The 65,396-nt window shown below is 42.5% G+C and overlaps 1 protein-coding gene across 1 annotated transcript; it reads right to left on the bottom strand.

Moving 5' to 3' along the window:
- Positions 1 to 23,933: 23,933 nt before the first annotated feature.
- CST6 (cystatin E/M) lies at positions 23,934 to 60,193 on the bottom strand. Its single transcript, XM_075188719.1, has 3 exons — positions 59,916 to 60,193; positions 24,666 to 24,773; positions 23,934 to 24,298 (listed from the first exon to the last, which is right to left on the bottom strand). Exons 1-3 carry the CDS (start codon positions 60,141 to 60,143, stop codon positions 24,215 to 24,217), a joined length of 420 nt encoding a protein of 139 aa, XP_075044820.1. The 5' UTR covers positions 60,144 to 60,193; the 3' UTR covers positions 23,934 to 24,214.
- Between the last annotated feature and the right edge of the window lie 5,203 nt (positions 60,194 to 65,396).

The following is a 65,396-nucleotide window of genomic DNA, read 5'->3' as shown; positions in this document are numbered from 1 at the left end:
GAATTTTTTGCCCTGTTGAATGAAATCTTTGTATTGTATTTGTGGTTTACATGTAAGAGCTGGACTGCCAATAGCCGACGTTTCCCATGGACCATCCTAATTCATACATAACCATCCAGCTCCTCTCATCATGAAGAACAAACATTTCCAATCCTCACAAATGACTCCATCTTTCCGCACTAAACCACGCATGTGTCCGTACCACCAGGCACATCCGGGCAAAACAAGGCGCAAGATGGTATAAAGGAAAGGAAGCCGCTAATGTGCTGCACCTAGGCTGTAATGGTCTGGAGTCTTATAGGTCTTACTTGCCTACTTTTTGGATCTCTAACGGGCAAGAGCAGGGGGTGTGACAACATCATCACAGCCACGTCCTTCCCCGCTGTGTAACACTGCAATTACAGTAATCACACCGTGGCAGGCTGGGCAATGATGTGTGGGAGTTGTCTCCTCTCCTGGGAGTCCGGGAGAAGTCCCCGGATATGTGAGTCTCCCGGGCATTCAGGAAGAGTAGGCAAGTGTGCTTACCACAAAGAAAATATTTGAATTTAAAGTGGTCTTAAAATTTAACATAAGGTTAGTAACTTACCAAATGAGAAAGATTAGGACTGCCACTTCAAGTCTGAATGCCAGCACAGTGTATATTAGGATTGCTTTCACCCTGATTTTTGTTTTACCTGTTCAGGGAAGGAAGAGTATTCCGGATGAGAGAAGCAGAGAAAAGGCTACTAGATGTATATGGCGAAATTGCATCTGAGAGAATGTAACATTTCAGGAGACAATTCATTTGTGAAAGAATAAAGGTGATTACACATGCTGTGATATAGGGCGATTGCCGGATATTGCAGCATTGGTGGCCTCCAAACAGCTGAGTATCCCGATAGTCATCCTATTATAACGAATAGGATAATTATTAGGCATGGTGGAAAGTGTGAAGATGACGGCTGTCGGCCTGTTGTGTGTGGTAATCTTAGACACTGGAAGTGAGAAATAAAAGACTCTACCACTGCCTGCAAACTCAGATGTATTAGAACAGGGTTGTCCAACAAGCGGGCCACGGGCCGCATGCGGCCCAGCACGCCTGTAAATGTGGCCCAGAAGGAGTTTTGGTTGTGGCAAGGGGGCAGCACTGTTAATGGAAAAAGAAAATCCTGCAAAAAAAAGAAAAGAAAATACTTACCTTGCAGTCACGCGGTCACGTCAGCTGGTACTCCGGCTCCCTCCCTTGTCTCCTCCTCCGTGCGGTGCTCGCAGTGAATGTTGGGCATGATGTCATCATGCCCAACATCCATTGCGGAGCGCAGCACAGAGGAGTCACCCGCGCGAGAAGAACAATCAGCAGCACAGAATTGGAGAAAAGAAGAGAAGAGAAGAGGGCAGGAGAACAAGCCGATTAAAAGGTAAGTTAAGCGGGATTTTTTTTATTATTTCAAGGGATGCTGACCAGTGAATAAAAGTCACCTGGTCCTGGAGCATCATGGACCTTATCTCCCTGCTACATACTTCTACTTGTAATACTAATGGGGCATTATATATTATTCTCTTTGGCCCATTATAAGTTTGTTATCCCTTAACTAACATAGTGGTGTAATTAGCAAAACATGTCACAATTTGGGGTCACAGTGATGTATATGTCAGGTACCGCAGGCCTGGTCAGGGCACCCTGATATACAATGCCTGGCTAAAATGCACTTTATTGATATTGCATCGAAACAATACAAAAATAATAAGTAAATAATGCATAATTTAAATAAAAATAGTACTTCATTTTTTATGTTTTTTTTTCTGGTAACTCCATCCCGAAATGACATTACTAGAATCCTGTTGCCAGTTGTACTATGTCCCAGGTAATATATTGTGTACTACAGGCATGTGATAGTACTTGGATACACAATGTAAGCTATGCACATCTGTAAAGAGCCACTAATTACACTACATTAGAAATACAATCAGACATGTGGGATAAATGTAATCAACTAAACTGCAATTGTGCTAGACCAAAGTTGTATGACATGGTCAGAAACTGTTTTGATTTTACATACTATATATATATATATATATATATATATATATATATATATATATATTTATATACTTGTCCACTTGTCCTCCTACCTTTGTAAAACTATCAAATTCCACTTACATATATATATATATATATATATATATATATATATATATATTTATATACTTGTCCACTTGTCCTCCTACCTTTGTAAAACTATCAAATTCCACTTACATATATATATATATATATATATATATATATATATATATATATATATATATATATAAAGATGGACTGGACTGGGAAAACAACTTTGACAAAAGTAGACTTACAGTGCCTTGGAAGTACAATGGAACCTAAAAATAACAATATATTGAATTTAAACACTGTGAAACACAAACCATTAAATTAAATATTTGAAAAATGAAAAAAAAATCTCTATTTTAATAATTAAATAAATATAATTGAAATGGTAATTCGTGTTTTTAATGTTTCTATTCTGGTAATGCCATTCTGAAATGAAATTACTGGAATAGGCATCATGGTATAGCTACCACCGCGATAACTAGGCTGCCCCATACATAAGCACAGGGGAGTCTTTGGCGGCACAACTTTGATACATAGGGCTGTTTTCTCCGGTAATAGGCCTCTCTACCATTGATAAATAGTCCTCTAATCCTAAATAAATTGGTTTAGCACTATTTACTATAGAAAAAATTCTTACAGGTTAATTGTTCCTTACAATTTTCTGTTTTCCCAATCAGTGTCATGAAAAATAACACGTTAAAAATGATTATTTTCATTCTTGCTATCTGCATAGCGGTTAGTCTCCAACTTCTCCTGATCTCAGACTGAAAATCACAGGTCAGTAGTTTAGATATATAACAACAATCCGGAATGTTATGATGATGTAATAATTGGGCTGTAATAATGATCATGATGACTACTCCATGTAGCCAGCCACCCAGAAGTGGTCTCATTTTATTTATAGGAATTGCTGACACAACTATAAATATTTGTCCTAAATTTTACTTAAATTTTACCAGTAGATCTGATATAACTGCCTACTGTATCTCCTAATACAGTGTATGCCCTGAGTCCTAATCTTCATTGTATGAAAATATCAAATGACGCCCAATGTAGGAGATGATTTAAGACAATTTAGCGTTTAATTATTTATTAAAGCACTTACAATTATTTTAAATTTATAAATTATTTTTATTTACAACAACAAAAACAAAGGATGAGTATGGGGTCTCCTTATTTACAAATTGATCATTTATTTTTCTAAATGCATCCCATATATAATTATTCCATACATAGCTAGATGATATATTCATCTTATGGACTAGATGTATAAAGGACTTTAACATAATGATGGGCGATATTAATACATCACGTGAACGTTCTCTTTAAGTAATAACAGTATCAGGTTTTTGGATGTACTTGTTAAGGAAATATTTTGATATTAACTACTGATTTATATTCTAAATCCACTGACAAATAAAATATTTTTCTTATGACGGATAGTTTTCGCCCTAAATTGTTAATGAATAATTTATATAAATAACTTATACCTAAAGAACAATTTACGCGCCTTAGATAAATAACAGACAGTTATGTAATCTATATACCACACATATCATTTCATTGAGAACGTAAAAAAATATTAAAAGATCAGTAAATGAAACAGATAATAATACAAGTGTAATTTTAGTGTAATGGTTTAGTGTTTTGCCATTAATAAGGGTATTAACAGCCTACGTTTACATGTTTAGGAATATTAACTTCTCTATGTCTGTCTTGTCCATCATGTCATTCTGTTCTTATGCCGGCTTCTACTCCACATCCAGATAAGGGGTACATTTTCTCTGTAGTGGTTTCCATGTGTAGTAGCAGGGGCACCGAGAGGCGGGTAATCCTGGCATAGAGTACCCTGGGTCCTGGCCTTCTTTGGGGGCATGGCAGTTGCAGACTATAGTGGGCACGGGCCCTATCTGCTGAGGCACATTGAAACATGCCTCCCAAGTGTCTCAATTTAGGCACAACAGTCCCGACATGAGGGGACTGTCCCGCAAATCAGGACTTTTCTCCCAATTACAGAACAATTGGCAGATGTCTCTGATGGATGCCCCTGGAATACTGAATTGGGAATTTAAAATGACCTAAGAAAATATTTTGATTAAAAAATAATTAAATTATTAAAATCTATTCAAATGTATTGTAAAACTTTTATACACTAAAACATGCTTTATTCTGAGAATCAGGGACCTGTTCAAACCATGATAATATTTGGCTTAAGATTTTAGTTCTGATAAGGATATGTTCTGTGTGCCGTTACTTTCGCCAACAACTGTAATATCTAAGTTAGTAAATAAAAGATTTTACTATTGTTAGGAACCCCTCAGCCAGTACAGCAAAACTTGGAGTCTGCTCCGAGCGTCTGGTGTTCACCGTTGCCCCTAGTGGTGGGGACAGACTTGGCTGCAGACAAGCAAAGGGTCGTAAGATGTGCACTAGCTACGGAGAACCCAGGAAAAGTGTTACTGAGACCGTAGAGTAGGAAGTGCAGGAGGGTGTCCGATGAGACACCGAGTGGATGGTGTCAAGACTGATATATCACTCGTGGCCACTGGAATAAATAAGGAACTGTTGATAGAGAAGTCCCCTGATACAAAGCGACTTCTGTACCGATGCTTGTCTGGAAAGGAACGGAACTTGCAGTGATGGGTAAAGATGAGAAACTGAACGTAGGCAGTAACCAAGGGTAACTACAACCCAAAGTGCTGGTGAGAGTCCGGAGATTTGAGAGAGACAGTTCTTAGGCAGTTGCCAGGGGTAACTGCAACCCACAGTATCGGTGAGAGTTCATCGATTTAGGGGTAACAGTTCTTAGGCAGTAGCCAAGAGTAACTACAACCCACAGTACCGTTGAGAGTACGGATATTTGAGAGAGACAGTTCTTAGGCGGTTCCCAGAGGTAGCTGAAACCCCCAGTACCTGTGAGAGTCTGGAGATTTAGGGGTAATAGCTTTTAGGCAGTAGCCAGGGGTAACTGCAATATAGACACACAGTGATATATGCAAACAGTCAATAGTATCCAACTCCTTTAACCTTCTTGCCGTTACTGAAACCTGGCTCTCCGATTCTGATACTTACTTCCCCCGCTGCCCTCTCCTATGGTGGCCTCTCCTTCACCCACTCCACCAGGCCTGGTGCCCGCCCAGGCGGTGGAGTTGGCCTCCTCCTCTCCTCTACCTGTACTTTTCGTGTCATTCCCCCTGAACCCTCCCTCTCCTTCTCCTCCTTTGAAGCTCACTCCATCGGCCTCTTCTACCCCATCCACCTCCGCGTCACTGTCATCTACCGCCCCCCTGGCCCCACCTCCCTCTTCCTTGACAACTTTGCTAGTTGGCTTCCTCACCACCTCTCCTCCGATCTCCCCTCGATCATTCTCGGTGACTTTAACATCCCCATCGACAACCCCACCTACCCTGCTTCCAGCAAACTGCTCACCCTCTCTTCCTCCCTTGGTCTTACCCAATGGACCTCCTCCTCTACCCACTGCCTTGGTCACTCCCTTGATCTTGTCTTCTCCTACCTATGTAGTCTCTCCGACTTCTCCATCTCTCCCTTTCCTCTATCCGACCACCATCTCCTCTCCTTCTCTCTCTCCTCTTCTCCTGCTCCCCTCCCCCTGCCCAAACCTACTCTGTCCATACGCAACCTCAATGCTCTTGACCCTGCCTCTCTGTCCTCCTCTCTCGATACCCTCCTTTCTCCTCTTTCCTCCCAGGCCTGCCCCAACCAGGCGGTCTCCCTCTACAATCACACCCTCACCTCCGCTCTGGACGCGGTCGCCCCTGCCCACTCCGTCCACCCCCGCTGCTCCAAATCCCAAACCTGGCACTCCAAATTTACCCGCTTCCTCCAAAAATGCTCCCGTACTGCTGAACGTCACTGGAGAAAATCCCGCTCCCTGGCTGACTTCCTCCACTTTAAATTCATCCTTTCATCCTACAGCTCTGCCCTCTCACTCGCTAAACAATCTTTCTTTAAATCCCTCATCTCTTCCCAGTCCTCTAACCCCCGCCGCCTCTTCGCCACCTTCAGCACTCTCCTGGCCCCCTCCCCTCCCCCCCCTCCCTCCTCCCTGACTGCCTCCGATTTCGCCTCCTTCTTCTCCTCTAAAATCGAGGCCATCCGACTTGAAATCTCCTCCTCCACACTCTCTTCCACCCCTCCCACTCTTCCGTCTTCCCCCCCAACCACCTTCCCCTCCACTCCTTCCGTCCCACCACCGACGAGGAAGTCCACTCTCTCATTTCATCCTCCCCCCCCACTACCTGTCCCCTAGATCCCATCCCCTTCCACCTTCTTTGCTCCCTTTCCCCCACCACCTGCTCCCACCTCGCTCACCTCTTTAATCTCTCCCTCTCCACTGACATCTTCCCCTCCTCCTTCAAACATGCTCTCGTATCCCCTATTCTTAAGAAACCTAATCTCGACCCCACTTCTCTCTCGAACTATCGCCCCATATCTCTTCTCCCTTTCGCCTCCAAAATTCTCGAGAGGCTCGTCTGCAGCCATCTCACCTCCTACCTTTCCGAATACTCCCTCCTTGATCCTCTCCAGTCTGGTTTCCGCCCCCTCCACTCCACTGAAACTGCCCTGGCTAAAGTCACCAATGACCTTCTCTCTGCTAAAGCCAGGGGCCACTTCTCCCTTCTAATCCTTCCTGACTTCTCTGCAGCCTTCAACACTGTTGACCACCCCCTCCTCCTTCACATCCTCCAGTCTTTCGGCCTCTACGGCCCAGTCCTTTCCTGGTTCACCTCTTACCTTACTCACCGATCCTTCTCTGCCACCACCTCTGGGTCTCTCTCCCCCCCCGTCCACCCTTCCAGTCGGGGTCCCTCAGGGCTCTGTTCTGGGACCCTTACTCTTCTCTCTATACACCTCCTCCCTGGGTGAACTCATCAGCTCCTTCGGCTTCAGCTATCACCTTTACGCTGACAACACTCAACTATACCTCTCCACTCCTGATCTCTCTCCCTCCCTCCTCTCTAAGGTGTCCGCCTGCCTCTCTGCCATCTCCTCCTGGATGTCCTCTCAATTCCTCAAACTTAACCTTGCCAAAACTGAGCTCATAGTTTTTCCTCCCTCTCATACCTCATCTCCTTCTGACCTCTCCATCACTGTCGACAAAACCTCTATCTCCCCTGTCCCCCAACTTCGCTGCCTTGGTGTCATCCTCGACTCCTCTCTCTCCTTTGGCCCCCATATCCTCTCTCTTGCTAAATCCTGCCGCTTCCAGCTGCGTAACATCGCTCGTATCCGGCCCTTCCTCTCCCAAGATGCCACCAAATGCCTTATCCACTCTCTGATCATCTCCCGCCTGGATTACTGCAACCTTCTCCTCACTGGCCTCCCCCACTCTCATCTCGATCCCTTTCGATCTGTTCTTAATGCTGCCGCTAGGCTTATCTTCCTTTCTCGCCGCTCCTCTTCTGTCTCCCCCCTCTACCTAGCCCTTCACTGGCTCCCATTCCCCTTCAGAATCCTCTTTAAGCTCCTCACACTTACCTACAAGGCTCTCGCCAACTCCACTGCGCCCTACATCTCCACCCTCCTCTCTATTCATGCTCCTTCCCGCCCTCTCCGTTCTGCCTCTGACCGTCGCCTCTCTTCCCCCCTTATAACCTCCTCCCACGCGCGTATCCAAGACTTCGCCCGCGCTGCCCCCCTCCACTGGAACAAGCTCCCTCCCTCCATTAGAACTTCCCCTAATCTGTCCAGTTTCAAACGGGCCCTAAAAACCCACCTTTTTCTTAAAGCCTTTCTGTCTCCCACTTAACTTCCTACCTTATCTTCTGCCTCCGTCCCCCTACTCTCCCTCTCTCCCCTGCGTCTCTCTGTCTGTCCACCCCTCCCCTTAGATTGTACGCTCCTCTGAGCAGGGCCATCTCTCCTCCTGTTTTCACCACTTCTAACTCTGCTCTCCAGCTACTTAGCCCTCCTCCTCGAGGGTCCACCACCCCACATCCACTATCGCTCCCTACTCCCCCCTGGGGGTCTCCCTGTCTTCCGCACCCTCCTTCTTGGGCCCCGTCATTTGTGGATCCTCCCTCCCCCTTCCCCGCCCTCTCTAGCTGTGCATTGAGCTTACTGAGTTACTGTGCTTACTGTTTACTGTACTGTGCTGTCTCCCATTGTATTGTAATTTGTTTGTCCCTGTACCGCACTACGGACACCTTGTGGCGCCTTATAAATAAAAATTAATAATAATAGGAATAATAGAACCTGTGGCAAGGTTAAGTCCGGAGCTAAAGGAAGATTGTAGAATCATCAAGGGAAAAGCTGGGTCTGTACACAGGGAATCCAATAGAGAATAATCAGGAACTGAAACAGGTCTGGCAAACGGGTAATCACACAGAAGAGGACTCAGAGCCGAGTCGGTACACAGGGAAATCCAATGAAGAGTTGACAGGAACGGAAACGGTCTGGTACACAGGGATACCACAAGCCGGCAGGAAACAACAGGAACAGGTAACAGGGAAAACACAAGGGAGAAGGAACACTGAGGTAAACGTATTACCGGCAATCCTGTAGAGGATTACCCTGCTATTTAAGGAGAGCAGAACCAATAGGCTGCAGGTGATAATGAAGAAGCCAGGTGAGTGAACTAAGAGAAACAGGCTGGCCAGATGAGGCATTTCATAGAAAGCAGATTCTGACAGAGAACAGACCTAACTGACCCTATCTAAGACCTATCTAATCTATCTAGTTAATCTAATCTACCTAAACTAATCTATCTAATCTAAACTAACTACCTATCTAAACACCCAGTGGCTATCTAAACTCAACTAACTACCTACCTACCTATCCCTAACTATATATCTAGCTATCTGTCTATCTATCTAGCTATCTGTCTATCTATCTATCTAGTTACTCTGACAGAGAGCCCGGCGAGTCATAACAATACCACCCCTCCCTCTTGACGAGGGGTTAGGAAACCCCTAAAACCTGGTTTCTTGGGAAACTCTTTAAAAAAGTCAAACTTGAGCCTATCCGCATGGATATCAACACTAGGAACCCAGGATCTTTCTTCTGGGCCAAAACCTTTCCAGTGGACAAGGAATGGAGCTGACCTCTCCTAAGCTTATAGTTCAGGATTTTCTCTATTTCGAACTCAGGTCTCTTTCAATCATAATCGGGGGAGGTTTAGTCTGGACACTGGGTGAGAACCTGGAAGAAAATATAACTGGTTTGAACAGCGAGTAATGAAATGTTGACGGAATCCTCAAGACAACTCCAATCGAAAAGCTACTTGATTGATTCGTTTGATGATCTTAAATGGCCCTATGTACCGAGGTCCAAATTTTCGAGATGGCTGTCTTAATTTGATGTTTTTAGTAGATAACCAAACTCGATCTCCGACTTTAAATGAGCACGGGATACGGTGTCGGTTAGCGAATCGTTTAGAGGTAATGGAGGCAGCATGAAGAGCAGAACTGACCTTTCTCCAGATTGCCCTGAGATGATGGGCAGGAGATCTAGGGTTAGGTGTATCAGAACTTGGGACCTGAGAAACCGAATTGCAACATGGATGGAACCCCATATTGCAGTTGAAAGGGGAAACACTGGAAGCAGAATGACAAGTGTTATTGTAAGCAAATTCTGCCCAGGGTAAACATTCCGTCCAGTTGTGCATTTTAGAGATATAGCAATGCAAATATTGCTCCAAGGACTGATTCACCCTTTCCATGTGACCATCAGATTGAGGATGCCAGAGGACAAACTGACATTAATGCCAAGGGAAAGGCAAAAAAAATTCCAGAAGGCAACGATGAACTGTGGGCCTCTATCGGAAACGATGTCCTCTGGAAAACCGTGCAGTCTGATGATGTGCCTCACAAATAGATTCAAAAGGGCTTTGGCATTGGGAAGCCAAGGGAGTGGAACAAAGTGGCCTTGTTTGCTGAATCATTCGACAAATTACCCATATTGTTTTGCATCCACAAGACTCAGGGAGGTCCACCACAAAATCCATTGAAATGTGAGACCAAGGCTTATGAGGAATTGACAGTGACAGGAGTCCCCCCATGGGTTGGGTTCTTGGAACTTTGGTCTGGGCACAGACCACACAAACAGAAATGAAAGAATCCACATCCCTCTTAATTCCAGGCCACCATACAGAACGTCTAAGCAATCTGAAGGATTCCAGGATGTCCTGCTACTTTAGAAGTATGACATTCAGTCAAGACTGCTTTCCTGAGGGAAAACGGAACAAATAAGAGGTGTGCCAGAGAATTTTCTGGGGCTTGATCCTGGAAACATTGTAGTGAACGTCCTGAGTGATTCAACAATGATGTTTTGATCCGGAATGATAGGCATGGGAAGAGAAGGACTCTCTTGCAGTGATTGGAAGCTGTGTGAAAGCGCATCTGCTTTGATATTTTTTGAGCCAGGTCTCTATGTGATCATATATTGGAATTGGGTGAAGAACAAGGGCCCATCGGGTTTGCCTGGAATTCAGTCTTTTAGCGGGTTGAATGTAAATGAGGTTTTTGTGGTCTGTGTATACAGTGATCCGGTGGGTAGAACCCTCGAGCCAGTGTCTCCAGTCATTGAATGCCCACTTGATCGCTAACAACTCCCGATTACCCACGTCATAGTTGATCTCAGCCGGGGAGAATTTTCGAGAAAGGTAGGTACACGGATGAAGTTTATTATCGTCCGGCGAAAACTGAGAGAGCACGGCGCCAACCCCAATATCAGAGGTGTCCATCTCAACAAAGAATAGTAGCTTCGGGTCAGGATGATGAAGAACAGGAGCCGAGGAAAAGGCACGTTTCAAGGTCTCAAATGCATTGATTGTTTGAGGGGTCCAATTTTTTGGATCTGCTCCTTTCCGTGTAAGAGTGGTTATAGGAGCCACGATGATGGAGAAAGAATTAATAAAACACCTATAATAGTTCGCAAAACCTAGAAAGCGTTGGACTGCCTTTAGACTTGAAGGTTGAACGCACTCCAAAACAGCCTGCACCTTACTAGGATCCATAGCGAATGCTCGAGGGAGATATAACATAACCCAGGAAGGCGATCTTGGTGACACAGAACTCACACTTATTTAGTTTTGCAAAGAGTTGATTTTCTCGCAATTTCTGGAGAACCTTCTTGATGTGGATGATGTGCTCTTCACTGTACGAGGAATACGCACGGATGTCGTCCAGGTAGACGACCACGAACTTCCCCAGAAATTCTCGGAGCACGTCAACAATAAGGTCTTGGAAGACTGCTGGGGCATTACAAAGCCCGAAAGGCATGACGCAGTATTCATAGTGACCAGCAAGAGTAATGAAAGCTGTCTTCCATTTGTCTCCAGGACGTATACGGATCAAGTTATAAGCACCTCTTAAGTTGATTTTAGAAAATATTTGGGCTTCTCGTACTTGATCGACTAACCCGGAAATTAGGGGGAGTGGGTACAATTTCTTGAGAGTTATGGCATTTAACCCTTTGTAATCTATGCATGGCCACAGGGTACCATCCTTTTTGGCCACAAAAAAGAATCCAGCTCCCAAGGGTGGCCTAATAAAGCCTTTTTGTAAACTCTCCGTAATGTATACATCCATGGCTTTAGCTTCCACTGGGGACAAAGAGTAGAGTCTACTTTTAGGTAAAATAGCTTCAGACAAGAGGTCAATACCACAATCGTAGGAACGATGTGGAGGTAGAGAATCTGCCTTCTTCTTGGAGAATACATCAGAAAATTCACTTAGGAAGTTGGGCAGCAGAGAATCCACACGTTGAGTAAGAAATAGAGGAAGGGTGATACAAGAGGCAGAACAGGAGGAACGCCAACGAAGAATCTCCCCTTGCTTCCAGTCTATAACAGGGTTATGAGTAGATAACCACGGGTGTCCCAAGACCAAAGGGCAGATGCACAACTAATCAAATAGAATGATATCAGCTCCGAATGAAGAGCCCCAATAGTGAGAGAGGGTGGAGGATTGTGGAATCGGATATGAGCTCCTGTCAAGAGGATTTGCATCTAGCCCGCAGGCGGTGACGACATTCTCCATCTCAAGCAATGAAATGTGAAACTGTTTAGCGACATAAATGTTGAGGAAGTTACCTGCTGCACCACTGTCCAGAAAAGCCTTGAGTGGGATACTTTCATTCTGGAATGTCAGAGTTGCAGGTTATTGTATTAAGCTCTGGGCTCTTCAACACCCACGAGTTCGGCGTCTTCGGCGTTTAAATTTAAAGCGACGCTACCTTGTAAAGGGAAACTTCCCTTTACAAGGCAGCGCCGCTTTACATCTAAACGCCGAAGACGCCGAACTCGCGGGTGTTAAAGAACCCGGAGCTTAATACATTTACCCTTTAGTGTTGTGTACCTGCTATCGTTGACACTACTCGAGGGAAGGTGCAGAGTCAAATGTACCCCAGGTATTCACCAGGGACCCCCGCAAGGAGGTATGGACTCAGCTGCAGGAGACATGCAGGTCGCGGTCCTTCCACGAGTCGGATAGCAAAGCACGAGCGAAGAATTGTCAGACAAGCCGGGTCGGTAACGGTGCGGGCAATGAAGGTACACAAGGAGAATCCAAAGGGAAGGTGAGTCAAGCCGAGTCAGTAGCGTTCTGGAAGCGCGGTACATAGGGAGATCCAAAAGGGGTAGTCAAAGGCAATCCGGGTCACAAGGGTCACAGGCAGGCAGGCAAATATCAGGAGACAAGCAATGAACTGGAACACTGTAGAAAACGCTGGAGGCAGGTAGGGACCTGAAACTCTGGCACTGGTAGGAGGGCCAGGGTTAAATAGGCCGGAAGTGACGCGTTTGGTTGCTAAGCAATCAGACACACTGGAGGGGGAACACAGGCGGCCGTCCCGGGAGATCGTGGGATGGCACCTGACACTCTCGTTTGATGCTGAAGGCCTAGGACTGTGGATCTCCCTGGAGAAGGGATATAACAATACCCATGTGTTGAATCTCAGATACTGAAGAGGTAGGTCTAAGTTTAAAGTACAATTTGCAGCCCTCCTTGAAGTTCTGCAATATCTTACGGTCTCCTGAGAAGCGTTCTGGCAAGTTGAGGCGTGGTTCTACAGGAAAGTCCCTGAGGATACGGGGGTTTCGGGCAATGCCCTCCTAGGTAGTGACCCAAATGGAAAGTTCCTGTAGGGATTGAGTCAAATTTTGGATCTGCGTATTAAAGAACTGGGCCATAGTCTGATGTCCAGGATCCATTATATTTTCCTAGGTACGGTTTGGATATGAGGTTTTGGCCGGTAATAATGTTAGAAACCCCTCAGCCAGTACAGCAAAACCCGGAGTCTGCTCCGAACGTTTGGTGTTCATTGTTGCCCCTAGTGGTGGGGACAGACTTGGCTGACAAACAAAGGGTCGTGAAATGTGCACTGGATGGGGAGAACCCAGGAATAGAGTTACAGAGGCTGTAGAGTAGGAAGGGCAGGAGGGAGTTCGGTGAGACACCGAGTGGATGGTATCAACACTGATATATCACTCGTGGCCAATGGAATATATAAGGAACAGTTGATAGAGAAGTCCCCTGATACAAAGTGACTTCTGTAGTGGTGCTTGTCCGGAAAGGAATGTAACTTGCAGTGATAGGTAAAGATGAGAAACTGAAAGTAGGCAGTAATCAAGGGTAACTACAACCCACAGTACCTGTGAGAGTCTGGAGATTTTAGGGAAATAGTTCTTAGGCAGTTGCCAGGGTTAACTACAACCCACAGTACCGCTGAGAGTCCAGAGATTTTAGAGAGACAGTTCTTAGGCGCTTGCCAGGGGTAACGACAACCCACAATACCAGTTTAGAGTCCGGAGATTGGAGGGAAAACAGTTCCTAGGTGGTTGCCAGGAGTAACTACAATATAGGCACACGGTGATATATGTAATCAGTCAATAGTACCTGTGGCAAGGTTGAGTCCAGAGCCAAAGGACGATTGTAGAATCGTCAAGGGAAAAGCAGGGTCCATAAATGGGGAATCCAAAAGAGAATATTCAGGAATTGAAACAGGTCTGGCACACGGGTAATCATACAGGAGAGAAGTCAAAGCAGAGCCGAGTCAGTACACAGGGAAATCCAATGAAGAGTTGACAGGAACGGAAACGGTCTGGTACACAGGGATACCACAAGCCGGCAGGAAACAACAGGAACAGGTAACAGGGAAAACACAAGCTAGCAGGAACATTAAGGTAAACGTATTACTGGCAATCCTGCAGAGGATTAGCCGGCTATTAAAGGAGAGCAGAACCAATAGGCTGCAGGTGATAATGAAGAAGCCAGGTGAGTGAACAAAGAGAAACAGGCTGGCCAGGTGAGGCATTTCATAGATGCTCTATAATAGAGCATATTTTAATAAAACAGAAATAGAGAATGAGAATTTGAATAAAATAAATATCACTCTGTGTCTTTTAATTCTCCACATTAAGAAACTTCCTTGTTTTTGTGCTTCTAGTAGTAATGTTTGTCCTGCCTGATGCATACATTGCCTCAATTATCTGTAAGCATTATTATCATATTAAACATAAAACCGGAAGCAGGCAACCTATTGCTCTCCAGCTCTAGAGCTATGGCTCTCCAACTGTAGCAAACTACTGGCTTTTTAGAGTTCATGTATTAAGTTTTTATAAAAAAAAAACACACCGTATAACTGTTGTAGCAAAGAGGCCTATTTTCCACACCTCTCCTGCATAGGGACAGGTGGGGTCCCGGGAAGTCTGCAGGTACAGGCTGTAGGGTTAAGCTCTTACAGACCAATAACACTAGGTTTAATAAACAAATGTGGACAATATGGTCTAATGGGGTAATTAGACCAAAGGCTATGTGTATTTACACCTGCCTATATAGTTGTAAGGTGTGACTGATGCTGAACAAGCCGGCCAATGGCTAGAGAGCTGCGCTGTGTTAGCTAGCACTGAGGTCACAAGGAGTTGTATATAACTTGATGTTGTTTACTGGTGTCATCCTGACAAAAGTGTGCTGTTAATTGTGAAGGCACAATAAAAGTCCTGTTTTCAGCAAGAGTTTATCATGGAAATTCTTCCAGAAATTACTTTTTGCCTCGTTTTGAGATCCGAAATTGGCGCACAAAACCGAATCATGAGTCTGTTTCACTCAGAACCCCAAACTCGGATCTGTGGTTTTTTCCCCTAATCCAAACCACCCATCTCCAATATAAAGCAATTGCAATATTTTTCTTTTCTTCATCATGACACCAATTTATAAAAAAATACTATTAATTTATGATTACAGTCCTATCAAATTTGGGGTCATCTCATGAACATTGGGGGGTATATTTACTAAACTGCAGGTTTAAAAAAGTGGAGATGTTGCCTATAGCAACCAATCAGATTCTAGCTGTCATTTTGTAGAATGCACTAAATAAATGAAAGCTATAATCTAAATGGTTGCTATAGGGAACATCTCCACTTTTCCAAACCCACTGTTTAGTAAATCTAGCCCTGAATGTCAAACACATTAATTATAATACCTGGTGGCAATCCATATAACCATATACATCCAAGTTCATTACAGCGGGGATTACATGAGGCACTAGTAAATAGGTAAATAGGTGAAGGACGGAGAAATCTCTGTTTTGAAAATATAACTACACATGAGTTAATATTGTTTTTGTACAATACACACAGAGGATGTAATGTAAATGTATAAACTGGCGGTTCCCAAAGTGTGCGCCCCGGCTCCCAGAGGTGCCGCGGCGCTGTCACTGGGGTGCCGCGAGCCAGCTATAGGAAAAAACAAAGAGCACATAAACTTACCAATCCGCGCGGCGCTGGGACCCAGCAGACTCCTCTCTCCCGCAGCTGTCACTGAATATCGACGTCAGTGACAGCTGCGGGAGAGAGGAGTCTGCTGGGTCCCGGCGCCGTGCGGATTGGTAAGTTTATGTGGTCTTTGTTTTTTCCTATAGCTGGCTCGGGGCAGAGGAGTGAGAGGGAGCGTGACAGCGGGGCAGACAGAGGGGCAAAGGAGGGTGACAGCGGGGCAAAGGAGGGTGACAGCGGGGCAAAGGAGGGTGACAGCTGGGCAGAGGAGTGTGACAGAGGGGCAGACAGCAGGCAGACAGAGGGGCAAAGGAGGATGACAGCGGGGCAGAGGAGGGGGACATCGTGAGAGGGCAGTGGAGGGGGGACATCGTGAGAGGGGCAGTGGAGGGGGACACAGCGTGAGAGGGGCAGTGGAGGGGGACACAGCATGAGAGGGGCAGTGGAGGGGGACACAGCCTGAGAGGGGCAGTGGAGGGGGACACAGCCTGAGAGGGGCAGTGGAGGGGGACACAGCGTGAGAGGGGCAGTAGTGTAACAGAGTGCAGAGGAGGGGGGGACATTGTGAGAGGGCAGAGGAGGGGGGGACATCGTGAGAGAGGACAGAGGAGGGGGGACATCATGAGAGAGGGCAAAGGAGGGGGGACAGCGTGACAAAGAGCAGAGGTGGGGGGACAGCGTGACAGAGGGGGCAGTCTGTCTGGATGCAGAGGGGGCAGAGTGCCTGAGGGCAGTGTGTCTGGATGCAGAGGGGGCAGTGTGTCTGGATGCAGAGGGGGCAGAGTGTCTGGATGCAGAGGGGGCAGAGTACCTGAGGGCAGAGTGTCTGGATGCAGAGGGGGCATTTTTGCATACAACTAAACAAGTATTTCTGTCCTGACCTAAATACTTATTAATTTTTTTTGACCCAACTATTTCTAAAACAGGACTGCTCAATAATTATTTTGGAGGGGTGCCTTGAAAAAATTTGGAGGCTCTAAGGGTGCCGCGAACTGCAAAAGTTTGGGAACCACTGGTATAAACTATAATACCAGGCATGACAAATTAAAAGGTTAATATATAAAATGTTTCACTGACCTGCTGGGTTCCACATCCTCTGGTGAGCTGATGTCAGTGGAGGAATCAGATCATTAAGTTTTCTTAACCATGACACAATGAGCCGTTCTGCAAAATACATGAATATTACAAATACACTTTACTAAAATGTAATCTTATCATTAGGACTTTTAGAACTATATGCACTCAGGGACAGACTTGTAATGCCTTGCAATAGAATATGAGCAATTTGTGTCTTTATGAACTAACATATTAATTAGCAATGCTGAAAGGCTGAACATAAATGCATATGATGCAAAGAACAAAAGTATTCTGACATATTCTAATATAAGGACACTTTTGAAATGATCTGGGAGAACTGTGTGTTAATGCGATGTTATACTAAGAAAAGAACAAGACATATTACATGACATATATATTATAACAATAAATACTTGGCTTCTTCTCATACACAGGTGCTGGACCCATGGTTATGGATGGAGTCTAAGAGGAGGGGCATCTACATATCACCAAAGACTTTATTTCATACAAGTTACTGTTTTGTTTTTTCTCAAGATCTGAAATGTTCCGACATGTGCTACTGACAGGCTCGCTGAAAAATGTGATTGGCTACAGCATATCTATGTGTTTGCAGGTTTCCAGCCCATGACACGTGAGGATGCAGCAAGTGACTGTCAGTAGTCACATGGACCTCAGGGATGGGCTAAGTGAGTAATTATAAAGTCCAGGGGGTAAATGTATCAAGCTGCGAGTTTCCGGCAGGTTTGAAAAGTGGAGATGTTGCCTATAGCAACCAATCAGATTCTAGCTATCACTTATATAGTACATCCTACAAAATGACAGCTAGAATCTGTTTGGTTGCTATAGGCAATACCTCCACTTTTCAAACCCGCCGGAAACTCGCAGCTTGATACATTTACCCCCAGAAATGCAAACGTGCAAATTTGCTTCCCACCCTTACTAAATGTTACTTCTCCATATTCGCTGCTCATTTCACCCTCATTAAGGTTTTAAAAGCCAAACTATAAAACTGAAGGGGTTGTGCAGAATTACAAAGATTCCTAGCTTACCCTGATTGAGAAACAATTGAGATATTAATTATTACCTTGTGTAGGTGTTAGTTTTATTTTTCGTCTTGAATTCGGCTCTGGCTCTTTTTCAGACACTGCACGTTGTGGTACCCTACTAAATTGCAAAATAAATGAGAGGTTGTCAATAGATAACACAACACAACCAGCAACTATTGTATATTGTAAAGTTTAGTAACCACCAGGTCAGTAGCAACAGTAAACAACTTTGGAGATAAATATAGGATTATATTATTGTTAGAATTTTATTGCGTGTTCTGTAAACTACTAATCAGATTAGAGCTACTGGGAGGCACAGAGCGCATACTTTATGTATAATGCATCTATCTGTTTCGCCCATGCTGATTAGACGCTTATTGCGTGCCTGTGGTCTGTCACAGAAGTGTCACCAAAGCTAATCACATGACTACACAATACCGCCTACTATCACATTATACCAACTCCTTAATAATGACATGTATAATATGTGCATATTAATGTGCCTCTGCTATGTAATGGACCTATGTGGCACAACAGGCGTTCTGTTGAGTGTAGTGACCAAGGTCTGATTACCGGAATCTCCGATGGGTGAAAAATTATCTTCCTGTTTTGTACAACTAAAAAAAGCGCCATTAACACCCTGTAAAAGTGAAAGCCCCCAAGATTGGTCACTCTCCACCCCTCAAAGTTTATTAGAAGATTTTGCCCTGTTGAATGAAATATTTGTATTGTATTTGTGGTTTAGGGGTAAGAGCTGGACTGCCAATAGCCGACGTTACTTATGGACCATCCTGATCCATACATAACCATCCAGCTCCTCTCATCATGAAGAGCAAACATTTCCACTCCTCACAAATGACTCCATCTTGCTGCACATGCCGCACTAAACCACGCATGTGTCCGTACCACCAGACACATCCGGGCAAAACAAGGCGCAAGATGGTATAAAGGAAAGGAAGCCGCTAATGCGCTGCACCTAGGCTGTAACGGTCTGGAGTCTTATAGGTCATATTTGCCTACTTTTTGGATCTTTAAGGGGGGTGACAACATCATCACAGCCACACCCTTCCCCCTGTGTAACACTGCAATTAATGTAATCACACCACAGCAGGCTGGGCAATGATGGTGCGATCTGTGACAGTTGTCACCTCTCCTGGGAGATGGCTTTCACCCTGATTTCGCTTTTATCTCTTCAGGAAAGGAAGAGTATTCCGGATGAGAGAAGCAGTGAAAAAGCTATTAGGTGTGTATGGCGAAAATGCATCTGAGAGAATGTAACATTTCAGGAGACAACTCATTTGTGTAATATTGAGATGTGTGTAAGGATAAAGGTGATTACACATGCTGTGATATAGGGTGATTGCTGGATATTGCAGCATTGGTGGCCTCAAAACAGCTGAGTATCCCGATAGTCATCCTATTATAACGAATAGGATAATTATCAGGCATGTTGTGTGTGGTAATCTTAGACACTGGAAGTGAGAGATAAAAGACTCTACCACTGTCTGCAAACTCAGATGTATTATAAGATCCTGTCCAGGTCAGGAGTTTAACCAAGGCTGGAGGAAGGTTTACGGGTGCTGTGCCCCTAACCCCCGCCCCTACCGCTTCTTAACTTAGCAGACGGGTGGTAGAGTGTGACATCACAGCTCAGCGCCACACTCCCAGCCAATCACTGACATGGAGGAATATTACAGGTAAGAAGCTGGCGCCTGATTCTCCTCATGTTAGCTGCCGCCGCTTAGTGTGGAGAAACCACAAGGAAAATAAAGACACTGAATTGGTGACATTCTGTTGCTCAGTCAGTGTTTATGACACCCTATAAACCATGGGTGAGCCACTGGTGACTACTTTAGTTCACCTAACGGAAGCTGAATCTGGGCCTGAGAGAGAGAGAGTTAAGACAGATTGGGAATCTTTGCTCTGACAAATATAGATTTACCAATTTCCTCTATCAAATGATAATACATTTCAGGTGTTATATAGTCTGCAAGTAAAAATACATTGAATTTAAACATGATTAAGCACATGTATTGTCCAGCATTGAGCTAGTGAACTAGAGCTCTGACTCATCTCCCCCAAATCCTCATCATTCATAAAACCACCACATAAAACACTCACAGAAAACAAGCCCATGTAGAATGGAACTGAAACCCAGATTTGGCCTCTCAGTTACATTATTCAAAAAAGAAAATTGTTAAAATAAAGTATGAAAAACACACACCCAGAATCAACATCCTTTATAATCTTTTATATAATGTATTTTTAGCTTACACGATATTACTTACATAGCTTACATAATATTTGATTTCTCTATTTTAATAATTAAACAATGCATAATTTAAATATAAACAGTACTTCATATTTTATGGTTTTTTTCTGGTAACTCCATCCCGAAATGACATTACTAGAATCCTGTTGCCAGTTGTACTATGTCCCAGGTAATATATTGTGTGCTACAGGCACGTGATAGTACTTGGATACACAATGTAAGCTATGCACGTCTGTAAAGAGCCACTACCGTGTTTCCCCGATAATAAGACCTAGTCACTTTATAAGCCCTACCCTAAATTCTCCTCCTACGGCTAAAATAAGCCCTACCTCGAAATTAAGGCCTATCACGAGCGCCATTTTCCCTGCGCTTCGCTACGGTACACACTGGTACCCTATCCGCCCACCTTTCCTGACATGGATGCCGCGATTTTGCGCCGGCATCCAATCACAGGCTGCAGCAGTGAGCGCGCTCCTCTTCCTTCCCCCTGACGTGCCAGCGCCATTGTTGAGAGCCGCGGAGGAGAGCTGCGAGGCAGGAGGCAGGACACATAAAAAAACAAGTATGCAGCACTGAGGGGGGGGGCATGATGGGGATAAAAGCAGCACCGAGGGGCATGATGGAGGATCAAAGCAGCACTGAGGGGCATGATGGGGATAAAAGCAGGACTGGTAGTCATCATTTTATTATTCTGTCTGTTTTGACCCCCAGACATGAGTACAAAAAGGAAGAGTTATACCGTTGATTACAAGAAAGCAATTGTAGTAGAGTCACAAGGGAAGAATCTTTCAATTTTCGGTTAGCTGCAGATTTAGGACTATCATGTAGTGAGTTTGCTGTCACTCACAAAATGGTGGATCTGCTAATCTCACAGATTTGTGTGTTCACTGGAATACACACATACAGTACTATTACATTTTCTTAGTTTAGCTTTATCATAGTTTAGGGCCTTGGTGTCTTAGAAAGAGACAGTAAAGCAACTTCATAAAAAATTGGACAGTGGGCAGAATGGCATTTTTCAGCACAATTTCTACATTTTTACACACTTTTTCGTATAGTTGTGGAATTGCTTTACGGGAAAAATGGTTTCGCGATGGAATTCTGTAACGCGGACACAAAACCTCAATTGAAACAACAGGGATATTCAAAGGCGCCACAATGGTGTGTAATGAAGCACAAAGTAGTAATTCAAAACATTGTATATTTGACAACATGTATGAATCAGTGCACTGGTATAAAATCAAATAACATTTTACATACATACATATAATTTAAGTCCTCAGGGACAGGCAATTAGGCATATTCCGTTTACAGAACTTTTGATGCAGTCCGTAGTATATGTGAGAGGTCCAAAGCAAGGCTGCTTGTGGTTATACCACGAGTATGCGTTGGTCAATTATCAAACAGGTGTCCCAATACATAAAGTCCCGTTTTACAAAATCACAAATATATGACACATATATCCATATGTATTCAATCCTGCGGTGAGCAGGTGGGTACGTTGATATGTAGGTACAGTCAATGGTTTTGCATGCATAGCATCCAAGCCAGATAGTTTGCAGCTTGTTTATACAAACGATTGCTGATCCGTGCCACCCTGTGTGGTAAGGTGTCCCAAAGAATGCTGTTTTCTTTGCTGATATGACTAAGAGATTTCCTCTAATATATGGTCACTTAATTTTTCAGCACTAAAATTAGTTTTAAAATAAAATTATATTATGCCTAAAAACATATTTTTAAGGAATATGATTTTGGAGATAAAAACTGATAGTAATATGTATGACAATGTACTTCATACTTATGTGGATATAAGAAGTCACAGACCATATAAAAGCACAAGACCAAAGGCCCAGTACTTGTTTACAGGTGACAACAATCTGAAGTGACTTCTAATATCTATAGTAATTTACAATATGGGTGTATTCTACCTTATATTACACAAACTTTTAAGTGCAACAGAACACTGAAGTTATAAATTGCGGATGAAATTAATAATAATAAAGTCCCAATATATTGCATAGCACATTGAAGGGATCATAGCAAAAATAAATTATGTACAATGGAATAAAAGAGAAGGTAAAGAATAACCTGCCCTTCACAACCTAAGAGGTGTGGGGAACACCTGATACATAAGGTAGCAAAATACCAATTGTAGCTGGTGGGGAAAGTATCTGTAGCTACTGTAAGACAGGAGCATTATTAGCCACGAATATTAAAGCAGCCATTGGCGACTTGCATTTTTGTGCAGCTACTTGTGGTGTGGTATAGTTGATGACATCACAACTCACAAATCAGAGCTGGAGTAGGACCATATGGGTCCCAAGCAAGATACTGGTTTGCCCCCCAGCTCCCCTCCTCTAATCAACGCTGCTGAAATGCCTTTCCCAAGACATTCTCCTGCATCTTTCCACCATTCCACTCTATTTACTTACACTTGTTGATATTTATTTTGAGATTTTTTTGTATGGATTTTAATATCTCTTGGGAACACACTAATATCTGCTTGTTAGCAATTGCAGAGGACTTATGAACTGATTATTTTAAAATATTCTATTATTAATGGATCAATAACACCTGTAGGACATTACATTTTTGATATTGTATTGTGAGATCAGTTTCCATTTGTTATATTAATTACATATTTGTATCCTTATTAACATTAATATAATTTATATTTCTATATGATTTTCATTTAAATTATAGAGATGTTAGGTTACCATACATCTTTCTGTTTTTTGGACAAGGTGTCTGTCACGTATCGGACCCTCCTGCTTACCTACCGGGGTCCGGCACACTTACCTGGCCTTCCCCACCGGTTCTCCGGGCATTGATGCGCCGCGTCCTTTGCGGTGCCATCTTGTATTTGGGTCTGTGCATGCCATAGGCTGATTAACATCACTCCCCCTCATTGCCCCTAACTATTTAAGGCACCTGGAAAGTGCCAAATCTTCTTGTACTGTAATGTGTCTTTTTGCTGGATTGTTTGGCTCTCTGTTATCCTGTATGATCCTTATATCCAGCATCACTTGCTTCTGAGCCTGGTATCCTCTATCTGAATCTCTTCTATTGATCCTGGTATCCAGCATAACATGCTTCTGAGCTAATCCTGGTATCCTATATCTGAATCTGTTCTACTGTTCCTTGAATCCAGCGTCATTTGCTTCTAAGCTAATCCAGGTATCCTGTATCTGAGTTTCTTCTATTGATCCCAGTATCATCAGCTTCACTTCCCTTGTTGGTGAATCATCTTTTCCTGTCATTCTCACTTGGTACTCACCCAGTACCCATCCTTCACAACCTGCAGGGTGAAGCAGCAAAACTCAATCCTCCTAGCAGGGGTCCCTGGCGGACACCGTAATCTCATTAAACCCCGCCCTCCATGGCAGTTGAAGTCAGATCGCCTAGTTTTGTGACAGTGTCCTTCCTAAACAGCCAGCTATATCCTATAATTTATAACATTTTGTTAATATGGTTGTTAGAATGGATATAAGTATTTACCTGTTTTTTTGCATGATATTATATTTTTAGTATTTAATGTAATGTTTTTGTTGATTGTGTAATTTATGTATGAACCAACCATGGCACATGTGTTTAAACTTATCATGCATCACCTACCAATGTCTGGTCATCATTTATCCTCAAGAAGTGGAATTAAATATTACGTAGCTCAAGTGGGTAGGAAGTATAAGAATAACACATACAAATAGCTTCTTAAGAGACACTTTTATTCATTAAACAGCTTAACTGGATAATTCCACAATAGTGGGCATCATTGATTACATCATGAAAAAGTTACTATAGGACAGACAGTAAAGGAAAAACATTGCCTAATATGATATTTTTCTGTCATTAGCAGATCCTGGTCCTGCGAAAATACTAATTTAGTAAATTATACTTGCAAACAATACATATGTCACATTTTAAAGAACATACACAGAGAGAGCGTAGATTAGTAAAAAGATCTGTTACCTAAAGTAACAAGTAGTAAGCTACATTTCTTCACAAGTTTTGGAGAGGATGACTGTTTTGAAATTTGATGGGAGTTCCTTTAAATAAAAATGACAGTTTTCCACCTACAGAGGGGAGGAAAAAGAGAAAGAGCAAAATTAAAGAAAATGTAATTCAGTTAAAGACCACCCCACTTTTTTTTCAATAAATAAGCTTCCCTTAAATAGTTAAACTGAAAACAAAATGAAAAACTGTATAATGCACCACAGATCAAATAAGTGTCATTGGCACATTCTATTGTGTGTGTAGCGTGTGGGATAAGAATGGCCCGAGGGGTGGATTTGGTCACTCTACTGACTCTAATCCATAATGTAAAAAAAAGTCTTACAATCCCCTTCAATGTGCCTACATTGCTTTTGCCAGAAAGAATAAGCCTGACATTAAACGTGAAACAAACTTCTTATCCTATTGAGCAAATGGAATAAATCGTACCTTCATGCCATCTAGAGCAGAAGATTTACAGGTCTCAAAATCTTCTTCTTTTAGGCACCCAGTTGGTTCAATAATCATAGTGAGTTGATAATTAATCCCATTAGTGACCTTAAAATAAAAGAAAAAAATATATAGATTAGAGCTTATTAAAGCTTCCCCTTGGTGGGCTGGCAGGCACTGAAATAGGTAATGAGGTGATGGGGGGAGAATAAACTTTCATTACAGCCCACCCACTGGTAAGCTATTGTTTTGATCTTTTATTTGATAAGCCTGTTAGAGACCCATATAAATGTATTTTATTTTGTCAGCAATTTCTGGCTTTATTGAAGTCTGTGATAAGTTTTGATGGGCAAAGATAACTCATCATTATAGTTGGCACCTATTTGGTATAGATGACAGTCAAACAAGAGGGGGTGTTTCCCCATAGGCCAACTTACAAGTTGGAAAGATTTGGAATAGTATGTAAACCCTGGCTAGGAATTATGTACGAGCTTTCATGAGAGAAACTGTTCTTCTTAATGACGGTGGGCACAATAGCTGCACTACAACAAAAAAAAGTATAGTATATGTGGTAATTCTACAGGCCCTCTGTGACTGGATCACTGATAAATAATTTCTTTAATTTAAAGGAAATAGTGCAGGGTGTTTATTTATATAATTGCACATGCACTTATTTTTGATATTGTGTATATTTTGAGATAGGAAATCGTTATTTCTAAAGGAAATGCCTGTCACGGCTATGGATATTTTATGGATCCCCAACCTCTACCAGGATGATAAAAGCAGACGCTGGGATTGATAGTTCAACTTGGGAGCAGCACAAGGAAGAATACAAAGACGATGATATAGTGTTGCAATTTAGTATATTAATTTGATGATGCAGCAACAGTAGATAACAGATGTAAATATAAAACTCAGCTGGGCTACAGCAGTTCATAAAACAATACAATCACGGAAGTACTTCAGATGGTAACCATTAGCAACGGCATGATGATAGGCAGTAACAGTTCAACGCTGAGATGGTAATATAGAACACTTAAACCTTCACACCACACACAGCAATAAAGGAGAATCACTGACACAGCTAAAAGTCCAATATGAATAGTAGATAGACTTGGCTGATCCAGATGGAATATGATTCACTTTAGCAGATGGTTTACAGGTAACATAATGGTTCAAACAGCGGAACAGGAGATGTTAATGCAGTCCAAGAACTTGGGTAATCTGGAATAATGCAATGGAATGTTGCTTAGAAGTACAGCGTGGAAAAAACAGTCCAACAGTGCGTAACACTAGGAGTCACAGATAATCCAACTTCACCAAGAGGTGTGAGTTCATTACTAACAAGAAACAGCTGATAACGCGCACAACTTGAATAACGGAACTGGCTACTAGCTCGGCAATATATTCTTGAGAACAGTCCAGCAACTTAATAATCAGCAGAGTAGTAATATAGCCGTGCCAGACATAGAACCACAGATGACAAGATAACTTGATTGTAGTTCAATAAAGAATAAAGGCAGCTTGAGCAAAGAGGTAGTTGAGCCAAATATGAGCGCAGATCAGTGTGCAGATGGAAATCAACGGATAGTTTCAGCTTGTAGATGACCATGAACTGGTATACAGCGGATCCGATGAGAGCAGTGATGACAAGCAATCTCGGCAACCGATAACATCCAGGAGAAGTCAAAGAGTCAGGGATGCAGCCAGAACCCACAGCAGTGTGAGTAACATGAAGATCAGGCCATGAGTCCCTGATCACAGGAGGTTGAAATAGTCTTCAGGAACCAATAAGCTTCGGAAGGAGGTCCCAATTAGGATAACATAAAACAGCCATGAAAAGGTAGAGACTCTGAAGCAGAAGACAAGCACCAACATAATTCTTTAAAGGGCAAGTCACACGCTAGCACCTAGCGATGGGACCGGCGTGTGACAATGCCTTATTTCTGATGTATATATCGGATACAATGAGTCTTTGTAGATGGAGGCCTTTTTTGTATTGGGATGTGTTTTGTATGGAAGTGTCATTGTTTGGGGTTTGTAAGGTTGCTAGTGGAAACCTCCAATTAGGCATATGGGGAGGGAGGCTGATAGCAGGAATTGCTAAGTTTTGTGATGAAATGTCAAATGCCTGCTCTGGCCAAAGGCCCAGCATGGGGTCGTTAATGTGTGGCCTTCTGTCAGAGTGTTCAAACCTTTCTTAACATTGTAAACAGCATGGGATGCAGGACATCACAGCGTCTCTATAATTTCATAAATAAGTGTAAACATTGTCAGCTTTGCAATGCATTGAAATCCATGTTTGTGTAAACACATTGCTTCCTGATTCTAAAAATAGTCCGTGTCCAAACTGTATAAAAAGCACTGGCTTGTATTGAAAAGTTGTTCTTCTTGTTTCATCTGACCTGATCACTGGTATCTCCAACCAGTGTGAGAGCAAATTAACATCACTTGCTTCAAAGACCTGCTTGAAAACATCTTCAATATTGCTGTATTTCTGTGACTTGCAGATTAGTCCCTAAATCTAATCAGTTTCTGAGGTTGGACCCAGCTTTTCCCATTCCACCGCTCTGCCTGCTACCCTGCAGCCCTGGTCAGTGTGATAGGCCATGGGGGATCCATCCACAGCAACCCTGATCTATAGGAAGAGGTCAGGAGTACCAGCCGAGGTCAAAGTTTATTTTGTGTGTACCCAGTCTTTGTCAGTGTGACAGGAATGACTGACTACACTGCTCTTGGACCAGATGAAGAGGTAAAATCATGTATAGTGTGTATGCATGAATCAGCAGACTAATGGGAACTTCAGTCGTTTGTAAAATTGTTAGCGATAAAAAATTGGTCAAAAGTTTTTGTAGTGTGTACCCAGCCTTATATTGTTGAAAAATGCCTACTATGACTGCTGTCCACATTCCCTATGGCTGGTGACCATGCCACCTCTGGCGGCACAGTAGCACAAATGCCATTTCATGAGCCTGTACTATTGCATTCCCCCGATTGGATTTTACGACACTGCTTGGGACTTATTAACCCAAAATTTAGAGGTTAACACTCTATATAAGTTATTTGTGTTTTATACTACTTCTCTGACAGCCTTGCTTTTATTATCAGAAATTGCATCTAATTATTACTCTCCTCTCTGGGCATTGCTATTTTAACTGATATGATTTTATGCTTTTATATATGTACAAATAAATGTTTCTGTATATCTATTCTGACACTATAAAATGTAGACTTCAGATTACACGACAAGTACTGTTTTAATTGTTGGTCTTGTTATAAAGGGTTATAGCAGTCCATTTAAAACAGCAGCCTTTGTAGTCACAAGCACAGTGTGCTGTCAATACTAATAGACACCTAGGATTCTAATTGGTTGGAAATGTAGCTTGTGTGGACTTCATTTGGTTGCTGGATTATACTGTACAAGGTTCTGTTTATCAGATGATAATGATAACACATGGCTTTCCCTATAGAAAGCACAGGGAGAGAACAACCAGTGGTGTTTAGAAATTAACTAAAATTAACTAAAAATAAATAAAAAATCAACCCAGTGCCTTGGCCTTGCCCTTCTTGCCTTTCGTAAAAAGTGATTCTAGACAATCCTGATCTGAGAATCATCTTACTGATTTACAGTCTCCTATATAATTATTTTCAAAGTGCATGCATGATCTTGCAGCAATGCAGATAATTTATTGAAATTGTATTGTTCTCCTGCACCCACCTGCTTTTATCTGGTGACATAAGGTTCAATGCAGAGCTTCCTAATGACCAACACATTTTAAAATATAACACTAAGCTGAAGTAATCAGAGGGGAAAAAAGTCATTTACAACCAAAAGATTGTAAATAAACCAGTCGATCACTGCTGCATAGTGGTCAGTCTGGGAGATAATTTAAGGGTAATTTTGGTATTGATACGGTGTTTGGTTGCAACCCAAAAGGTGATAGGTTAACTGTAGCTATGTCCATTCACTTTCCACCCTCTCTTGTCTGGAATGCAGATTCCACATTCTCTAGTCTGGAATGCAGATTCCACATTTTCTTGTCTGGAATGTGCTGATTGTTGTTAAATATGATGGCTGAGAAATCATTTCACTCGATGTAGAAATCCCTAGCAGGCCTTGGACTGTTCTTACTTATCAAAAAAATGGATGATGAGGCAAGCAAAAGACCCTCTGCTGCTGTGTCCTGCACCTGGAAACCCCAGAGATGTAGTTTTGAGTTTTTAAACTGTTTTAGCAGTTATTGTATTTATTTCTGTATGTATTGTCTAATTATAGTTAATTATTTATTACTAACTTATAATATTTAATCCAACTTTTTCTTCACATTTATGGCTGATGCAAACTTATAGAATAATGTTTATAAACTGATGTCACATAGACATCGTTTTAGAGGACAAGCTATGTAAATGATCTGGAAATAGTACAGATTGTGCATATCTGATCACAGGACGTTTAAGTGGTGCGAGATGTCTAGTTACACACAATACTGTGGACATTTAGGAAAACAGTATTTTTCTAAATATTTGGTTCAGTACATGAAAGATGTGCGCAGAGCCCTTTATTTTGGTTTTGGTTCTAAAACCATTTTCATGTTTTGATTTTGGGTCTGGTTTTGGCCAAAAATCCTTGTGTTTTGGTTTTGGATCTGGATTTAATTAAAAATTGTGAAAAATATTTTAAATCATGTGATTATGAGTTGTTTTGCTCCTGCATTACTATTTATTGCATTAACATCCATTTACAGTTATTTAGTCTATTTTGTGTTCTCTTCTCAACTATCCAAATTTTCACCAATTTAGACCAGATGCTGCAGTGAGCTGGCTGGCTAAAATTAGTGACTATGAAGCGGCATAACTACATGTCAGTTTAATAAAAGATACAATCCATATAAAACATAATGGCACAGCAGTGTGCATAAAGTATCTACATGTGGTTTCTGAATGCCAAAAATGACGTTCCGGAGTTTTTCCAACAGATTGTCACCAGTATGTTTCTTAGTGAAAACTGCGATAAAAAGAGTAGCTTGCCTGTGAATGACCCTGCATTGTGTGCAAGCACTACTATGTTGAAAGGATGAGGAAGAGGAGGATGAACAACCCAGTTTTGTGTACAAAGTATGCCACAATCCCTATGAAACATAGTAGCAGAGCACTGGCTGACAGGATGCTCATTTTAGACAAGCAGATAGACGAAGGTGGGCTGCACCCAGAAGAAAAATTGTGAAAGACCAAGCACACTATATATTTTTAATATAAGACAGCATGCCTCATGGAAATTGTAGAGGCAGTAAGAATGAGAGGTCATTAGACAGACAACGGCATCAGTAGTCATTTAACAGATGATGATAGACCAATGCCAAAATGTTAAATAGTGCAAGATGGTATTGTCCTTGGGCAGACCTACCAATGCATATGTTAAAAAGGACATGCACATAGTTTAACAAGCAAAGCACTTCAACAGGGATTGGCACTTTTGTGGCTGAACTGCTTCATTTGTTTTGGCTCCTACAAAAGCAAACATTTTGATTGTTGGTTGTTGAACTGGAGAATAGATAGTTATTTTAACAAAATTACTAATGGGCATTTGGCTAACAGGGCTATTCTTCCTCAGTGATGTCAACACCCTCATCATTATCTTCTTCAAAGATGTCAAGATCAATTACATTTTTATATTACATAAATGCACCAAGTAGGTGATCATTAGACAGCATGTGTGACTAAATGGAGAGGGACAGCAGCGACACGTTGGAGAGGGAAAGCAACGACACATTGGAGAGGGACAGTAGTGGCAGTATCAGAGCTCGTTAGACTGACAGTGGCTGCACCAGTAGACATTTAACAGATTATGATAAACCAAAGCCATAATTTAAATGATGCAAGATGGAATTGTCTGTGGGCCATCCTATCCTTGTGTGATACATATGTTCGACAGTTACATGATCGACATTTATATGGCTGGCACCCTAATTTAGACAAGGTTGGAAAGTCGATAATAATGACATTGAAATGTAGACAGTATTAGGTTGACAATTCAAATGTACACAATATTATCAGGTTGACAATTCAAATGTAGACAGTATATATTTAGTTTGACAATAATATATCTATCACTGTCCCTATCCCTAACACTAAACATATAATACTGTTGACATTTGAATTGTCGACCCAGTAATACTGTCCACCATGTGAATTGTCGACCTAATAATTGTCAACAGACACCTGAATTGTCGACCTATTGTTGTTGACATTCAGACTGTCGACCAAATGAATGTCTAGCTTTTGATCACATAGCATTTTACACAAGAGCATGAACCAAGGCCATAATGTAAACTAGTGTAAGAAGGAATTGTCCTTGGGCCCATCCACCCACCCATATGTTAAACCAAGCACTTCAGTAACAGGATCTGCCAAGTTTGTGGCTGAAGTGCTTGAATTGTTTGGGCCCCCACAAAAGAGAACATTCCTCTATGTTGACAATGTCATCACCCTCATCATTATCCTCATCATTGATGTCAAGATCATCATCACACAACATTAGTTCATCCCCACTGGAATCTAGCTTTACAGATTCTCTTTGTAATTGGCGGCAAGAACGGTATTCTGCGTACAATCTTTTATTCATTTTGTAGTTCATTTTCTACATTTTTGAGAAGTAGTCTTATCCGATGATCACTCACAACGTTCCCAGCTGCACTACACACTCTGTCCAAGTACACAATGGTGGGTGGACAGCTTAAGTACACTATGGCTTATTTGTACAAAGGCTCAAATTTGCATTTTTCTCCCTCCCAGAATTCAAAGGGATTGTCTGAGATGCTAATTTATACTTTATCGTTACTGTAATCCAGCACCATTCTACTAAGACAAGGTATATCCAACTGAGACATGGAAGAGGTATCAATATATTTGGGCATTTCTTATAAGCGTGACCAGATGTCATAACTGTTCACATTGGTGTGCTGTGTTGACTCATTATCAGTGCGACTCTTAGAAAAAAAAATTTTTCTGGCATTAGCATTTTTAGGAGAAGTGGAAGCAGGGAACATGTCATGTGCGACTTGAGCCTACAGCTTGTTCACAAGGAGCTGTTTGCATCTGTGAAGATTTGTGTCAGTTGAAAAAAAGACATTACATACAACGTAAACCTAGGATCAAGCATGGTTGCCAAAATGTAGCGATCAAATTTCAAGGTGCTGTAAACTCTTAGGTCCTGGCAAAGTGAATAAAGAACGTTATCTACAAGACTGACATACTTAGCAGAATTGCAAAAGTTTCATCTCCTACTTCAGCTTTTCCATCTGCTTTTACAGTAGTTTGATTAGGGGTATGACCTGACTCAGACTGGTAGTGTTTGAACTCACTTAATTTGTTAAAATTTCAAATGGTATCAGTAGCTTTCATAAAACAGTGAGAATTTCTCCGATGTGCTTGAGTTTTGTCCCCCCTCTCCCTATCTCATGGCTTAATGTGTAAGTCTTGATGGCTTGTTGCTGTATCTCTTGTTGCTAAAGCATAAAAAGTGCGGATTCCTACCTTGTTACTACCTCTTGATTCAGTTGGCGGCATGTCAGATAATATTGTTTGTTCAGTTATCTGCAATGACGAATCCAGCTGAGAGTCTTAGCTGGGTGACCCTTTTTGCTATACCATTCCTGAGTTTTTCCCACAGATTGTCACAGAATGCTTATTTGTGAAACCAGCGATACAAAGAGTATCTTGCCTGTTAATGACCTGGCATTGTGTGCTAGCACTACTCTGCTAAAAGGATGAGGAGGTGCATGGTGAATCTACTGGCGCTACTGCTGCTGATGGCAATTCACCTGCCCAGTGGGCTGTCATGCTCATGTAGTCTTTTGTTTGACAAGTCCCGCTTGTCCACATAGGTGTAGTGTGTACAGTCAGTACAGTGGCGTTTTCAAGGGATTGAATTTATTTTTGCTTAACCTCCCGACTCAGCTGAAGAATTGCTGTTCGGGGGGAATGGAATTGAGATGGAATTTGGTAGCCTGGACACATGACCTCGACTAATCAACTAAAATCTGATGCATTGTTGGCAGAAATTGAATGCACATCCAATGCTAACATAGCTGTCATGGCTTTAGTGATCTGCTGTGTAACAGGATGCTGGGTGTCATACTTTGTTCCTCTTGCAATCGCTTGCTTCACAGACAATGGTGCAAAATGCTGATTACTCTTCTTGGTTTCCTCTGTATATCTATAAGCCCCAGCAGCAGCAGCTGTAGCGCGCAAGGATGTCTCTTGGAGATCAGGGATTGCATTAGGGGACTCAGCTGGAATTGCAAAATTTAATGTTAAACTACGTACTAAAAATGAGGAGGTTGATGATGAAGGTGTTGACGGCGGTGAGGATTGCATGAGGTGTCTATCCATTTGCTTGCTACCTTATGCTGGGCTGCTTGCTACTAAACACAATTTTCCACCTTTGAGAAACTACTTGAATGAAATAACAACAGGGAGGAGGTGCCTAGATGATCAAAGTCCCTACCTCTACTTATTCTTGCATCACAAATTCTAAACATGCCTTGACAAATGTTGTCTGGATTTGGATAAAAATATTTCCAAATAGAAGAGGTGCTTTTTTTGGACTTATGGCATGACAATTCGCTTACCATGGGTATGAGGTGGTAACAGTGGTGGCTGCCTTAGTTCAACAAAATCATCATCATCCTCTTCATTATCTTATTCAAGTACAACACGTTCATTTACAGATCCACAATTATTCCACTTGTCCTCTTGCACATTTGCAAGGTCCAAAGTAGTATCCTCAATTTCCATGTCTAAATCATCATTATTACTACTCATTCTCACATTTCCAAATGGTTGAGAAATCTGGGAAGATGGCTGTTCTATAATTACAGTGTCAGAATCTTAAACATCAGACTCACATATAGAGCTCATGGATACCGTTAAACTCTCCTAAGAATTATGTGAGTGCCCAAGTTGTTCTTTAGGCTCAGTGTTCTTTTCATGCACTGATTTAACTGTTTTGGAGGTAACTGACCTACACCCTGAGCGAGAAGGTGGTGCATGAGAAGTTAAGGAAGATGCATGACCATGTTGGGCACTCTACTTTGCAATGGCCATTCTAGTGTCTGTACCAGTAGTATCATGACTCCTACTAGTAAACAGTGGGCATGGTCTGAGCGTTGTCCTTGCAGGTGGTGTATGGAATGCTAAGCTATTTTCTTTTTTTTGGACAAATCACCACATTCAATGAGGAACTTCTCTCTTAATCCTCCTGTAACAAACAGTGTTTGAATTTTGAGGACCCTTTCCTACACTTTCTCCCTGCATGACTTTTTTTTTACTAGTAGAAGTCGTAAACATACTACTAGTACCAGTACTGGTACTGGGATGCTTCTGATCTGTAGAGTGATCTATGGTTGCCAAAAGGACTAATGCTACTTGTAGCTGCCACCACACCAGGTATACACCCAATTAGGTAGGGAAAGGAGGGAATGTTACCTTACAATTCCCCTGACTCTGCTCCACAACATAATTCTAATTTAGACAATTGGTTCTTAAAAATTTGTTGTATTTTTTTTGAAGGTGTGCTGCAAAAAGTGTACTGTCGAAGAATAACCTGTTTGCCTGCTTAAAAATGATATCACTGAGACTGCCCTTTACAAGATTGCTTTGCCTAGAAATCACTTTGGATCTTAAAAGAAATGGTTTTTTTTGGGGAGGTGTTGCTCACACTCTAACAACTCTCTTTTTTTTGCCTGCTCAATAAAGATGTCACCGAGACTGCCTCTTACAAAATTGTTTTCACTAGAAACACTTCAGATTTTAAAAGAAAGATATCTCGGACAGTTGGGTGTCAGTCTATCTTTAACCCTGTCTCACACTCTAGACTCTACATGTGATTTTTGGAGCACAATCTTGCAGGTACCTTCCTACCCAAACAGTCTCTGTTCTAAAATGGCAAATGAGAAAACAAGGGAGGGCTATATATGAAAAATATAGATCCAGAACTCGCAAGATCTGATATTTTCCAAGAAATAATGTTTTTGCTCGTTTCCAGATCATGACTCGGTTTCACTTGGAATCCCAAAACTCTGATCTGTCGAATTTCTCTTAATTTCAACCGCTCATCTCTAGTGTACATCCAATACTCTGACTTAAAGTTGGGCTTATGCCCAACTGTGACCAGCAAAAATCCACTTGGCCACACTATGCAAAATGCGTCCAAATTTCAAATTTAATATACCTCAGACCTGTAACCCTTTATGTCTGGAAAGGTAGGTCAGGAAACATACACATGCAGGTTGAGTTTAATAGTAAGTGTAGCATGTCCCATAGAGATACGGCCTAGTTAGACTTGACCATGACTCCAGATGCAACTCTGAGGAGGCATATCTATTGCAGGTGCCTAAAGGTTGATGTAAAGATATATGCTGCAAATGGTTATACCAGAGTGGGTTGGTCATACTAAAACAGGAGAGAGGGGTCGCTCTGTAGTAATGTGAAACCAGTCCCAGTATGTGCCAAAGTAATAGTAGAATGTTAAAATCTGTTTAAGTACTATTGTTGAAGTACAAGTCCCTGCAAGGCCTGGCAGCCATTGGCTACTTGGGCAAGCAGGGACTTGTAGAACTACAAGCATCAGCATTCATTGGCAGTCAGGGCCTGCTGGAACATGTAGTTCCACAACAGTGTCTAAGAAGGAAACCAGAGGCACTGGTTTTTAAAATATTTTAATAAAATTAAAAACTCTTCCAATCCCCTTTTGTTTTTATTAAACTCCTATATCCATAGTGAACTCTGAAGTAATCCATAGAGATTAAAAATAAAAAAACCATAACAGAAAAACAGCATTTGCTCCTAGCAGATTCGAAATCTGGATGAATTAAAGGGGTATTATAAGAAATGCATGGGAAAACAACTCTGGCTGTTTGTGTATTGACCTCTTCGGGTCAATTAAGTTCCATCTTTGGCGTTTTAGCTCCACAAGAGGGAAGTATTGTCATACTGTTATGGTGCTGGTTATTTATTTTAGGGTAGGTCATTTCATTTTTTGGAAAAAAAGTATTACATTATAACAGTAAAAATACAGCAGCAATTATCATCAATTTGATGATGATGACCACCATATCTTTACTTTGACCACACTTATATATACACTTTATTTTGCATAATACATATCTTAATATATGTGATACTCAAAATACACATATAAGCGATTTTGTTGCTGTATGCTTACTCTTTGGCTCGTAAAATTGCTGTCTACTCTAAATGAGGCCCTGTATGTACAAATATACCACAAGTAAAGCACAGTTCATACACATATTTCAATTAATGCTGGGGTTAGGCCATAATGATAGAGTAAATAGATGAGCTGAGAATTGCAATCAGAGCATAGGAAATTCATATTGTGTAAATGTTTGAAATTGTATGCAAGCATTGAATTGGAGCAGTGCCTATCTTGTCTTAAATGCTCCTGGATTTAGCATATCCCTATGTGACAACATACATGAAGGCTTCACCCTGAAAAAGACAAAACAGATAAGAAGGAGACACATGGAGGATGCACATAAATGCATTACAAAGTAAAGGTACATATATCAGAGCTATTAAAATTGGGAACTAGTGGAATTTTCAATTTGCCTAACCATATTCTTACAGACCATGGAATTACATTGGCCAAATAATGGGTGTGGTACATAAAACCGTCTATCACCAACCCGATAGTACTTACCCCGACAAGGATTACCCGACCGTCACTTTTCCTTCATACTTGTAAAGCCGAATGTTTATTATAGTGATTTGCAAGAATTCCGATCATATAACAGGGCAGCAGCTGTAAATGATGCAACTTTTAAACCCTACAGTATTATTTGTGGTCTTAAAGGGGTAATTTAAGGAGGCGCTGGCTCTATAATTTTAAAGCCTTAGTAAAATACATTGTGGATCTGGCGCCTCCCTCAATGATCCCTCTGAGTGACCACATCCCCAGGGCGCTGTCCAGACATTCGGAAGTACTAATTCATCCCCAGCCCCCCTGCCCTTCCATTAAAAACACCCTTTCAATATCATGTCCACCTGACTCTGGTACAGTGGGATATCAGTCAGTGGGATATATCTCCCAACTATTGTCCCAGAACCATGACAAAAGTCATGATCTGCAATTGTCTACATATTGGAGATCCAACCCATTCGAAAAATGATCTTATCACGCGCCGGGTGTTCGGGCAGCGCACCCGACACCCGGCAGACTTACCTGTCATCGGCGCCTGCTTCCCGCTGGGCGCCGCCATCTTGGATCCGGGTCTGCGCATGCGCGGCGGCTGCTGCACTAATTCCTCTGCTTGCTGCTGATTGGCCCTTCTCCTTGGCGGCAAGTTTTAAAGGCACCTCCTCTCTATCTTCAGTGCCTGTTCTTTGAGTAACCTCCTGGTGATAGAAGTGGCTTCCTGTTGCCTTCCAGCCATTCTCCTCCACATAGTGGACTGCAGAGCTGACGCTTACTCTCCTGAACTTATCATCTGTCACATAGTGACCTACAGAGCTGACGCTCATCTCCGGAAATCTCCTCCACATAGTGGACTGCAGAGCTGACGCTTACTCTTCTGAACTTATCATCTGTCACATAGTGACCTACAGAGCTGACGCTCATCTCCGGAAATCTCCTCCACATAGTGGACTGCAGAGCTGACGCTCACTCTCCTGAATTCTTCTCCACATAGTGTACTGCAGAGCTGACACTCATTCTCCTGAACGTTACACCACATAGTGGTCTACAGAGCTGACGCTCACCCTCCTGTATCCACTTCATCTGCCACATAGTGGTCTGCAGAGATACGCCGATCTTCAACATCTTCATTGCCAACTCTTCTAGCATTGTCAGCTTTTCCTACGATACGATTGCCTGTAGTCTTCCCAGGGACTTCCGTACAGTGCTCTAGTAGGGACCGCGACCTGCGAGGTAGACGCAGCTAAGCCCATACCGCTTTGCGGCGGTTCCTGGTGAACACCGTCTCCTCGTTAGACTCCGCGCCCTGTTGAAGTAGTGCCAAACTGTTTGAATCTCTTGGTTTCGCTACATCTACCGAGTCTCCTCGTAAGAACCGTGACAGTAAGAACAGGTCATAAAACGTTGTCATTAACATGACGGAATCTAACGTGGAACCATCTCCTAAGGACATGCTTCAGCACTTGCTCAACCGAGTAGAGCAACGAGATGTGATCCAACGACAGGGCTTCCAAAGTCTGGCGGCCCGCTTTGACTCACTGCAAGCATCTCCATCGGTTCAAGGGGCCAGTCCACCGGCACCTGCTCCTGCAGCTGCTTCCAATTCGACTCTTCGGATTCCAACTCCTTCCAAATTCGATGGAGATCCTGCAACTTGCCGTGGTTTCTTGAACCAGTGTTCAATACAATTTGAACTCCAACCACAGAATTTCCCAACCCAGCGCTCTAAGGTGACATACCTAATATCCTTACTTTCTGGTCAAGCCTTAGCCTGGGCCTCACCTCTCTGGGAGCTTGATGACCCAATCCTGGCTGACAGTGCTGCCTTCATTGCCGCTTTTCGCAGAATTTTTGACGAACCAGGAAGGGTGACCTCAGCAGCGTCTAGCATTCTCCGCCTGCGTCAAGGTTCCCACTCCGTGGCTCAGTATGTTATTCAGTTTCAAACTTTGTCATCAGAATTACGTTGGAACAACGATGCCTTGGTAGCAACTTTCTGGCAGGGCCTATCTGACAAGATCAAGGACGCTTTGGCTTCCCAAGAACTCCCCACTACTTTAGATGCCATGATCTCGCTATGCAACCGCGTGGATCTACATTTCCGCGAACGATCTTCAGAGAAGGACTCCTCTCGGCGCAGTTCCGCCAGACTCGCGCCTCGCTTCACTCATCCGGTGACAATGGAGGAACCCATGCAAATTGGGCGCTCTTGATTAACTCCAGAGGAACGTGATAGAAGACTAAGGAATAAGTTGTGCCTTTATTGTGCGGATCCGGATCATCTATTGAATGTCTGCCCCAAGAGGTCGGGAAATGCCAGACCCTAACCTGCTCCGGAGAGGTCATATTAGGGCTTTCTAAAACCTCTCCCTCCTTTAGAATTCCTAATGTCTGCTCCTTCCCTATTACCCTTCACGGTCCGTGTGGTCCCGTTCACACTTCTGCTATGTTGGACTCTGGAGCAGCCGGAAATTTTATCTCTTTCACTTAAATTTTGCAGGTTTCTATACCAACTGTACCGCTGGAAATTCCTGTCTCTATCAAGGCCATCGACGGCTCCCGTATAGCCAATGGTACCGTGAAAACCCGGACTGAACCCATCGTCCTCCAAATAGGAGCCTTACATCGTGAAGTGATTACCTTTCACGTGCTACCATCTACTACTACCCCCGTCATCCTGGGTCTACCATGGCTCCAGCAGCACTCCCCTCAACTTGACTGGTCCACCTCACAGATTCTGTCCTGGGGTCCTACTTGTCTTCTGAAATGTTTGACTCCAGTCCAACCCCTTGGCTCCATTTCCACTTCCTCCAATACCAAGGTCTCCGTTCTGCCAGAGCAATATCATTCCTTTTTAGATGTATTTGACAAGGTTCGCTCAGAGCATTTGCCACCTCATCGCTCGTGGGACTGTCCTATCGAACTGCAGTCGGGTACAATACCTCCCCGGGGTCGAGTGTACCCTCTCTCCATACCCGAGACCTCTTCCATGTCAGAATATGTTAAAGAAAACCTATCCCGAGGCTTTATCAGACCCTCCTCATCACCGGCGGGAGCAGGGTTTTTCTTTGTTAAAAAAAAAAGATGGATCGTTAAGACCTTGCATCGATTATCGTGGTTTAAATGCTATTACGGTCAAAAATCTATACCCCATTCCGCTTATCACCGAACTGTTTGATCGTATCAAAGGAGCGAAGATCTTCACCAAACTAGATCTGCGGGGCGCATATAATCTCATCAGGATTAGAGCAGGAGACAAATGGAAGACGGCTTTTAATACCCACGATGGGCATTACGAATATCTCGTAATGCCCTTTGGTCTGTGCAGCGCCCCCGCTGTCTTTCAGAGTTTTATCAATGAGATATTTAGAGATCTACTGTACCTCTGTGTCGTGGTATATCTAGATGATATTTTGGTGTTCTCTCCTGATATCACCTCTTACCGTAGGCATGTGAAGGAAGTTCTTTCCAGATTACGACACCATCAACTCTTTTGCAAACTAGAGAAATGCGTCTTCGAGCTCCCTCAGATGCCATTCCTGGGTTACATCGTATCCGGATCCGGGCTACAAATGGACCCAGACAAAGTCAAAGCAATTTTAGAATGGCCTCTTCCCCTTGGGCTGAAACCTATTCAGCGATTCCTTGGATTCGCCAACTACTATAGGCGCTTCATCCAGGGCTACTTCACCATCATGGCACCTATTGTGGCTCTAACTCGAAAGGGTTCCAAATCTAAATCTTGGTCTTCAGCTCCTGTCTTTGACTTCTTGAAAAAAGCTTTTGTCTCTGCACCTACTCTCCAACAACCGATGTCTCCTCTCCGTTCTTTCTAGAGATTGATGCCTCCAATGTGGGCATCGGGGCCGTTCTTTCACAGAAATCTCCTCTGGCCTAATTCCATCCGTGTGCCTTTTTCTCTAGAAAATTCCTCCCGGCTGAGAAGAATTACACCATAGGAGATAAAGAGTTGTTGGCAATCAAAGCAGCACTAGCTGAATGGCGATATCTTCTCGAGGGAGCACTGCATCCAGTGACTATCTTCACGGACCACAAAAACTTACTCTACCTCCAAACCACTCAGTGCTTGAACCCCAGACAAGCACGCTGGTCATTATTCTTGTCTCGCTTCGAACTTCGCATTACTTTCAAACCTGGCATTAGAAATAAAAGAACTGATGCTCTTTCTCGTGTATTTCCTACTCATGAAGTCACGGAGGAAGATCCTGTTCATCCCATTCTGGACCCAAAATGCCTAGTCTTAGCAACTCAGCTTAAATTCTCTAAACCTCCACCGGGGAAAAGTTTTGTCTCTCCTGATCTTCGCCACAAACTGCTGAAACATTATCACTCCACCATCTTCGCTGGACATACCGGTTCCCGCAAGACCATTGAATTGATTTCCAGGAACTATTGTTGGCCCAGTCTTCATACGGACGTTAAGGACTTTGTCTCCTCCTGTAGCGTTTGTTCTCAGAATAAATCCACACATCAGTCTCCTGCGGGCTTACTACTTCCATTGCCCATACCTCGTGAACCATGGACCCATATAAGTATGGATTTTATTACCGATCTCCCACCTAGTAAAAATTGCACTGTCATATGGGTGGTAGTGGATCGATTTTCTAAAATGTCCAATTTCACAGCACTTCCGGGTCTTCCATCCTCTCCAGTCCTGGCATCCCACTTTGTCAAGGAGATATTCCGCCTACATGGCTGTCCGCTCAACATAGTTTCCGATCGAGGTGTCCAATTCGTTTCCAAATTTTGGAGGTCCCTCTGCAAATTATTGGGTATCAAACTGAGTTTATCATCTGGATATCATCCTCAATCCAATGGACAGACCGAAAGGGTGAACCAGGATCTGGAGACTTACCTCAGAATGTTCTCTTCTGCCAACCAGGACAACTGGGTTGATCTTCTACCGTGGGCGGAGTTTGCCCACAACAATGCCTTCCATGAGTCCTCTTCTAAATCTCCTTTCTTGGTGGTCTATGGACATCATCCGTCCCTTCCTGAATTTGCACCCCTCACACCCACCCAGGTGCCTGCAGCCAATTCTCTATATAACAAATTCCTCACCATTTGGAGACAAGTAAGGTCTTGCCTTAAGAAAACTTCTACACGCTACAAACTGGCCGCGGATAAGAAACGTAGATTTCTTCCCATCTTCAAGGTTGGTGATAGAGTGTGGCTCTCCACCAAGAATATACGCCTCAGAGTCCCCTGCATGAAATTGGCTCCGCGATTTATTGGCCCATACAGCATCTCTGGAGTCATTAACCCAGTCTGCTTTAAATTACGATTACCAGCATCTCTTTGTATTGTTAACTCTTTCCATGTGTCTTTATTAAAACCTCTGAAGATTAATCGATTTACTTCTGTAGCTCCTTCCACCACTCCTGGAGTCCATCAAGAGGAGGAGTTCGAACTCAAACAAATCTTGGACTCAAAAAATTGTAAAGGCGGCCTGAAATACCTGGTTGATTGGAAGGGCTTCGGCCCCGAAGAGCGCTCTTGGGTTCGTGTCTCCGACATCCACGCTCCCTACCTGCTGGATAAATTCCACAAGAAGTTTCCCTTGAAACCTTGCAGTAGACGTGCGGTGCCCATCTTTAAAGGGGGGTACTATCACGCGCCGGGTGTTCGGGCAGCGCACCCGACACCCGGCAGACTACCTGTCATCGGCGCTCCGCTTCCCGCTGGGCGCCGCCATCTTGGATCCGGGTCTGCGCATGGGCAGACCCGGCTCCTGCACTAATTCCTCTGCTTGCTGCTGATTGGCCCTTCTCCTTGGCGGCAAGTTTAAAAGGCACCTCCTCTCTATCTTCAGTGCCTGTTCTTTGAGTCACCTCCTGGTGATACAAGTGGCTTCCTGTTGCCTTCCAGCCATTCTCCTCCACATAGTGGACTGCAGAGCTGACGCTTACTCTCCTGAACTTATCATTTGTCACATAGTGACCTACAGAGCTGACGCTCATCTCCGGAAATCTCCTCCACATAGTGGACTACAGAGCTGACGCTTACTCTTCTGAACTTATCATTTGTCACATAGTGACCTACAGAGCTGACGCTCATCTCCGGAAATCTCCTCCACATAGTGAACTGCAGAGCTGACGCTTACTCTCCTGAACTTATCATCTGTCACATAGTGACCTACAGAGCTGACGCTCATCTCCGGAAATCTCCTCCACATAGTGGACTGCAGAGCTGACGCTCACTTTCCTGAATTCTTCTCCACATAGTGGACTGCAGATCTGACGCTCACTCTCCTGAATTCTTCTCCACATAGTGTACTGCAGAGCTGACACTCATTCTCCTGAACGTTACACCACATAGTGGTCTACAGAGCTGACGCTCACCCTCCTGTATCCACTTCATCTGCCACATAGTGGTCTGCAGAGATACGCCGATCTTCAACATCTTCATTGCCAACTCTTCTAGCATTGTCAGCTTTTCCTAAGATACGATTGCCTGCAGTCTTCCCAGGGACTTCCGTACAGTGCTCTAGTAGGGACCGCGACCTGCGAGGTAGACGCAGCTAAGCCCATACCGCTTTGCGGCGGTTCCTGGTGAACACCGTCTTCTCGTTAGACTCTGCGCCCTGTTGGAGTAGTGCCAAACTGTTCGAATCTCTTGGTTTCGCTACATCTACCGAGTCTCCTCGTAAGAACCGTGACAGATCTCTGAATGGAAGTATTACCTATAGGTTAGTAAGCCTTTTTGACAGCATTTTTACAGATAATCTATATCTTTTCTAAGATTATTTGTTATTTTCTATAATAGAATATCATATAGGAAATCACATATATATAATTTTGTGAATGACTAAGATCAAACACTGCACTTGTGCACTATGGCACTATATGCCTGATTCATTGTTGAATATAAGTTTTTTGTGTGCTGTACCTTGCATGTAATATCTCTGTGCATGCTCAGAAACTACTTTACGCCAATAAACGCAATCACATGCAATTTATGTCCGAATGCAAATGACACAACTGCCTACGACTTGAAAGGTGGAACGAGGACAAATGTAGGCAGGGTACAGTAAGAGTGCATCTCTAACTCTCAGTAAAACAAATAAATCATCAATGTATAGAAACTTATTTATTAAAAAGACTCAAATACATAGAACAGCACTAAGTTTTAACCACAAGGGCACCCTAGTTAACCTGACACTGTTACATTTTATATTTAATTATCAAGTGTTATCCTATTGATGGCTGCTTAGTCAGTGTGTATAGTTCTAAGTGTGCAAGCTTCACATCATAAGAAGACTGTTTTGGATTCTGAACTTACTTTCTTCTCAGTTCATGAAAGTTTGTTTTATCTTTCAGTTCATTTTCCCTGCAACATCTCCTCTGTTTAATCAGCCTGCTGTACTACTTGCTCAGCTTTTTCCATCCCTTGCTTCAGCTGTTTCAGGCTTCTATCTCATCATTGTACTTTCAAAGCTACTCAAGGCTTTGTCTGCTGTGTGAAGAGCTGAAACTGAGTTTGAACTGACTTTGGCCCACTCTCCTATTTTAAGACTCTGCAAGAACTCAGTTAGTACATCACCTGTGTCTTATTACTCTTCATTCAACTATTCCACCCACTCCCCCACATGGCTCCCCATATCATTACTTCATGCTATATGCCCAAATCTATCCCCTCTATCAGCTGTCGCTCCCCCTCCATCACATATCACCTTGTCCCCCTAAGACATCCAATCGCACCAACCTTATTCCCATCCTTCCTCTCACACACCTTCCCCTTTCCTGCACTTTCTGGAATGCAAGATCTGTCTGCAATAAGCTCACTTCCATTGACGACCTCTTCCTCTCCCACTCCTTTGGTCTCCTGGCCCTTACAGAAACATGGATCTCCCCCTCCGATACTGTTTCACACGCTGCACTCTCCCACAGGGGACTCTCCATTTCCCGCATTCCCTCTCTTGGGGACCACCAAGGAGGTGGTATAGGTGTCTTACTGTCTCCTGGCTACACCTTCAATGTTATCCCGCCTGAGCCCTCCCTCTCCTTCTCCTCCTTTGAAGTTCACTCTGTCTCGTCTGTCTCTCCACCTTCATGATGCTGTCATGTATCATCCCCCTGGCCTTTCCTTCCAATTTCTGGATAACTTCTCCGACTGGCTTTCTCATTTCCTCTCTTCTGATCTTCCCACGATTATTATCGTTGATTTTAACATCCCTACCGACTCTCCTATTACTACAGCTGGTTCTAAACTCCTAACTCTCACTTCTTCCTATGGCCTCTCCCAATTTACCACTGTGATGGTCACTCCCTGGACTTAGTGTTCCCATCTCTGTGACATCTCCAACTTATCCAATTCTGTCTTCCTACTCCCTGACCACAATCTCCTTTCCTTTACCCTTTCATTACCTCCTGCAAAAAGTCACTTGCACGCAGCGTCCCATCAACAGCATTGACCCCATCATCTTTGCATTCTCCCTCAAACCCCTCCTCGCTCCCATTTCTTCCCTATCATGCCCCAATGCCGCTTTTACCTTTTACAACTCCTCACTCTCTGTTGCCCTTGACATTGCAGCTCAAGCCACCCCATTCCGTCTCCGCCAAACTCAACCCCAACTATGGCACTTTCATGTTGCTTGTCTCCTCCAAATGTGCTCTTGCTCCTCTGAATGCCAATAGAGGAAATTCCACTCCGTCGCTGACTTCATCCACATTAAATTTTTCCTTTCCTACTACTATTCTGCCCTCTCTCTTGCTAAACAAACCTACTTAATGTCCCTCATCTCCTCCCTGTCTAATAAACCCAGATGCCTCTTCACTACCATTAAATCTCTACTGTGTCCTCCCCCACCTCCCCCCACATTGTCCTTCTCCGCTTTTGAATTTGCCACCTACTTCAAAGACAAGATTGACTCTATCCACAATGATATCTGCTCTCGCCAGACTAACATCCCCCCACCCATCCTCTCTAACACGCACTCTGCCACCCTTGACCTACAATCCCTTAACTGTGTCTGAGATCTTCACTCTTCTCTCCTCCTCTTCTTCTACAACCTGTCCTCTTGATCATGTCCCCTCCAAATTCCTCTACTTCCTCTCTTCCAGTGCATGTCGTCACCTTGCTCACCTTTTTAACCTGTCTCTCTCCACTGGTATCTTACTATGGGACTTCAAGCATGCTCTCATCTCCCCTATTCTCAAAAAATCTTCCCTTGACCCATCCTCTCTCTCCAACTATCGCCCCATACCTCTGCTTCCCTTTGCTTCTAAAATTCTCGAATAACTTGTCTTCAATCAACTGACTTGCTTTCTCTCCTCCCACCCTCTACTTGACCCTCTCCAGTCTGGCTTCCGTCCCCTTCAATTAACTGAAACTGCCCTTGCTAAAGTAACAAACGACTTACTCTCAGCTAAGGCCAAACTTAGATTCTCCCTTCTCGTAATCCTCTCTGCTGCTTTTGACACCATTGATCATTCTCTTCTCCTCGCCATCCTTCACTTCCTAGGTCTTCACAAAAACAGCTCTCTCCTGGTTTGCCTCCTATCTCTCTGGCCGCTCTTTTAGCATCTCTGATTCCGGCTCTTCCTCTCCTCCTCTACCTCTTTCTAATGGAGTCCCCCAAACGCTCTGTCCTTGGCCCTCAGCTCTTCTCTCTCTACACTAGCTCTCTCAGTGAACTTATTCAAACATTTAGCCTCCAATACCATCTCAATGCTGATCACACGCAAATCTATCTTTCCTCTCTCCCGCCTTCCTAAACCAAGTATATAGCTGTCTCTCGGCTGTAACTACCTGGATGTCACAACGCATCCTCAAACTCAACATCTCCAAATCTGCGGTCATCATCTTTCCTTCTGTCAATGTTGCTGTCCCTCCCAATATCTCCCACTTGGTTGACAACATAACTCTCTCTCTTGTAATCCAAGCCTGCTGACTTGGAGTCACCCTCAACTCTGCCCTCAGCTTTACCCCTCAAATCCAGTCCCTCACCAAATCCTGCAACTTCCTCCTCCGTAATATCACAAAAATCCGTCCATTCCTTTCTCAGGAAGCAACCAAAGTCCTGGTCCATTCACTCATCATTTCTTGCCTCGACTATTGTAACCTCCTTCTCACTGGCCTTCCTATCTCTCACTTGTATGACCTTCAATCCATACAGAATGCTGCGGCTTGGCTCATCTTCCTCTTCTGTCACTCCTCTACTGCTACTCTTCTGCATAAATCCCTTCATTGGCTCCCAATCCGTTTCAGAATTTAGTTTTAGTTTTACTTCTTACTCATTTACAAAGCCCTTACTGACACTGAACTTGTCTCGACGTACTACCTACCCTACCACTCGCTCCGCCTGTGACCTCCACCTCAATTCACCTCTCATTACCTCCTCCCATGCTCGCCTCCAAGACTCTGCCATGCTGCACCCATTCTTTGGAACTTCCTACCCCACCTCACTCAACTCTCCCTCAACCTTCAGTCATTCAAACGCTCACTCAAAACTCACCTTTTCAAGCTTGTCTATTCTACCACCTCTTAACCATCTTATCCATCACATCCTCTTCCTCACCTGCCATCTCCATTTTCTCCCAGTTATTTCTACTATCTCTCACCACTCATCCCTCTACAATGTAAGCTCTCTTGGGCATGGTCCCCTCTACCTATTGTCTCATGTCTGTTTACTGTCTGACTTCCTTGTATGTCCTGTCATGTATTTTGGTGCACTCTGTGTGAGTCTCCATAGCATTACTCACACTCATCTGCGCTACTTATGTGTATTACCATAGCTATTTGTTACTTGCTTCTGTATCCGGTGCTACGGAACCTGTGGTTACTTATAAATAAATAAATAATAATAATAATTATTTGTTAGACATCTGATAGCATTACAAATTTGACTATAAAATTGTAATGTAACCTAACCCGTGAGGGTCTATTTATAACTTCATAATCGGGATCTACATCTATATCACAAGCATCACGACATGAGAACTAAGTTTATTGCCTTTGTGAATTGAATTCTTTCAGTTATCATATATAGAGTCCTTTTGCTTTTGCAGAGATCACAGTCGGCTAGGTCTAATCAGGGGAGGGCTGGCAGACTTTAGCACAAGGGGCAAGCACACAGCACTGGCCCATAAGTAGCGGCCCATCCTTAAAGGGTGGTTTTTGGTACAATATATATTTATCTATATAAAAAGAGGCTATTTTAGTGTTGCTTAATCCATATATATATTTTTATGCCCAGACCCAGAGCTGGATTAAGGCTCTGGGGGGCCTGGGCACTTTAAACAGGGTAACCCCCTATGATGTAGCATGGTTATCATTTTAGACAAATACACAGACAATACTGTGTGCACTACTGTTGGGTGCACACAGTTCTGCCTTCACAAACAGTACACGGTGAAGCGGGACATACCTCTCAACTGTCCTAAGCGAGACAGTCACCCAAATTCGGGACTGTCCCACCAGATTCAGGACAGTTGGCAGACTCTCCTGCTCTCTCCTACCTGTTCTTGTCACTGTCACCACTTGTGGCTGCTGGATTCTTTAGCTCATATGCCGCTTGTCTGGAACCTGGAATATTGGAGGCCCTATTTGGAGAAAAAAATGGGTACATGAAATATCGAAAGCTCCAACCAATAATAGTATTCACATTTGATAAATAGACCTATTTCCCTCCAACTAACCCCGATATTAAATTAATAGTATTGCAATTTAATAAATAAACCTATTTCACTCCCTCCAAACAGCCCCAGCAATAAATTAAATAGTATTTACGTTTAATAAATATAACCATTTTCCACAACCATCCCAGGCGTTAAATAATTGATAATCACTTTTAATAAATAGACCTCATTTTTCCCAAACAGCGCCACATTCAATTAATAAATCCCAAACCACCCCAGCCTTAAATTAAAGGTCCAATCACCCCATCTTAACTTCATAGGCCCCACTATTAAATTAAATTGCCCCATCATCACAACACAAATAAAAAGCAATACACACACAATGCACTGGCCCCTCACTCCCACACAATACACTGGCCCCTCACACACACAATACACTGGCCCCATACACACACACACACACACACACACACACAATACACTGCCCCCCCCACACACACAATACACTGCCCCCCCCACACACACACACATACACACACACGCAATACACTGCCCCCCCCCCCACACACAAACACAATGCACTGGTCCCTCACTCACACACAGTATATTGCCCCCTCACTCACAAAATACACTGACCGCTCATTCACACACAAAATACAGTGGCCCCTCACTCACACAAAATACACTGGCCCCTCACTCACACAAAATACACTGGCCCCTCACTCACACACAGTATATTGCCCCTTCACTCACACAAAATGCACTGGTCTCTCACTCACACACAGAGTATTGCCCCCTCACTCACACAAAATGCACTGGCCTCTCACTCACACAAAGTATACTGCCCTCTCACTCATACACAGTATACTACACACACAATATAATACACACACACACACAATATAATACACACACACATATACATACATACATACAATATACACCACACACACTATATTGATATACCCCACCCCCCCCCACCTGCTGCACTTACCTTTCTCCATCCGCGCTGCACACTCTGCAGTCTTCAGACATGGGACCGCACCTATCACATGGTGCGCGTCCAATGTCACACAAGAGCTCTCAGTTCAGTGATAGGCCGAATGTTTGGCCTATCACTGAGCGGGAGGGGGGAACGGCAGCCAGGAGACACTGGAGACAACGTCCCAAATACACTTTTTCTGACCGGCCCGGGACCGGCACATGCCCCCTGCCCCCTGGACCAGCCTGCCCCTGGGTCTAATTAAGAGCTAAGCTGCCTCTGAAATAGTAAGCAGATACAATTTTGGAACTCTATTGACTATTCTATATTGTGAAGGCCTTAAAAATGAACTACATAAAGCTCTTTTGCTGATACAATAATTTATAGCCAGCTAGAGACAATCACACTCATGTATTAAGCGCCAAATAAGTCTTAATAAGCTGCTTTCAAAGCAGTAAGCATCTGCAATACTAAGTTAGCTGACTAAATATAATCAAACAAATTGAATTGCCTTTTTAGCATTTAGTGGGATGAAGACAACTCATTCACTACAGCAAAAAACACTCTTATCACATTGAAACATTCACATGGAGCAAGTATAATCTAGTATAAAGTCAGAGTGATATAGTTTGTAGAGAGAGATAATCTTATAGCAAATGTATTTATTATCTGCTTTATATTAAGTTACAAATCTAAGAACTTGGGGTCATTACATAATTTTGAGGACAAATTATAATACTGTGGAATAATACATTGGTTTTACTCACATATAGTAAAAATTAAAATAATAAAGTTCTTTCTCTCAGTTATTACAATGTGCATCCACATTGCTGGGCAAAGGTTTAGCCTGCCTTAGTTCACTTCCCACCTTTCCTTCCTCCCATTCATATTTTCTCTTTGTTCTATAATTTACCTATACCCCTTTGCCCTGCATACCGGTTCGCAGCTGAATTGATATTAATTGCACTCTAATTATTTTGTTTGTACTGCCCCATATGCCAAGTTCTGTTTACCTACGCTCTATGTACAGCACTGCAAACCCTTTGTGGCGCTTTATAAATAAAAGGAAGTAATAATAATTATTGTAAGCTACATGATATAGACATTTTTTTGAGCATCAAAATGAGTGTGTTTAGATTTGTGCACCATAATAAAACACATTTTTTCTTTTCTATGAATTCATGTTGTGGAAAATGATAGCACCTCCAGAAGTATAGTCTGAAAGAACTGGAACATTATTGCGCTAAAAATTTGGGAGACAAATATCATCAACATTTATTCATATAGCGCTAGCAAATTTCGTAGCACTTTACAATTGGAAACAAACATTTATAAGACAATACTGGGTAATACAGACAAACAGAGAGGTAAGAGGGCCCTGCTCGAAAGCTTACAATCTATGGATCTAAACTCTAAACTGATATATTTACAATTATAGATCCAGTGTGGCAGTATTACTATCTTTCTTACGTTTTGAGAGCTGAAAGACCAACTATTCAAAGCAATTCAAATATTGCATCAGATGGCTTTAGAAAGCTTCCTACATACCAGGAGAAGCTATCCTGTGTTATTTTAGTGTTTGGTAGTTAGCACTAGCTAGTTCATACTTGCCAACTCTCCCGGAATGTCCGGGAGACTCCCGCATTTTGCGAGAGTCTCACGGACTCCCGGGAGAGTGTGGCAATCTCCCGGATCTGTCCACTTCACTAGGAAGTAAGTGGGCAGAATTAGGTCCCAAACGCCCACTGTCAAATGATGCGGTTGCGTCATTACGTCACAGGGGAGGGGCCAAAATTACACACATTTTGGAGTCCCGCCGCCCATCACGCTCACTTCCCCCGCAGGCTCCCATAAACCAACTTACTAAAGTTGGTAAGTATGACCTAGTTTCTAATGTGCCTAGGAAGTTAGAAACAATGCAATGAGGGTTTATGGGCATGCTTATACAGAGATCCAAATAAGGATAAGTAACCTGGTCATATGTGGCTATATAACAAGGATGGAGCTACTGAACCTAGTGCTAATATTGTAGGGTTTGCATGTGCTGCCTGATCCAAAAAGGAAAAAGTACAGCGCTGATAGCAAAATTACACTATACAATATATAATGGCCAATTAGTTAAAGGTCTCTCATAAATCACTAATGAAATCAGTAGTACTCTATTATCCACAATTATATAAAGCACATATAGCAGGTAAGTAGTAAGATATACAAATAACAGGTAATGTATAATAAATTCTAGACATATAAAACCAATTTTAATAGCAGGATTTTATCTACAAACCTGATATACTTCTTCTATAAACATTGACCTTATTTCGGCAATCAAATATATTGTAACATTTCTCAAAAGAGTGGAAATTTTGTCACATACAAAGGAAAAAACAATAACAAAATGCTGCAAATGTATTTTATTGTAATTTCTTATCATGACGACAGAATAAACAACTAGTTCATTAGTGGAAGGACTACAGAACAATAGCTCTGTATATTTTGGTTTTCCTTTGATTGGTAATCACAAAATCACAAGCCCTGTAATCTACAGTCATGGCCAAAAGTATTGAAAATGACACAAATATTATTTTCAACAAAGTCTGCTGCCCCAGTTTTTATGATGCCAATTTGCATATACTCCAGAATGTCATAAAGAGTGATCAGATGAGTTGCAATTAATTTGAAAGTCCCTCTTTGCCATGACAATAAATTTTACCTCAAAAACAACATTTCCACTGCATTTCAGCCCTGCCACAAAAGCACCAGCTGACATGAGGTCAGTGATTCTCTTGTTAACACAGATGAGAGTGTTGACGAGGACAAGGCTGAAGATCACTTTGTCATGCTGATTGAGTTAGCATAACAGACTGGAATCTTTAAAAGGAGGGTGTTGCATGTAATCATTGTTCTTCCTCTGTTAACCATGGTTATCTGCAAGGAAACATGTGCAGTCATCATTGCTTTGCACAAAAAGGGCTTCACAGGCAAGGATATTGCTGCTAGTAAGATTACAACCATTTATCGGATCATCAAGAACATCACGGAGAGGTTCAATAGTTGTGAAGAAGGCTTCAGGGTGCCCATGAACATCCAGCAAGCGCCAGGACCATCTCCTAAAGTTGATTCACCTGCGGGATCGGGGCACCACCAGGGCAGAGCTTGCTTAGCAATAGCAGCAGGCATATGTGAGTGCATCTGCATGCACAATGAGCCGAAGAATTTTGGAGGATGGCCTGGGGTCAAGAAGGTCAGCAAAGAAGCCACTTCCCTCCAGGAAAAACATCAGGGACAGACTAATATTCTGCAAAAGGTACAGGGATTGGACTGCTGAGGACTGGGGTAAAGTCATTTTCTCTGATGAATTCACATTGTTTGGGGCATCTGCAAAAACACTTGTCTGTAGAAGAAAAGGTGAGCGCTACTATCAGTCCTCTGTCATGCCAACAGTAAAGCATCCTGAGACCATTCATGTGTGGGGTTGCATCTCAGCCAAGGGAGTTGACTCACTCACAATTTTGCATAAGAACACAGTCATGAATAAAGAATGGTACCAAAACATCCTTCAAGATGATTGAACAATGTATTTTCCAGCATGATGGAGCACATTACCATAAGGCAAAAGAGATAACCAATTGGCTCAGGGATCAAAACATTGAAAATTTGGGTTCATGGCCAGGAAACTCCCCAGACCTTAATCCCATGGAGAATTAGTGGTCAATCTTCAAGAGGCGGGTGGACAAACAAAAACTCACAAATTCTGACAAACTCCAAGCATTGATTAGGCAATAATGGGTGGTCATCAGTCAGTATGTGGCCCAGAAGTTGATTGACAGCATGCCAGCTCGAATTGCAGAGGTCTTCAAAAAGAAGGGTCAACATTGCAAATATTGACTCTTTGCATAAACTTAATGTAATTGTCAATAAAAGCCTTTGACACTTATGAAATGCTTGTAATTTTACTTTAGTATACCATAGTAACACATCTGACAAAAACATCTAAAAACACTGAAGCAGCAAACTTTGTGTGTATCATTCTCACCTACAAGGCCCTCTCCCACTCCGCTGCCCCTTACATCTCTAACCTCCTCTTCATTCACACTCCATCCCGCTCCCTGTGGTCGGCCAATGACCGTGCTTTTCCTCCACCCTGATCACCTCATCCCACTCCAGAGTCCAAGACTTCTCCCAGGCTGCCCCTCTTCATTGGAACTACCGCCCTCGCTCCCTCCGACTGTCCCCTAATTTGGGCTACTTCAAACAGGTACTCAAAACTCATCTTTTCCTCAAAGCCTACCAGCTATCCATCTAATCTTCTAAACATACTTGAATACCTTCCCCTCTCTCTTCCCCTCTCTTGCGCTTGATCCCCTCCTCTAACTCCCTTTGTGCATCCTGTCTGTTTACCCTCCCTCTAGGATGTAAGCTCTTATGAGCAGAACCCTCTTCCCTCTTGTTTCTCTACCTATTCTTCTACTCCTACATCACTATGCAAGCTATGTTTGAAGTGTGTGAAGTCCTGGTAGTATTTGCTTAAGGTTCGGTACTGTATCTACTGTGTTTGGACTTATGTCTGTCTCTGCACGGCACTGCGGAAACTTTGTGGCCCTCTATAAATAAAGGCTAATAATAATAATAGTTCTCAAAACTTTTGGCTATGACTGTAGATATATAGTACTGGTCTTGTAGGTACATAATGATCTAAAAAATATATATATATATATATATATATATATATATACTATGGGTGTGCACCGGCCACTTTTGGTGTTTTGGGTTCTGATTAGCTTGAAGTTTTGGGTTCTGATTTGTTTTGCAAAAACACCTGACGAAAGGTTTTGGTTCTGATTTAGGGTTTTGGGTTCTGATTTATTTTTAAAAAAGCATAAAAAGCGCTAAAATCGAGTTTTTTTACACTCCTACGCTATTATTAACCTCAATAACATTCGATAACAATCATTTCCACTAATTTCCAGTCTATTCTGAACACCTCACACCTCACAATATTGTTTTTAGTCCAAAACGTTGCACCGAGGTAGCTTTCTGGACTGCGTAGTGGAGTGGCCCCGGTACCCAATTTAGTACCGGGGTCACAATACCTCCTCCAACTGGTCTCAATTCCACTGCACATATGGCTGCTCCTACATCCTCTGCAGCATATAGAGGGTGTAGTTCGAGCGCGTCACTACCTCTTGTTTTCGACGATGACAGGTCATTTTCATAAAATTTTGGTTTGGCAGCAACAGTCAACGTATTTTAATATATGATACGCATCTATCTGGACTGCGTAGTGGAGTGGCCCCGTTACCCAATTTGGTACCGGGGCCACAATACCTCCTCCAACTGGTCTCAATTCCACTGCACATATGGCTGCTCCTCCATCCTCTGCAGCATATAGAGGGTGGAGTTCTAGCGCGTCAATACCTTTTGTTTTCGATCATGACAGTGCATTTTAATTATTTTTGGATTTGGCCCCAACACTGAATGTATTTTAATATATGATACGCATCTATCTGGACTGCGTAGTGGAGTGGCCCCGGTACCCAATTTGGTACCGGGGCCACAATACCTCCTCCAACTGGTCTAAATTCCACTGCACAGATGGCTGCTCCTACCTCCTCCAACTGGTCTGAATTCCACTGCACAGATGGCGGACACCGGATGCACGTCTAACACCAACATAGCTGTTAAGGCCGCAGTTATCCGAGTTGCCATAGGATGACTACTGTCGTACTTTGTGCTCATGGCAAACTACTGTTGGACAGTCACATAAGGCCATAAAAGGTTCAAGATGGAATTGTCCTTGGACCCTCCCACCCACCCTTATGTTGTTGAAATAGGACATGCACACTTTAACAAACCAATCATTTCAGCGAAAGGGCCTACCAAACAACTGTGGCTGAAACCACACCAAAAAAGCTATTCATCTCTCCCTGTACAAACTAAACTGGCTCTACTGAGGCAAGATGTCGTCCTCATCCTCATCCTCTGATTCCTCTCCCCCTTCAGTGTGTACTTCCTCATCCTCACACATTATCAATTCGTCCCCGCTGGACTCCACAACCACAGGTCCCTCTGTAGTATCTGGAGGCCAGTGCTGTACTTGATTGAGGAATTGATAAATCATTTTTATGAACATCATTTTTTCAATGTTCTGCAGAAGCAACCTCCTTCGCCGCTCACTGACCAGGTTCCCCGCTGCACTAAAAACTCTTTTGGAGTAAACACTGGAGAGGGGACAACTCAGGTAACTTGGGACTGCACAAACAATGAACGTAGTAATAGAAATTGCAGTTCCTCTTTTTTGGGACTGCACAAACAATGAACGTAGTAATAGAAATGGCAGTTCCTCTTTTTTGGGACTGCACAAACAATGAACGTAGTAATAGAAATGGCAGTTCCTCTTTTTTGGGACTGCACAAACAATGAACGTAGTAATAGAAATGGCAGTTCCTCTTTTTTTGGGACTGCAAGAATATATTGCTCTATAATATTTTTTATACTTTTTCAATAATTTTCTTATATTTTTTTTTAAAAAAAAAAAAATTTTGGTATTTTTTTTGTATTTTTTTAAAAAAAAATTAAAGATTTTTGGCTAATTAACAAATTGCTATGGACTTATCAGAAACAAATACAGGACAAAAGCACCACTGGACTCAGCAGCACAGACACTGGCCAAAGCACCACTGGAATCAGCAGGACAGAGCACTGGACAAAGTACTAATGGACTCAGCAGGACAAAGCACCACTTGACTAAAGTAATCACTCAGCAGGACAGAGCACATCAACCTCCCTCTTCAGTAACCACAGGGAGAATGAAGATGGCGGCCGCGAGCGGAGCATTTATGAGATCCGAGTCTCGCGAGATCCGACGCGAGACTTGGATGTCATGGCCTCGTTTTGCATTCCTTGGGAGGCCGAAAGTACCCAAACAGTGCTCGGATCCCGTCGGATCCGCACTGTTCGGGTGGGCTCGGATTACCGAAATCCGAGCCCGCTCATCTCTAATATATACACACATACATACATATGTATATTGTAGCAAAAAGGCCTATTTGCCACAGTTCCCTGTAAGGAAACAGGTAGGAATACAGTTAGTCTGCAGCAGCAGGCTGCAGACAGGGATAAGTTTTCCCTAGGTTCCTCTCTTAGCACACACACAGGTGTTCCACATGGGTGTGATTGGTTTGCTGTGATTTGTTGTAGTGCTTGGGGTGGAGGATAAAGACACTGTCGGTATGTGTGGGTGGCACCACCAATGCCAGTAAGTGGTCGGGAAGTAGACAGGGAAGTAATGTCTAGCCAGATGTAGGTGGTGGGGATTTTCATGTACTGTTACTGGATATGACTGCTGTACCAGCATTGGAGCTGTTTTACCATCCTGAAAACTGCTAATAAACAGCTAAATGGTTCAGCATACCTGTGTCCGATTCCTGTGAATGGTGTACTTTCTCACAAGTGGTGTCATTGTAGGATCTGTAGGACAGCTAAGACACAGCTGTCCTCCCAGCTTCCAGACACAAAGGTGGTGAGTGGAGTCTGTTAAAGACCACTACAATCCACCAAACTGTTGTAATGCTTTGTTTCCATTGTGTTGCTGTGAAGAGACAAACCTTTGGATTGGCAACTGATTAGCAGCTGTTTTGTTGCAAAAGAAAGCAGATCTTAAAACACTGCTGGTCATTGTAGTGTCGCACCCTGTTTGTTCTCTGAACTGTGTGTTGGGTGTGGTCCTCAGAAGTATGCTGTTTGTGTGTGCAGGCTAAAGCACCTGTTTTACTAATTGTCTGTGTAAAGTGCTGGATGTGTTTAAAAAAAAAAACGTTTGATGTTTTAAAACAACTGCAAATAGAATTCAAGAGGAGTAATTTGCTGCCAGCCTAAATTTTCTTACTCCAGTCAAGATGGGCAGGAAAAAGAATAAATTGTGTCAGAAAGAAAGTGTACAAACAGGTGGGACTGGAATGGATTCCCAGCAGGGTGACATTAAAAAAAATGCATAGTAGTTTGCAGAATGGGAAAAACGTTGAAGAATCTCATACTTTCTGCGCAAGCCTGGTGTTACCTTTGTCAAACTATGTAGGCATGGCAGAGTATGATCGCAGGGAGAGAACTTTTAGATAAGAAATCTCCTGGCTGAAGAAAGAGTTGAGGGACTCAGAGCAGCATTGTGCTGAAAAGCTAAAAATCCAAGAGACTGTTTCTGATTCCCTGAGAAGAGAATTACAAGAGTTTTGTGAAGCAAAAGAAAGGGGAGTTGCAGCTCTTAAGGAGATAGAAGCAGAGAGTGAGGAAATAGGAAAAGCAGTGAAAGCTCTTAAAGAGACAGTAGCTGAGAAAGACAAATATTGCTGCGCTGAAACAAGAACTTGTCACTGTACAGCCCGAGATCACTCCCAGCACTGTACAGCATGAGGTCACTCCCAGCACTGTTCAGCCTGTGGTATCGCATGGCGCTGTCATGTCCGTGGAACCTCATAGCGCTGTCATGTCCATGGAACCTCAAAGCGCTGTCATGTCGCTGTTCAGCCCGAGGTCGCTCCCAGCACTGTTCAGCCCGAGGTCACTCCCAGCACTGTTCAGCCTGTGGTATCGCATGGCGCTGTCATGTCCGTAGAACCTCATAGCGCTGTCCAGTCAGGGATGCTTTGTGGTGTTGCTATTGCCCAAGGTCCAGCTGTGAAGTTGTGGAACAGAAGGTGTTTTAGGTGTGGACAACTGGGACACCTTAAAGCCTAGTGCAACAAACCCCATAAACAGGATCAGAAAGAGGTTCGCGGTGAGCGGGTCCTATTGGACATGCCGGCAACTGAAACACTGGTCAGACGCCCAGTCTTAAAGGATCTGCCAGGGAACTCACAGCATGTAAATCTTGTTGGTGGGAACTTGCTATTCCGAAATGCTGTCCTGGGGGACATGGCAAAACTGCCACAAAAGCGTCACCGTTCAGGCAAGCCTGGACTGAGGACTAATTATCCAGAACTGTTACTTGCTTCGAACTTTGCACATGATCAAAGAGATGATGAGCTTTTACAACATGCGTTTAAGTTGGCTAATGCTGGTGTTGTTGCAGAGCCTATCAACTCGGCAGGCTGTGTGCCAACATATGTTGTTAAAGAAAATGTTTTGTTTCGTATTGCTACTGTGAAGGGAAGAAGAGTAGAACAGTTAGTGGTTCCAAGGGTTTATGTACCCCTAGTGTTGGAAGCTGGTGGGTGGCGGACACTTAGGGGGAAGGGAGAACAAGATAACATGTTCTGCGCAGGTTTTACTGCCCCGGAGTGTACCTAACAGTGAAGAGGTTCTGTAGGTCTTGTGCGGTGTGCCAGAAAACCTACCCCAACGTCACAGTACAGCCACAATTTGGAGGGGCTCACAAACGTCCTTTTAGAAACATAAGGGGCTATGTGTGGAAACAGAGAGAGGACAGGCTGTATAGAAACAGCATTCTCAGTTTAAAAGAAGATAAGGTCCCCGTTAGGGTCCTAAGGCGAGCTCATGGAGGACAGAAACCTCCCGTGGAGCAGAAGGGCTCCAATGGTCAAGAGGACACTTGAGATGATAAAAGTGGTTCTCCTTCAGAGAACTGGTGTCCGCGTCACCAAGGTTGGCGACGCTAAGGGGAAGGGTATGTAGCAAAGAGGCCTATTTGCCACAGTTCCCTGTAAGGGAACAGGTAGGAATACAGTTAGTCTGCAGCAGCAGGCTGCTGACAGGGTTAAGTTTTCCCTAGGTTCCTCTCTTAGCACACACACAGGTGTTCCACATGGGTGTGATTGGTTTGCTGTGATTTGTTGTAGTGCTTGGGGTGGAGGATAAAGACACTGTCTGTATGTTTGGGTGGCACCACCAATGCCAGTAAGTGGCCGGCGAGCAGACAGGGAAGTAATGTCTAGCCAGATGTAGGTGGTGGGGATTTTCGTGTACTGTCACTGGATATGACTGTTGTACCAGCAGTGGAGCTGTTTTACCATCCTGACAACTGCTAATAAACAGCTAAATGGTTCATCATACCTGTGTGTCTGATTCCTGTGAATGGTGTACTTTCAATATATATATATATAATCAGATCAGCCAACTAGATGTTTAGTTAGCCATGTGTCAAACCGAGGTGGGTGTTTGACACGTGGACAACTAAAGACCAGTGAACTGTATATCTAGATAATGGGGCTTGTGATTACCAATCATAGGAAAATCATATTGTAATCGCTGCACTAATGAACTAGTTATTTATACTGCCATCAGGATTTGGACATTACTCAGGAAACTTTTTGCAAGGATAGGAAATTACAATAATGTATATTAATATATATTTACAGCATTATGTTATTATTTTTACTTTGTATGTTATAAAATTTCCTCTCCCTTTTGAGAAATATCAGCAATATATTTGATTGCCGACCTAAGATCAATCATTGTATGAGTATATTAGGTTTGTAGCTAAAATCATGAGATTAATATTGGTTTTATGTCTAGAATTTATTACACATTACCTGTTATTTGTATATCTTACTACTATAAAAGTTGCACGTAATTTATATGATTGTGGATAATAAAGTACTGCTGATTGTATTGGTGATTCGTGAGAGATCTTATTATTATAGTGTTTTGATATTGTGTGCCATTTATCAAGGATTTTTTTTTCTTCTCTTTTTTTCTAATCCAGAGAAGGCTGCAGGAGAGAGATTTTCCTGCAGTCATAAGGCTGTACTGTCCTTACTCTGGAGGGAAAAGTTCAAACTAAGATACACCAAATAATTGAAACTTGGTAGACCTGATTATGGAATAGGGATAATGTTGAATGAGCACCATCACTAATACCAACTAGTAATGGAACAAAAGGCATTTTAATTAACAAGTATCAGATCTATGTCATCATTGCCCAGATACAAGCAATATAATAATTAATAACATAAATAATTTAGTAAGTAGACAAAACAATAGACAATATACTATTTAGTTACCTGTATAACAGCATCCAGCACTTTTTTGATCTTGAACCAGTACAAACTGTCACTGTTCTCATTATATGAGTTCTCTAGAAACTTTGTCAGGTTAGCTACTTTCCTTGAGTTCAATGGCATTCTATACCATCCTCCAACACCGGGACTATTCTCTGCTTTGATCACCTCCTCAACATGCACATATTGACAACAGGACAATAAGAAACACAGGAGAACAGGGAGAATCATATTGTCCTATGATGTGGGATATCACTGCAAATGTTCCTCTGAAGTAAAGGTAGCCACACCTTATATATGAGATACTGGAAACCAAGCCGCACCCTCTAAGCACACCTGTATGAGATCAAGGCAGGTAACATTACTCATAACAAATATTGTATGAGAGTTGTCAACAAGGGTTGCTGTGTGATAGCTGTTTTTCTAAGCAAGTCATTAAAAGGTTTGCTTTAATAAAAATCAACATGTTTATCATTTGAGGTAATACCTGTGTGTGGTATACCAACACAAAAATTGTTTAATAATGCAACAGTGAAATACTTTAAAAAGACTGAGATCATGAAAGTAGGCACAGTTTCTTGATGTAGTACAGGTAAACAGATTAGACAAAGTGAGTGATGCAATAGGTGAATCTGAACTAACACTAAAAGAAGAAGTGAATGGTTGCACTGAAACAGTAAATACACTGGTACAGCATTAAATACTGAAATCACAAGAACCGTATGCAGGTTAGTAGTGTATGTCTACATACTGTCTGAGATTAAAAAGATAATATAGGTCCCCTAAGAAGTGAGATGGGTGAATTGATAAATGATACTAAGGAAAAAGCAGAGGTATTATACACTTTCTTTTCTTCAGTATTTACTAGAGAGGAACAAATTGTAGGAATAATACATAAAACTGGAAATTAAACCGTACCATTAATTAATACTTAGTTGACAAAGAAGAAGTCCAAAGGCGACTGAAGAATATTAAGATAAATAAAGCACCAGGTCCAGATGGCGTACACCCAAGGGTTTTTGTGGAGCTAAACTCAGAAATAACTAGACTGCTATTCTTAATTTTCATAGATTCAATCCCATCGGGCTCAGTACCAAGGGATTGGCGAATAGCAGATGTGGTGCCGTTGTTTAAAAAGGGGATGAGATCACAACCAGGGAATTATAGACCTGTAAGCCTGACATCAATAGTGGGGAAACTACTGGAAGGTATTAAGGGATAGCATTCAGGATAGCAATAAGATTATTAGTGGGAATCAGCATGGATTTCTGAGGGATATGTCATGTCAAACTAATGTAATTAGTTTATACAAGGAAGTTAGTGGGAACTTAGACCAGGGCAGCACAGTAGATGTGGTCTACTTAGATTTTGCAAAGGCCTTTGATACAGTGCCACACAAGAGGTTGGTTTACAAAATAAGGCAATTGGGTCTAGGAAACAACACTGGTTAGAGAATAGGGAACAGAGAGTTGTGATAAATGGAACATTTTCTAATTGGTCAAAAGTCTTAAGTGGAGTACCTCAAGGTTCCGTGCTGGGGCCACTCCTTTTTAATATATTTATTAATGACCTAGGTGATGGTTTAGAGAGTAAAGTTTCTATTTTTGCAGATGACACTAAACGCTGTAAGGTAATAAACTCAGAGCAAGATGTAGCGATCTCTACAGAGGGACTTAAATAAACTGGAGGATTGGGCGACTAAATGGAATATGAAGTTTAACATAGATAAATTTAAGGTTATGCATTTGAGGATCAAAAACAAGAACGCAATCTATAAATTAAATGGAATTAATTTAGGAGATTCTATAATGGAAAAGGATTTGGGAGTGCTCGTAGACAGTAGACTTAGCAATAATTATTAATGTCAAACAGCAGCTGCAAGGGCAAATAATGTATTGGAATGCATAAAAATGGGTATAGATGTAAGGGAAGACAGTGTTATTTTGCCACTGTATAAATCGTTGGTAAGACCTCATCTTGAATATGCAGTACAGTTCTGGGGACCACTCTATAAAAAAGATAATTTGGAACTAGAAAGGGTTCAGAGAAGGGGGACAAAATGGATAAAGGGTATGGAGTCATTAAGTTATGAGGAAAGGTTAGCCAGTTTAGGCATGTTTACCTTAGAAAAGAAGTGTCTAAGAGGAGATATGATTACTATGTACAAATACATTAAGGGTCAATACAGAGAACTTTCATGGGAACTTTTTACCCCAAGGACTATACACAGGACACGCGGTCACCCCCTAAGGTTAGAGGAGAGGAAATTTCACAACCAGCAAAGGAAAGGGTTCTTTGCAGTAAGGGCAGTCAAGATATGGAATTCACTGCCAGGGAAGATTGTGATGGCAGATTCAATAGATATGTTTAAGAAAGGGTTAGACAATTTTTAGCGGAAAAGTGTATTCAGGGATACGACTGTTAATTAAAATGAAGAATAGTAGTGGATATAGAGTAAAAATAGGACTGCAATATTGGGTCTGGGGGGATTTTCACAATTGAAACAGATTGGCGGTTGCTTACTCTGGATCAATTTCAAATATAAGTGAGGGATCACCGGAGATCCAAAATAGGTTAAACTTGATGGACTGATGTCTTTTTTTCAACCGCATCAACTATGTTACATTCTCTTATTTACTCGTCTAGCACATTACTTGGTTGTAGGTATCAAATGCAATTGACAGTGAGTAACAGGCATAGGAATGATTGGGGTTCCTCTTGTTACCCCCCTCCCCATAAGACAAAAATGCTATGCATAGTCATGGTTAATGGCAGCACAAAAGTTTGGGGTCAAGCAAACATCACCCCCCAGAGCTGGCACCTATGCACACAGTTATACATCTGAGCTGACATTCACTGGCCTCGGGGATTGTCCCTCTGTCTCTAAACCTCTCACTCTGTTACCTTGTCTCTCTCTAGCTGTCCAGGTGAGCTACACTTTTTACAGGTACCTGGGCACTTGTCTCCCAGGTATCTCCCAGGATACTCAGGTATCCTCTCTCGCATTATAGGTCCTAAATGCCAGCAAATGCTTATAAGAAACTATAGACTATAGGTTGATCAATAATGACTCAATATTCTAAACAGAGATGAGCGGTTTGGATTCGGAGAAATCCGACAGATCCGAATTTTGGGATAATGTTAAGTTATGATTTCGATTTGAAAACAAGGTAAAACATAATTTCCAGGAAAATGATGGATCATGCAAATTTTGGATCATTATCTTTTATATCTAGCCCTGCCCCCTGTTCTTAGCTGCCATTTTAGACGTGATAGCATCTGGGTAGGACGTTTGCTGAAATTTTGTGCTCCTAAAGTGGATTGTAGAGGGTTGGACAGAGTAAAAGAGGTAATGTATATTAAAATAGCGGTGATTTTACTGCATAGATCTTAGGAGTTTATTTAGAGATCAGTCTGCTGGTATTGTGTTCTGATAAATTGGGTGTGAGAGAGTTAAATGTAGACAAGCAGTGATTACTGGTTGTAATAGTATATTAGTAAACTAATTAGGAGAGGACAAAAATGTTGTTTCTTGCTCTTAAAATAAAAGTGTTTCTTTCTGAAGGCAGTTGTGCAGCGGTCAGTATCAGTGACATCTGAACTATTTAGTGGACAAAAAACAGGGTGCTGTTTGGCTGTGAGTAGCATACCCCCCCCCCCCCCCCAAAAAAAATAAAAAATAAAATATAAATATAATTTTTTTGCGTTTAAAATACCAAGTTTTCAATCTGAAAGCAATTGTGTGAGGGGCAGCATCACATCTGTACTAGTAAGTGGTCAAAAGACAGGGTGCTGTGAATGACCTGGCATTGTGCGCTAGCACTACTTTGTTGAAGGGATGTAATATCTTATTTCCAAACGCAAGAGGTGGATTTTTTTGGTTGTTTGCCCAGGCATGATAATGAACTTATGGTACCACAGGTTGCTGACTGAGGTGGTACCACTGGTGATTGACTTACTTGGACACATTAATCATTCTCCTCATTATCTTGTTCAAGTACAACACATTGCAACATTTGCAGATCCACAGAAATCCCTCTCATCCTGTTGCACATTAACAAGTTCCAAAATAGCATCCTCAATTTCTATGTCTAAAACATCATCTTTACTTCTCATCCTCACATTTCCAAAGGTATGCTGTGGACGGCTAGACATTCATTTGGTTGACATTCAGAAAGTTGTCAACATTAGGTAGACAATTCAAATGTCAACAGTACTATTAGGTGGAACAACTCAAATGTCGAAAGTATCATTATGTCGACAATTTGAATGTCGACAGTATTATTAGGTTGACAATTTGAATGTAGATAATATTATGTCTACAATTTAAATTCAAAAGTAGTATATTGGTAGGGTTAGGGATAAGGTTATGGATATTATTGTCAATCTAATAGTACTGTCTACATTTGAATTGTCATCCTAATAATAACTGTCTACATTTCAATTGTTGGCCTTATAATACTGTCTACATTCAAATTATCAACCTAATAATGCTGTTGAAGACATTATTGTCAACTTTCCAACCTTGTCCATATTATGATATCACCCATATAAATGTCGATTATGTAAATGTCGGACGTATGTTTCACACAGAGCAAGAGGTAGTAATGAGGTTTAATTCCACACTTTCATAGGTTTAAAAGACCCTGTGTTTCTGCCTCAATTGCACACGCTATCTCCGTATTCTGTTCCTGGATACATTTGTTACATAACCACATGCTTTTACACTTTCCCTTTTATGATACGCCTTCTTCCATCCTTTAAACCTAATTTGCTCAAAAAGTTCTATATACAATATCTCCTGTATCAAGACATTATAAATTAATAACCACAACGCATAAATATATGTATGAAATAGAATCTTTACTTGTACAACAATGTAATAATATAACTTCAATAGCATAATCTTACACACGGTACATATAATAAAATTTCAACATAGATGACAATCTGTGTTCAGGCACAATTATTATTATTATCTTTTAATTATGAGGCACCACAAAGGGTCCACAGTGCCGTACATAGGGTATGGGATAACAGTACAGGGTATCGATAAATGGCATACAGAGTAGTACAAAAACAAAGTGCAGTAGAAGCAACATGCAATAAATATAAATAATTGCTAAAGAGGCAGAGAAAGGTGCTCAGGGCAAAAAGGTAAAAGTGACTTCCAGTGTACTGATAGAGAGGGAAGTGAAGGAGGGAGGTGCAAAATGAAAGCGGTTGCGCCTGTGCCCAGTAGAGTGGGCACCACTTACAGGATCATGGCAGAGATAGAGAAGAGGAGGCACTAGAGAAGAGGAAAGATGGGGGCAGGAGTAAAGTGGTAAACAGGAGGAGGAGGACACAAAAAAAGAGGGCCCTGCTCAAGGGAGCTTACTATCTAAAGGTGACAGCAGACTGACAGGAGACACAAAGTGGCAAGATGGGGTGAGGGACGAGAACACCGAGGGGAAAGAAGCACAGGAGTAAGTAGGAGGCAGG

The sequence above is a fragment of the Mixophyes fleayi genome, chromosome 10 (assembly GCF_038048845.1).
Source record: "Mixophyes fleayi isolate aMixFle1 chromosome 10, aMixFle1.hap1, whole genome shotgun sequence".
In the NCBI taxonomy this organism is placed as follows: Eukaryota; Metazoa; Chordata; class Amphibia; order Anura; family Limnodynastidae; genus Mixophyes; species Mixophyes fleayi.
Note: the sequence above shows the minus strand (reverse complement) of the source record. Positions and strands in the feature narration are given on the sequence as shown.

Bases quoted from the DNA above. Each gene is read 5' to 3' on its own strand.
- CST6 (XM_075188719.1), bottom strand. From the start codon at position 60,143: ATGATTCTCCCTGTTCTCCTGTGTTTCTTATTGTCCTGTTGTCAATAT. The intron at 24,774-59,915 runs GTAACTAAATAG...TTTTATTTTAAG, and splicing joins TGCTGGATGCTGTTATACAG to GTCACTAATGGGATTAATTA. The intron at 24,299-24,665 runs GTACGATTTATT...TCCCCTCTGTAG, and splicing joins CTGCTCTAGATGGCATGAAG to GTGGAAAACTGTCATTTTTA.